The sequence below is a fragment of the Telmatherina bonti genome (genome assembly GCF_933228915.1).
Source record: "Telmatherina bonti genome assembly, chromosome: 20".
Classification (NCBI taxonomy): domain Eukaryota; kingdom Metazoa; phylum Chordata; class Actinopteri; order Atheriniformes; family Telmatherinidae; genus Telmatherina; species Telmatherina bonti.
The window spans coordinates 30,575,189-30,646,899 of record NC_136618.1 but is presented as its reverse complement, the minus strand read 5'-3'; the positions used below and the strand labels follow the sequence as shown (position 1 = coordinate 30,646,899).

The window sequence follows — 71,711 nt, the reverse complement described above, 5'->3', positions numbered from 1 at the left end:
GACCAAAATCTACATCCCGATATCATTTTATATCCTGATAACATTATACATCACAATATAACTATATTTTTTTGGTATTTTTAGTTAATGAATGGTTTATTTAAAACTGCAATGTGTTTCACCAACACAGAAAACCCACGTTTCTCGACCGTGTAGATTGGAACTGTGTCTTTACAGATGTGCTTGGCAACAGCAGCAGTGATTGCCTTCCATCTGCAGGAACTATGCCTGTATAGTGTTGCATGGGTAGAAGCCCGTTGCAGCGTTTGGAGTTTACTATGAGCGCTTTCGCCACCGCTCAACGCTGCTTTGACTCATTGACTCTCTCTGTATTCGTTGTTGTGATTCTTGCACAGGTGATAAAATAAGTTAGTTGTGTTGGGACTGAGAGCTGGTATATTTTACAAACATCTGTTGTCGGTTCCACGTCAGTCTTTTTATATCCAAATGCATCCATTTGACAGAAATTTCCCCTCTTTTAGGAACAAGCTTATCGGTTGGGTTGGCTGGTCATCTTTTACGGAATGATCCTGCTGTGAAACTCGTCTATCATCTTCCTCCATGTTTTTTCATGTATTGCAGCGTGCATGCTGGAAAGCTCATTTCAAGCTAAAATACTGCAGTAAAGCACGTAACTGCGATGTAAACAATAGAGCTCATATGAAACGATAGACATCTTCTATCATCTAGATCACTGTTTCTCAAATGGGGGTATGTGTACCCCTGGGGGTACTTCAAGGCATTCCAAGGAGTGCGTGAAATATTTTGAAAACATATCTTTTTATGTTTTCTTTAAAACATCCTTAAATTAAAAAATATACTTATAATATTGTATAAATGTTTAATATATTTCAATAAACGTAAGTGTACATTCACAAACTGAATTTATATTAAGATTTACACCATTTCATTCCTCCCAAAATCCCACATCTGACATGAACTCCACACGTAACAAGCCGAATCATATCCGTCAGTCATTGTCGCCTTGACAACGCAAACAATGGAGTCCTGGTTGAAGCTAGTAGAACAACTGCAAACAATTTGCAAAAAAATTGTCATTGTTTTGCAAACAACGGCGTTGTTTTGCACGGTTAAAGTTTAATAAAACAAAAACAAAGGACAGAGTACTGTATTTAATTTTTTTTTGAAAACCAAAAATACTTTGCAGTGGTTAGGGGGTACTTGGCTGGAAAATATTTTACATGGGGTAATGTGTTGCAAAAGGGTTGAGAACCGCTGATCTAGATGATACACATATCACCATATCGCCCAGACCTTTCCACCATTACTGTTGTTCTGTGTGCTTGGTATCAAACATCATGTCTATCTAACTAGATCAGCAGTCAATGACTGGATTTGTTGTAGTATTGATTGCTTAGCTGGGTGAAAGAAGCACTGCAGTCATTTGAGTGAATGAAAAATAAATTGTAGTTATATAATTGGGAAAAGTGCAATGGTTTTTTTTTTTTCTTGTTTTTTTAATTAGATATCATTCATTTACAGTCGTCTTGTTTCAAACAGTGATGGCTGCTGGCAGGAATAATGACTTCCTGTACCTTTGTGTCCTGCAGAGAAGAAGCCTCTTGCTGAACACGCTGTTGTTTCCTCTCTGTGTTGTGTAGATCTGTGTTTGGAAGATCTGCAACATGTTACAGAGTCTGTAGAGAAGCACAGTCTGCTCTGTCCCTTCTGGTAGACAAACTCCACATGCACCAGATGAAGTTAAATTTAGCTTCTTCAGAGAAATGACTGCCTTTATTTGAATGAGTTGTGAAGAAAATTTTGCTGCTAGTAACCTGACATAAACACAGATGTTGTAGCTACAGGAAGCTGTTTTATCCATACAGGTATCTTTACTACATGTTGACCATTTTGGAAAACCTAATCATTTCATTTTGCTTATCAACAAGAGCAGATCCTTACCCACAACTCCATCATTTGCCAAATTGTTTAAGTTAACTCTATAAACCAGACTTGCCATTATGTAAAATAAAGCATATCAAATCTTACCAGTATGATCAAATACTATATATGTCACATTTACTCCTACAAGGGTGTTGAATGTGTAGAATATATTTCATTTTGCTCATATTGGTGCTCCAAGTGGACCATGTGTCAGATTATTGGTGCTGCAGTAGTAAAACTCTTGACTTGTCACCATTTCTATGTAATGGTATGTCCTGAGATGTGACTGGAATAATGGTGTGGGGAGGGAAGTGTCCCAGTCCTGAGCTTATCACTGGCCTGAATGATGGTATCATCAGTTTATCAAAAATGCTAGTTTAAACTAAATGTCTCAGCAGACTGCAGATGATGTATGGTTGAATGAGGGATGAGTGTTTCCCTCCACTGGGTCATTTTACTTAAATGTAGGTGCTGTCTGAGTGCATGTGTGCACACTCTGAATCGCAGTGCTTTTTATTGAGTTCCCATGGTGTCCACCCTCTGTTTAAGGGTGAGAAACTACCAGCAGAGGTTAGTTACATAAGCCTGTTAAATGTTACATCATTGTTCTGGGGGCCCTGGTCCAGAGAACTGGGGCTTGGCCTTCAGATGGGTCCGATGGGTCCCACAGGTTCCTGCTATTGGAAGCAGATGCACTGTGAGTGTCTGCTGCTGAGAGACATGGCTCAGTGGTGCTGATGAAATGAGGCCCCACCTGCAGCAGAGATGGCTGAGGGGAGTTTGCATGTGTTTTGTGTTTTTGGCCTATCTGGGTTTGATGGAGCTTACTTGGAAGGATGGTTTAGGAGGGCTTGGTTGTCATGACATCAGTTAGAAAGCATGGAAAATGGGAATGATTTATTGACCTCCAATCCTAAAAAAACAACCCCACCTCCTTTACTCACCAACAGTAAAACAGTCACCCAGAATATTGTAAATATTCATGGAGGACTTTGTATGTCGGCGCATGTGGAGTTACACATGGTGATGTCATGATCAAAAGATTTAGAGGGGATGTATGTTTGCAGTTTGGGATTGCTGTGATCTGGAACTTAAAGAAAATGTGTCACAATAAGAAAAATCCACAAACAGCATGTTTTCCTGTGGCTGTGTTTCCTTTTTCAGTCTGTATGCACAGTTAGTTGTTTGTTGCACACAGAACTGCCTGTTTGAGCGTCTGTGTTTCATATTTCTTGGTTTAATTCCTCCCCTTCTCTTTTCAACCTTTTATAGCTTTCAACTTTTTAACAACGATCTTTCAAAGGCTTTTGATTCAGTGGACCATTTGCTGATAAAACCAGACTTCGTAACTCAGGGCTTTCAGAACAAATAACCAGCTGGTTCTGCATCTGAAACTGGTCAAATTCAAGCTGTAAATTGAAACAATCAGGGTTAGTTTGTTTGATGTTCTCTTCATTTGGAGGCTTGTGCCACATGGTTCTTTTCTTGGTCCACATCTTACTATTTACATGTATGAAATGGGTATTTATTTACCAGATTACCACCTCTATGTCCACAGTATGGTAATTATTGTGTAAGTGTTTTATTCAGCACTTACACAAGCTGTTAAATCCTTATTCCTAATAATTTATCAAAGTTGAAGTTTTCACTTAATACAAACCAAACCAAACATGCTGTTATATAAAAGTAAAAAAAAAAATCTGATGGAACTGTCATTGTCGATTTGTTGACTTTTCACTCCTGGACTCTGGGTAAAAAAAAAAACTCTGACTCAAACTTTCCTTCTACTTCAGCAGCAAAATGTGTTTCTCTTTTAATACAAGGAAGATACTTGTTGCTGCTACATTTTGATCTACTTTGGGCTATGGATTTATACATGCATGACTCTACCCAGGTCTACATGGTGATTTAGTTTTATCACACTTTCCTTTGTTTTATTACAAACTGAAAACCTGAGACTTAAAACTGTAAACTTTTATTTTGGGGTTGGATGGCCTGCTCTGGCAACCCCTTGATGTACTTACTGGTACAGATTAATGTACAAAAACCTCCTTGGTCTACTCCTTCCCTGCCTGTGGGTGTGTGTTTATTTGTGTGTCTAACAAAAGTGTGATAATCCTCATACTTTGCACTCTCAAGATATAAATCGTGATTATTCCTCCATGTTGGTACAGAGTGGAAAATTGCTTTTCAGTATTGTGCTCCCTCAAGGTGGAACAGACTACAAAACACTTTACAACTTTAAACACAACTTCAAACTGTCTCTTTTAATCACGTTAAACCTATGCTGAAAGACATGGAAGTTCAGTCACTGACCTGCCACTGTTTTAGTTTCCTTTAATATTGTTTTTTTGTTGCTAGTTTGTTTGCTGATTCATTTGGGTTGATTTTATTTTCAATGAGCTACCGTCTGAGCACGCTAATGATGACAATAGTTTGCTTTTAATTACATGTAGGCCTTGATCATGGCTGCCTCGTGTATTTGTTTGATGCTTCATTTGTGGCCATGCTAAGAAAGGCCAGCTACAGATGCAATATCTCTACATCAACCCATTATTTACCTCCTCCCATGTTTCCATGTTTCGTTTTCACCCTACAAGTTTGGCAGCTTTGTCCAGTCTGAGTTCTGTAATGCGCCCCCTAGTGGAAACATGGTGAGGCACACTTGCACGTATGTGAACACTCATGATGGAGTGAGTTATCTATGCAAAGTTCGAAAGCAAGTATTTTCTTGGGCAATGTTGATCGAATCTAATGTTATTCAAGACAGCATGTAGAAGTCAGCCAATCATTCTGTGCATCTGCTTCTGCAGTACGTCTCCATCACCGTCAGGCTGGTTGGACGTCTGTGGAGAGGACATCTTTGCAGAAGGAGAGTCGAGACAGTCTGAGAGTCTCATTTTCATTATTTTCTCTCTTCACCATTTGATGTGATTTGTATAATGTGGTTCTGCTTTGTTAGACATGTTGGCTGACCCATCAGCCGATCTGTTGATGTTTTTCTCTGCTTTGTGTCCTGTTTAAATGCTCCAGTAGCAAACAACCAACTTTGGTTTTTCTATTCTTCTACATTGTATATAGAACCAGTCTTTACAGCCATGTGACAGTATTGGCGGTTGTTAGCTAATGCTGCTAACTCTACAGCACCAGGTCTACTTATAGGTGCTTTTCTAAAGCACCTCTTTATTTCCTCTTTGACTCATAATTATCAGGCAAAGTGTTTGCTTTTAGGTTTCTTTGTTCTATTCAATATTAACTGCAAATCTCTGCAAGTTGACCGGCAAGTAGGACAATAAAATGGTCTGAGGGGCTCCAGATTCTGCAGTGAAACTCCGCAGCTACCTAAGGGTTACTCTAAGCCTCATTTATTTGTTGTTCGCTTGTTGTTTTACATCTGATTAAGCTCTGTTTGTCTGGTCCAGGATTTTTGTCGTCTGCCCTTATTAGCTTGTTCATTTTGGTGCCATATTGTTTCTACTTTCTAATTAGCTTTCTTAAAATCCAACCCTAATCTTTACTTAGCCAGATATTTGTCCCCAACCCGTTTGGACAGCTCCTAGGTCTTCATTGTTCTGGTTCTTAGTGACGTTTCAGACTCAGTACAAGTCTATTTCATAATCTTTTGAAGTGATGCTGATCAATAGTTACTGAGCTTTCAAAGTTTTTGTTTGGACATCTCTTCTCTTCTCTTCTCTTCTCTTCTCTTCTCTTCTCTTCTCTTCTCTTCTCTTCTCTTCTCTTCTCTTCTCTTCTCTTCTCTTCTCTTCTCTTCTCTTCTCTTCTCTTCTCTTCTCTTCTCTTCTCGACCAGTTTGCAGTCCAGTCCTGGTAACATTTTTAGCTCGTTGCTTCTGGCTCATTTTTGTGGTGCACTGACATTAATTCTGCATATTCCCGCAGCTGTCATTGTCCTGCTGCATCCTGAGAACGACAAATCCAACATCACAACCAGCGTTGTGCTAGTTAGGAAAGTAACTAGTTTCAGTTATTTGCTACTTTATTCAAAAAGTAACTGAGTTACTTTGATTATTTGACACCAAAAGGTAATGTGCAGTGGTTAAAAGTAGGGCTGGGCGATATGACCTTTTAGTAATATCCCGATATTTTTATGCCATGTCACGATATACGATATACATCTCGATATTTACCTTAGCCTTGAATTAATGCTTTGGTGCAGACAATCACATCAGTCAGATGATTTTGTGTCTCCATTAAAACATAATTGTTCATACTGCATTAAGATATGCTGATTTTAAACATTCATGCCAAAAGGATGAAATTGTAACGAAGCAAACTGATCAAAACCGTATTTATTGAACAGTTAAAGCAGCGGCAGAAACATGTCATTTTAAAACAAAATAAAGTGCCTTTGCATGATGTAATAAATGCAACGTATGAAAATAGGTGCTCTGGGGGGGACTTTTCAAATGATGAACTATTATAAGGCTTTGCTTTATGGATACGTTTTTGAGTTGTCGTGTATTTTTTTTTAATTGCAGAGTTTAGCGTAGAAATCAGTCTTATAATACAGGCAGAATGTCCTCGTATCGTCTCCAATAAACGGCTTCAGACAGTTTTTAATTCAGGATTTGATTCCCACTGCTTTCTGTACTTTCTAGAGACATGACGAGCCAGATAAATATGCTTGTGTCACACACAGTGGATGAGGTAAGTAAGTGACAGAGGCTGTGAATGTAATCAAATAGAATTAATTATTTTTGCGTGACGTGAAAAACTTTGTAATTTACGTCCCACTCTGTAATCCAGAGCGGGATCAGTGGTGGATTTGGCTGTTCATTGTGACTGTAGGTGGAGTCGTGCAGGTGTCCTCTCTGCTCCTCTGACTGGCTGCAGCTGCAGCCGGAGCGACTGAGTGCTTTAGGACGGGGAGAGACTCTCCTTCTGACAATAACTTTACAATATGTGCTTTAAAGTCAGTCGCCAAAACACCAGGAAAGTCTCCAATAACTCCAGTAAAAGTCGCTAGATCTGTCGCTAGTCGCTTTTCACAAAAAGTCGCCAAATTCAGCGAGAAAGTGGCTACACGCTGCCTCTCATGACGTAGCACGTAGCTCACGTTATGTACATAACGAGGTGCGCTTGCTTTAACTCTCTGTGCAAAGCGGTGCAGAGTCGAGGAGGAGAGAGGAAACCCCGCCCACAGCTAAAAACACCTGCGTGACAACAGGATACTCGAATATGACGAATATAGGTGATTTTCTATATCACACAGGGTACTAGCCACGATATATCGAGTATATTCGATATATCGCCCAGCCCTAGTTAAAAGTAACTTTTGTTACTTTTTTAAAAAAGAACATTATGAAAATGCTCCCATTAATATTCTTATAATTTAGTTGATGTACAAAATATCATTCAGCAGGAATTGATTTAAGTCAGGGCAGCCGATGGTTTGAATAAATAAATCAAAATATATAACAGCTCAAAAAATTTAATCCACTGGTACTGTTCAACTTATGAAAAACAATGTTGAGCTAGGTAGGTAGGTAGATTTAATTGTTTTTTGTTTTTTTTTTAAAGGTTGTTTGTGGTGCAGGTGTCTGCAAGGTGGGCCTCCAGTACAATCTTTCTCCTACTCTTCATTGTATTCACATATTTGTAAAGTTATTTGACTGGTAGTTGGGTTTGATGGATATATCACCATTCAATGATTTAGAACTTTTTAAAAACAACTGGATGATATTTTCTCAGTCCTGTCCGTTCCACTGGTGACTAAATATATTTATTTGCTTTTTATAATCATTGATTGGCTGCAATCAGGATGTGATTTGGAGGCACGCCTCTTCAGACGGGTGTCGTAGCCAAGGACACAAGGTCGTGGGAGCTAGTTTCTGGGGTAAAAAGCAATGCTGAGTTCATGTTTCCTGTTCGCCATCCAGGAGTTTTTGTTTTGTTGTGGACAGCAGTAAGATTATCATGATGGCTCCACATAGGGAGCAGAGCATCCTGTAAGCAACTACACTTAAGAAAACAAACCCAAAAACCTGCAACTGTTGACATTCAGAAGCAACAAAAAGCAGACTTGGCAACGCTGCCCATAATGTGCTGCATCACTGCTGTAAACGGGAAGAAGCACAAAGCTGGTGGACAGTTTTTGCTTGGCCAGTAATGGATAAACGTCTAAACAAAGTTAAAAGGACAAAGACAGAGAATAAGATTTTTACTCTAACATGGTGCCTCAAAAAAAAGCATGTCATGTCCCTGCTAGGTGAGTCATTCATTCGAGGAAATTGGAGGACAAAAGAAGGGAAATCACCTCTAAAAGAAACTAAATGAAAAGGATCTGTATATGTCCTGAAGAAACAGGAACAAATAAAGAAGACCTGAACCAGGATACGAGAGATGCATCTGGACCTTCTGGTCATCCATCTACTGTTGTGCCCATAAATTCACATATCCTGGCAGAATTCAAGATTTCTTGGCCATTTTTCAGAATATATGAATAAAAACACAGCAAACAAACTCTTCACTTACGGTTGGTTCTTGGGAAAAGCCGTTTATTACTTCTTTATAAGTCTGTATTTTTTCTCTTGCCACTATGATTTAAAGAGTAAACACAGTTGTTTGGTAATAAATGGGTTCTCCCAAAAACCAACCATGAGCGAAGGAAGAGTTTTTGTGTTTTCATTCATTGTCTCTAAAATAATAGCCAAGAAATCATAAATTCTGCCAGGATATGTAAACTTATGAGCACAACTGTACTGCCTGAAACCTAGTCAGTTATCGTCTCAATGGAAAGTCAGGTTGTCAGGAAGCCGTTCAGGAAGGGAAACCGGGAGGAAAGGCTTAGGTCACATGACACAAGAACTGGACTGAAAATCAGCAACACCAGGTCTGATAGAGGGATGACTCCTCCCAGACTGGACCTAAACATTCCCAAAACAATGTGGGGTCATCTGGACAGAGAACAAAACAAAACGGCAGAAACATCTGAAGAAGAGATTTGGAAAATCCTTTCAGAAGTCTGGAGAACTGTTCCTGAATACTGCTTGTAGAACCGATGAGAACGCTTCAGAGTTTCCGTACGCCGTGCGCTGATGTAGGTCACAGGAACAATGCTGCAGTGTTGCTGAGTAATTGATGGGGATTTGATATGTCAAGGCCTCATTTGCTGAGATTTAAAGGTTTTTTTGTTGTTGTTGAGCAACCGCAGGCCTGGTCTGGAACAAAATCCCCTGCTGTTGTTGATCAGGCCAGCAGCAAACTAAATATTTCAAGATCTGCTCATAAAAATGGAAAATATTTGCACATTTCATTTGTCTCAAAACACTTATTTGGGTTTTTATTTATGTCTTTTGTGAAACCATAATCGGTAACTTCTGGGTGTTTGTCCCCTTGTTTGCTCTGAAAAGACAAAGCCAGACATGTTGATTGGAAGTTGGATCTCTGAGTATTATCTCAGTAACCGTGTGGCCTAGACTGAGGTGGGCAGCGGTGGATATCCTGGAGTACTTTGAGGAGGACAAGCACATACCTTGTCTACAGTGGATCCCCTCCCTTTCTTCTTGAGTGTGGGACAAGTTTTAATTGTTTTAAAGGGAGAAGACGCTTTTTTATTATCCTGGGACTTTTGATAAAAGAACTTTCATCCCTTGGACCCTTGTCCTGGCATTCTGTTCCTTTAGCAGTGGGGAATTATCTGGAATCACAAGAACCCTGTGTGACATTATCTCAGGACAAGCTGGTTCAGATGCTGGAGAAAGAAAACACTTCTGTGTTTGGAGTCATCTTGTTAATGCATCACTTTCATTTATGTCCCTCATAAAGATGTTTGACAGGGCAGAAAGTGTCCGCCTGCAGCCAAGACGACATGTTGGACATCACACAGAGCCATTCAGGCGTCAGGAAGACATGGACTGACCTTTAGTGGGCCTCTGTCTGCTTGGCTGGTTGACCTGCCAGTGATTCCAGCCATGATGAGCTGACTGTGCAGCAAAATGCAGCAGATGGTTCGTATTCAAAGACACAGCAGAGGCAGCTTCTTGTTTATCTAAGAACACTCTTATTTAACTCCCAGTATAAGCTCTACTGCGCTAGTCTTTGTATTGTTAGATGGAGTCTACATTTTCCTGATGTTGGCTCATTAAATGGCTTCTTTCATATATTTAATTTCGTGGTATTTTGGAGAATTATTTTTCCAACCAGGATGCTTTACTTTTTAAGGACAAAATAAAAACAAAATAACATTAACATAGTTACACTTGCCAGCGACTTTATCAGATCCCCCTACTGGTATCTGGTCAGACCCATTTTTTAATTCTTGGTGTCATAGATCCTACAAGGTGGAAACATTCCTGACATGTTGTCTCCATGTTGACATGAAGCATCACACAGTTGCTGCACATCATGATGAGAATCTCCCAAAGCTGCTCTGCTGGATGTAGATCTGGTGACTGTGGAGGCCGTTGGAGGACAGTGAACTCATCGTCATGGTGGAGATGATGTGAGCTTTGTGACATGGTGCATCATCCTGCTGGAAGTTTCCATCAGAAGATGCTACACTGTGCTCAGAAAGGGATGGACATGGTCAGCAGCAGGACTCAGGTAGGCTGTGCTGGTTAAACCAGGTCATGTTGGCACTAAGGGGACCAAAATGGGACAAGAAACCTCACCATCACACCATTCCACCAGCAACAGCCTGAAGCGTTGATCCTGACGGCAGGATGGATCCATGTTGTCATGATGTTTCCAGCAGATTCTGATCCTACCATGTGAATGTGGAGCTGAACTGGAGACTCATCAGACCAGCAACGTTTCTCCATCTTCTATTGTCCAGTTCTGGTGAGTCTGTGTGAATTGTAGCCTCAGTTTCCTGTTCTTACTGACTGGAGGGAACCCGGCGTGGTCTTCTGCTGCTGGAGACCATCTGCTGGTTGGAACCAGTGCTTACTGGACTTCCTGTTGTCTTTCCATCATCTCCAACCAGTCTGTCCATTCTCCTCTGACAAAGACATTCTGGTCCAGACAAGTTTCTCTTCTTCAGACGTTCTCTGGAAACACTAGAGATGGTTGTGTGTGAAAATCCCAGTAAACACTCAGACCAACAACCATGCCGCGTTCAAAGTCACTTAAATCTCCGTTCTTCCTCATCCTGATGCTCAGCTTGAACTTAAAAAATAATGAATAAATGCCTCCATGTGATTGGTTGATCATATATTTCCGTTAACAAGCAGGTGAACATGTGTAGATGTGGACTAATCAGTATGACCCTTCTTTACTTTGGCTCTCCTGCTTCTACGTGTGTGTGTGTGTGTGTGTGTGTGTGTGTGTGTGTGTATAGTGGTGTGTGTGTGTATCTGTAGCTCAGGTAAACCTTCAGCAGAGGTTTCTATGTGTAACAATAGAACAGCAGCACCCTCATTGGCTCTGATGGACAGTCTTTCCACTGTTAGTGTCACACATCTTTCAAATGTTAGGATTGGGTCTCAGCAGCTGTTGTGTTGACACAATAGGCAGTGTATTGCCAAGTACACGCAAACACACTGAAACAGAGGCTGGAGTGGCCTAAATGTGTCAGTCTGATAGACTTACCTGCATGTTTCCTCCCAGTTATCAGATTATTTATTGTTCAGCCAGAAGAAATCCTTATAAAAGTCAGAGTCTTGGACCCTTTAACTGTCCTCTTCTCTGTTGCTACACCTCCTCAAGGGTATTCTTACCTAAAAAGTAAGAATGTGGAGCCCAGTGACCTTGCATTGCTTCCCAGGATAGTTCAGCTTAACTAGGTGCTGCCATGTTGGAGTAATGTGAACAGCTGCGTATGTTTACGTCCAAATGAAAAGTATGTACAGTAGCTACCTGTAGGAACGATACTGTTCATAGCTGTGGAGTGCATAAAGCCTCCAGTTAACAGGTGAGAGTTTTGGACTCGAGGCTGCAGTGGAACATATTTTAGGCAAGGCAAGTTAATTTATACATTTATATTTAAATATGACTGGTGTGCTGGAACAGCCAACAGAAAAACCAAGAGGAAAGCCTCCGTCTAGGACTGACTTGCTCTAACAGTGAATAACATTAAAACATTCAGGGAGTCAGGAGGAATCTCTGTATGCATGGGACACAGCTGGAAGCTGGTTATCCCAATGAAAAACAGACACGATTCTCTACTGGAAACCAGTGCATGGACTCGGGAACATTCCAGAAACCCAGTTCATCCTGAAATCCACACATGCAGGTGAAAGCTCCGTCATACGTGAGGAGGATCCAGAAACACGCCGTCTTCTCTCAGTCTGGACCAAAGCTCATGTAAAATGTTCTGGATGACTCTGACCCCCTTCCAGTGCTTCATCGTTCACGTTTCCACACAGCATTGTGTCTGCAGTGCATTAGTGACCATTTTCCCTCCTTCGGTCTACACCAGGCATGTGTTTTGCTCTTCTGCTTCAGGGCCAGACGCTCGCTGCTGTGACTCATGGAACCGGATACTCGCACTGACAGCAGGCCTGACTCAGGAACAGCTTTCAGATCGGGCATGTCACTTCTTTCACATATTTGAAACTTGGATAGCTTAGTCACATTTGACTGGTTCGGGAACCCCACCCATGTGTAGCCCCCCCCCCCGTGGATGAAATCAGCAGAAGGAAACGTTAAAGCTGAAGTCAGGTGTTTCCAGGTTACCACCCCCACCTGCTGCTGCTCGTCCTTGTGCTCCGTCTGTCTCCATGCAGCTTGTAACTCTCCTTATGTAGGAAAGCCTGCAGGATGGCGGGGATGGTCCGAGCACATGACCTTCATGCTGAGCGGCTGAATACTGGTCTCAGCAGAGGTACCTGTGTCATGGTCCCGCTGAGTTCTCTCTTTGACTTTCTGTTCTTTTCTCATCGTCTGAGCTGTCTTTGTTCATGTTCTGGTGACTTATCCTGCTGGTTTGTCTGGCTTCCTGTAGTTTTGTTGAAGAGGTAAACCCCCCCCCCCCCCCCCCCCCCCCCCATGCTGACCCTCCTTCAACCACACGTCATGACAACCAGTGAGGAAGCATGCAGCGCACGTCCAGGCCTGATTAGTCTCACAGGCATGCGAAGCAGATCAGCCAGTAATGGAAGTTCTGGAGTGAATATGAAGTCATTATTCAGGCGTCTGTGGCCTTTTATTGGCTCTGCTCGGCTGCATCTGTTCTCCCCTCATGTGATGATGCTGCTTCTTGCTCTTTGGAGTCGGCTGGAAGATGATGCGTATTTTCCCTTCACAAGATTCTTCTCTGCAACCACTTCCCCAACATGAGTCACTCATTTTGACCCGTCTGCAGGATGTTTGTTGTTAAAGTGGTGCACATCAGCAAGTAGCTGGTTTTCTTATTTTCTCCTGAAACTGAGCTGCATATGGACTCTGCTTTACAATGTTTAGAAGATTAAATAAATCAGCTTTAAGGAGAACTCTGAAGTTGTGTATAAAAAAGGTCATCAACGTCTTTTCTGCCTCAGAAAGCTGTCATGTTTTAATGTTGACAAAACAACGCGCTCGCTCTCTTACAGATCTTTTATTGAATCGATTTGATCATTTTGCTTGGTAGGCTGGTTTGGTAATTTGGCTCTGAAGGACAGAAATAAAGTCAGTCAGGTTATTAAATGGTCCAGTAGGCTGATTGGTGAGCCTCAGCTGAGTCTTGAGGTCCTGTACACCAGGCAGGTACAGCGTACAGCCTCTAATATTGTGAGCTGCGACTCCCATCCTTTATTTGTGGCGTTTCAGTTTCTCCCATCAGGACGCAGATTCCAGCTGCCGAGCTGCAGGACGAAACCTCATAGGAACAGTTTTGTTCCAGTTTTGTTAGGATTTTAAATCATTTTTATCTATTAATGTAACTTTTTATTGATTTTTGACTTTGTGAGCCATGGTGAATGTCCGAATGTCTGTTTATGTGTCTGTTTTATTTACTGACCTGAAACCTGAAATCGCTGTAGAACAAATCCACCTGCGGGTACAAATAAAGTCACCTGAAATATCTCTTAATAAATGGAAGAATATTGATTAAATGATTGTATATTTAAACTGTTTAACTTATTTTACAGTATCTGCTTTTCTATTATAAAAATATTTGCAACAAAAAACTTTCAGTTTGCTGAAAATAAATTCAACAAAATGTGTGTGTGTGTGTGTGTGTGTGTGTGTGTGTGTGTGTGTGTGTGTGTGTGTGTGTGTGTTTTGGCCGTTACGGCTGTTTGGCTGCAGCCTTGTGGGAAAGAAGTGGTTCCTCCGGCTGTCCCTCTGTGTGACTCATCGGGCCTGTTGGACTCATCCCCCCCCCCCCCGTCCCTCTCTGCTGGGTGACTCCCTCTAACCCCCCCATCCCTCACCCCTCTGTCCTTTTCAGTAATCGTAGAAGTCCGTTAGTCTGTCAGACGGCCTCCAGGTGTGCGTCCCCTGGCCAGGATCCCGATGATCTGCTTCCAGATCCCGGGTCTGTCTAACCGTCGCGGCCCAAACAGGACAGATCAACCCCGCCAACCCCAACCTTGTGGTTTACTGGGTTGTGGTTACTGGTGAGCCGCCTGTCGCCTCCAGTCTGGTCATGTGACTTCCAGGCCTTCCAGTCTTTACCCCCTGACGGGCTCCTGCTTTCAGTCCCGCTCTGCAGTCGTCCCTTCTCTCTCTTTTCTTTCTTTTTACTGTCTACATCTTGTGGATCCTTTTCCTCTGGAGACGACGGGGAACGGGATGAAAGGTAATGTCTGTATGTCTTTGGTTCATCATACGCAGCAAACTCCGTCTCCAGCTTCTGGTTTTCACCCTGTTTCCTCTCATTAATGTGCTTTGCAGTCCGATGGTCCCCACAGGGTCTGGCTTTGGGTCTGGTTTGTGTAACAGGCCAGTTTAGCTGCCACAGACAGGACATGTGGGTCATGATGGAGTGGAAAGATGGAGGTGTGAGGTGGAGAGGAGGCCAGGAGGCCTGATACATGTGGAAGTGTCTCTGATGGCTGCTGTCAGGATGAGGTGTGAAAATCCCTTCATGCTGGAGGAAATACTTCAGCCTTTTATTGAATTTGATAATCTTTTCCTCCATATTCTTCTTCTAATATCTGGATCTCATCTGTTCATCATCTCTGCTTTTTCCTCTTTAATGGCTTTTCTTTCACCACCACCCTCTGCATCTGGAGCTTCTGGAGCTCTTATCTGCTCATTCTGTCTGTCCGCGGTCGCTGAAAGAAAGCCTGGCTGCAGAATTAGCTGCTGCTGCGCTGCGTCACAGCAGATTGTGGAGAGCTGAGAAGCTTTGAGGTTGGAGGATAAAGCTCAGATGTGGTTGAATTTTTCAGATTTTTTAACAACACAACAACATACCGCACATTCTGTGGATGATTTGTGTTGATTTGTGACATTAATGCAACACTAATAAAAAAGAAAAATGGAAACGAAATGTTTTAGACCAGATCAGAAAGCAAAGGGAGAATAAAATATTCATTTGTATTTTAATTTAATTAAATGTACATTTTTAGAAGATAATGAAGATAATGATGATTGAAAGGACAACAAAACCAAAGGAATATACAAAAATATTAAATTGTTTAGGTTTGTTTCCCCAGATCATGTACAGTAGGTGGAAATATGGAAGAAATAATCAGCTATACAAAATATAAATTTCCATTATGGGTGGAAAATCGAATAGAAAAAGTCAAATATTGGGATTTTTTGCTTCACAAATTTAAAAACAATCTTTTTTTTTTTTTTTTTAATTGTTTTTTCAAATAAATACAAATATGTTAGAATTTTTTTAGTCATTTTTATTTATATTGATCTTTTTCCTTGTGTTCTTGGGTATTATAGCAGCAGAATGATGATCTGACTTCTGTGTTTTTTCCTGAGCAAATAAAGTTTTGTACTTTTTAAGCATATCATCACAGTCCTATTATCCATATAAATCAGTTGTTCATCATCGATCCATGTGTCTGATTTGACTATGATCCTAAATCAGGTCTTAAATTAATTTAAAAAATATTTGAACTCACACAAAGTTTGTGTAGCGACTCCTGCTGTTACGTGACTTATTGATAATGTCTGAACTGTTGTCCTGGTTAATAGAGCACTTGTTGATTGAGTCATTGTTCGAGTGGAAATCGTCCATAGAGCCTTATGGTTTAGTGATCCCAGATGTTTCCAGTTCTGTTTGTCTTAATGCGTTAATATTTCCGTCTTTGTTTTCAAAAGAAGAAATATTTATCTAAAATACTGATCATGAGGTGTGTTAACTAGGAAGGAAACAAGAGAAATTAAATCTGTTTGGTCTGCTGTACGTCTTGCATGAGGACTTTCATTTAAAAGAGAATGATCCTCAATGTTTCTCATCATAAAGAGCTGAAGGTTTCAGTTCTGACTTTGGTTAAAAGTTAAAAGGCTCAGACCTGTGAGAGTTCGCAACCTAAAATCTTGTTAAGAACCTTAAAATCAGACCTGAGAACAAATGTAATGTGTCCTCGTCAGCATACAAGGCTCAGTTCTGGAGTTTTAGAAACTAAAACAGAAATGTTTCCACCTTCAATTCAAAGCTTAAAAGGAAGATTTCCAGTGAAGGTGCAGGTTGTACCACACAGCAGTTACTGAATCCTGCTCTTTTGCTACTTCCAGCTTTCTACACAGACTGGAGTCGCGTTGATACCGACTCCTGACGGTTGAAGGGCTGAACACTGGGGTCGGTTCTGCTCTCCATTCTCCCCACATGTTTGGGATGTTTTCTGTCATTTAAAAAGAAGCCAAATTCTACGCCTCCTGGTGACCATTTCTACATTTTGCTGGGAATATATCATCTTCTGTTTTTGACACACAGTTGTCGTATGTTGGTGTCCATCACACAATGACCTATTAATTATAAAGTATAAAGTCCTGTTTATACACTCTGCATTCTTTCTTTTATTATTAAGGTATCAAGGAATGGGTATGTTGTTGTGTATACTGGTTAGAAAATGAATTCATAAAAACCCACTTGGATTTAAAAAAAAAAAAAAGCTGCTGAGTTAGCGTTTGCCTGCATGGCCCGTTGTCATCAAAGCGAAGCAGGGGAGGGTTTAATGGTACGCAAATTTCCAGTGTTTCTGCTGCCCAGGCCATTGTTGTGGTCTGACAGCAGCTGTTTATAGGAAAACATCAGACAAAGTATTTTTCCCCCAGTTTGCTGTCTCGTGCTGACGGTTCAGTCTGATGAGGGTACGTTAGGTGAGAGTTGCATACTGATTATTACCATGTGACTAAATCACATTTTCTCAGACAGGTCTCTGTTAGGTTTAGAAGAACTACTGCGAGTCTATTGCTAATTAACTATGATAAAACCTGTTGCTCTGAACCAGGTCCAGACCTCTGTTCTGAGCCGGTTCTGAGGCTGGCTGGCTGGATCAGCTGAAGAAGCAGTTTTTCCTGCTGCAGTACCTCAATGTGAACAGTAGATGGCGCTGTTGGTTGCTAGACTTCAAGCTGAACTTCCTCCCAAACAGGACAAGCTACCAGTTAAAACACCAGCATGTGATGGTAGAAAAGTCACACAGACTGTGTTTTTATGTTTTCGTTGTTTTTTTTTATATATATATATAGAAACATCTGCTTTCTTTTTTCTGCTCACCTTTCAGGAGCTTTTTTTCTTTTAAGGCAGGCATTAAAGAAGCACGACTGAACTTTAGCAACTGTGAGGTGCCCCCTTATCAAGGCTATTCCTGCATCTAGCATCCTACCTCAACTCTGAGCCAGTCTCATGTTAAACCCTTGTCTTTATTTCTGTCTCTGTCCCTGTCTGTATTTCTTTTCCTTTTTCCTCTTATGTTATCCTCTTGGTTTATTTAAATTTACCACAGTGCATGTTTAATACCGCTAGTGTGTTGATATCTAGTTGGAGGTGTGTGATGATGTGCAAAAAGAAAGCAGTCTGCTGTAACATGATGTCCTGTGATGGACTGGTGACCTGGATGGACTGAGTGTACCCCGCCTTCCGCCTAATGATCGCTGAAACAGGCTCCAGCTTGCCAGCGACCAGTTTCTAAGCCTCAGTTTGCTGCAAGGCAATAATGACTCCAGGAATGTATAATAAACATCACTGTGCTATCAAACAAGCCAGAAACGTGTATGTAAGGTCAGAAAGTGACATAGTAAGAGGCTGAGAACTGTAACTCCATGCTTCCTTGGGAGGCCCAATGTGGTGAGATTCAATCACAACCTCTGCATCAGTGTCCTCACATGGATGCAGGTCATTTTTATGAAGTAGCACTAATTTAATGTGTTTAGTAAAGGAATGGTCCTCCTGACTGTAACTGCGTCCCCTGCCCTCAGTGTGTTTGGTCTTAAAACCAGCACTTGTTCATCATTTGACTGGTTTGGCCTGACGTTGGGGGAGTGGGAAAGCACCGTTCTAAATTTACCACCTCCCCCACCACCCGCCCCCCATAACCCACCCCCCATGACCCATCCCGCTGCACATAGAGCTACAACACATGTGAATCCCCCCAAAGGCTTGTAGATAGAAAGTGGGTGGAGGGTCTATCTCTGTGACCCTGAAGTCCTGAGTTCTGACCTTCCACGGGGAGACGGAGAAACCCAGAGAGACGCCCTCTGTGTCCAGTCTAACCATTTTAACCTCATTGAGACTCTTCTGACAAGATTCTCAGGTATGTTTTTTCTACTGATGACTTTAGATCCACCATCGTTACCGAGGGGCTTTTGTGTTTATTGGACATGTTTGTAATGTTTGACCTGAAACATGCTTCTGAAACCATTTCAGGAGTAACCAGGTTATGCAGAGGTGGATTAACCTTTGATTGACGTGCACCGCGTTTCTGACTGTTTTACTGAAGCTTTGGGACCGTAACTCATCGCATTCATGTGTTTTCTGAAGATCGGTTGTGTAAGTTGGTGTGTGTGTGTGTCAGAGGCATGAAGAGTGTGACTGAGAAGAGTCTGTTGGATGGACAGACCGAGGAGACTACAGCTGTGAATTGTGCTGCACCTGCTGTCCCTCTGTCAGGACACACAGACAGAAATAGAGTGCTGCCTCACAGCACAACACACAAATTTTCTCCATGATCACAACTTTTACTATAAACTCAAAGCAAAATACTTCTTTGATGTGGTCTCAACTCAGAATAAATGTCAGTGCTTTACTCAGTTAGTGACCTTTATACTTGTAGCATGAAATGGATGAATGACAGGTTGAAATAGTTCACATAATTAGGCTTGAAAGAGACTGAGCAGTGACTGTCCTGATCATGGCAGCTCTATTCTCCGTATGTGTCATTAAAGCAGGAAGGCTTTATTTTTAGACTCTGCTCTACATTTAGATGAGCCTAGTTCAGAGCTACTGGGTCAGCTAAGGAGTGATCAGAGGGAGGAAAGGATCTGCCTCATGTTGTGAGCTCCGTCAGGTTTCTCAGCTTGTGCTGCCAGTCTGTAATGTGGTTGGTTCTGATCGGGACTAACTCATTAGGTTTCTCCATTCGGTCCTACGAGATTCACAATCCAGCAGGTTTTACAGCTTCCATATACCTCACACAAATCATACGAAATGGATCCAACAGCTTATCATGATCTGCACAATGACTTATTAATATGAGTCAACTGTACAGGACCCATGGAAAACCTGCTGGATTAGGGACCTTGTTGGACCTAATGGAGAACCCCTGTGATAAAGTGCTTATAAGGTGGGAGTGGATCTTCAGTATTTCCGTTTATTTATTTTCAGTTCTTGGTTAACTCATCTGCTTTTACAACCTGAGCCCCCCCCCCCCCCCCCCCCCCCCCCCCCCATTTTGGGGCCTTTCTGTCAGCTCCAACTGGATCCTGAAGACCAGGTAACATAGAAAGTTAGAGTGCCCCTCCTCAGCAGGCTTCTGAGTTTAAGCGAACCTGTATGTCTTTTTATGCTTCATGGTGGCTGTTCTTTCATTTCAAAGCCATCATCCAGAGTTTAAAAGAAAATTGAATGTGGTTTGTGATGACAAACTGTCAGCATGAAGGGTGTTGAGCTGAGGTTTCTGTCCTGATGTCAACTGTAGCTTGAAGTGCATACATTTTTTATAAAATCAGACTGTTGGCTCAGGTCAATGTGCTGAAAACAGGTGTTTTCTGGTTTTCAGACTTCTTTAGAAATATTTCAGCCTACAGAAGTCATTGAAGCAGAGGTCATAAAGTGCCATAAAGTAACTGATCAAGCATTGAACATCATAATCTTTCCAGTTGGTTCAGTTCACCAGTAACGTCATCCGCTCGACTCAATCGCCTCAATCTTTGGAGGGAAAGAAGATGCAAAGTTTCCATTAGTGTCTTCATCTTGTTGTCATCTCCTTAAGATTTGGGAAGGTGTCTGTGGCTCTCAGGGACTGAAACAAATTCCCTAGTAAGCAGGAATGAAGCACGATTCTGGGGCTGTGTTTATCTCTTAAAAGGCAGATATGGGATTACCTAACAGCTGTGTGTGTGTGTGTGTGTGTGTGTGTGTGTGTAGACGTTCCCCAGGGCTCAGTTTGAATCAGATGGATGAGTGTTTTAACAGTTCAGGTGTGTGTCACATCGTCATAGAAGAACAGATGGTGCTGTCCTGACCCATGTATGAATCATAGCTGCAGTTTTGGAAAGTTTGTAGAAACTTCACTGCTGTCCCATAAAACACAGAGAAGAAGAAACTGGCTTGACATCTATACTAGAGCAACTTTGCTAAACTTTCATAACAGATGGAAGGTGGAAATGTGTAGTTCTGGTGTCAAAGTTCATATTATTCACCACCTAAATTCAGACAATCCATCAAAGAACACATTCCTAGCAGCACTTTCAGTAGATCAGAGTGTAGTAAACCAGATTTCAGTATGGACCAGGAGACAAAAAGCACCACTTTGACAGACTGTTAAAAAAAAAAACCTTTAGTTTATTTATAAGTAGTCGTCTGCTCAATCTGTCTACTATTGTTAGACAGCAGAGTCCATTCCTGCTGCGGAAGCTCAGGTCCAGATTTACATCTTCTTAAAGGCCTCAGGAACACGTCACTGCAGCACTATTGGAGTGAGTAAAGTCACTTAAGACCTCTTATTGGAGTTATTTTGGGAGAGTCATGCTGAGGTGTTTGTGTTTTGCCGACAGATGACTGTCAAAAAAAGGTTGTCGGTTCCTTTGTGTGTTTTCAGAGTGAGTGTGAATTTTCAAAGACTTAAAGCAGCTGTTACAAGAAGTGAGTGTCTCATGACGTTGTGTGATATGACATGTGTGAAATCTGACCTGAAAGGGAAAATAATGGTGCAGATACACACTGATATTTGTGCCATCTAGCTAATGCCATTAACACATCACATTTTATAGGTGGAGCTCCACCAGGAGCTGATCTATGATCACCTGATGGAAGCAGGGATGAAAAAGGTTGAATAAAAAAGTTTTAATGTCATGTTTAACACCATTAAACAGTGTACCATTATGCATAATGGCTTGTACGTTTCTGAGCAGAATATCACCGAGTTCGTCTGCTTTTGGAGTTTCTCCTTCTCTTCCAAGCTGATTTACAACTTCTAAGTTGTTGAAAATTTTTAGGTTCTTCCTAAATTTTCAATCATTTTCAAGCATTTATCTGAGATTTATTTGCAGAGGCAACAGGTTCAGGACCCAGACATCCCAGCAACACTCTCCAGCTCTTCTTGGGGGATCTATGCCACTCTCAGTCAGAATAGATATATAATCTCTCCAATGGGTTCTCTGGCTGGTCTGGGATTTCCTTCCAAAAGTACGACTGGAAAACCTCCAAGAGGAAGCCACTAAGAAGCATCCTAATCAGATTCCCGTGCCACTTCAGCGGATTACTGTTGATGCAGGGAGAATCAGGTCTACAGCACATCCCAAAACTTTGGTTCATCTCTTTCTCCATCCTGCCCTCACTCACAAAAATACATCCTGAGATACTCCTCCACCCCCAGCCTCCACCTGACGCAACAATTTATTCACAACTCTGAGGGGGCACTCCCTCGTTTCCCAGTTAAGAACCCTGGCTTCAGACCAGAACCCTGTCTATCAATGAGTCTGGATCAAGACAGCTTGGTACACATTTTATTTGCATTTACACCAGCAGAATATCAAATCTGACCTGTCTTACCTTTTTTGGGACCTTTCCATTGGTGTCTACTAATCCAACCAAAGAGGGTGGACTTAGCATTGACAACTTTGTCATCCTTTGTTTCTGTGTGACGTTCTTCTTCGTTAGAATTCAAAGAGCATCTCACTGCTATGACATGACACTGTTACATACCTGGCACATCTATCACTACTCAGTTAAGGGGTGCGGTTGTCGGAACAAGGCTTTAGTGGAGCTGAACATTTTTGTTTGGGGAAACTAACACGACCACATCATCTGCAAAAGGGAGAAAAGCAAAGTCTTCTTAACTTTAGTATCTTCAAATAATAAAATTAAACCATAGTAGCTTCAATGGGATTAAATTGAGGGTACAGACTCAGACTTTTCAAGCCAAGTCCAAGTCCAGGATGAGCTCCAGAGGCAGCAGCTAGGCTAAATAGAGCATATAGTTTTTGCACTGCTACTAAGACATGGACACATATGTGAAAGTAGCCATAAACAAACAATGACATAAACAAACAAACAGACATTTCAATAACATAATAAAAGAAGCCAGAATCAGGGCAAAACCAGAGCTAGAAGGCATATCTTGCCCTGGTTTTGACAAGGTAATGGTCAAGCAATGGTCAAGTAATGGTTATGGTCAATGGTGGGTAATGAAGAAATACCACAGCGTGTCATTTGTCTCAAAATATCTGACGGTAGGAAACTAAACAAGTTAAAGCACCATTTGAGGGCTTGTCATCCTGAACACGGATTAAATTCTGATTACTTTTCAATTCAATTCAATTCAACTTTATTTATATAGCATCAAATCACGGCAATGCCATCTCAAGACGCTTTACAGACAGAGGGGAAAACATAATGAAGGCCAATTCATAACAGCCTATATAAGGAAACCAACAGATTGAGTTGAGTCCAACTCAATCTCCCATCCTGAGCAAGCACACTGGCAACAGTGGGAAGGAAAAAACTCCCTTTTAACAGGAAGGAAACCTCCGGCAGAACCCGGCTCAGGACAGGCAGCCATCTGCCTCTGCTGTGTGGGGGGAAGAGGACAGAAAGACAACAGACAACAGGAACTGCTACTCCCGGCCAGGGAGACCTGCTGAGACAGAAGACATACATGTTAATGATGCTACACTGTTATGGGGGGGGGGGTAAAAGAAAGAGAAAAAGAAAGAAGCTCAGTGTATCAGGAAATGTCCCTCAGCAGTCTAAACCTATAGCAGCATAACTAAGGGATGCTAACCATCTCTAGCTATAGGACTTATCAAAAAGGTAAGTCTTCAGCCTAGTCTTAAAGGTGGGGAGGGTGTCTGCTTCCCTAACACTAACTGGGAGCTTATTCCATAAGAGAGGGGCCTGATAACCAAAGGCTCTGCCTCCTGCTCGGCTCTTTGAGACTCTAGGAACCACAAGTAAGCCTGCAGTCTGGGAACGAAGTACTCTGCTTGGTATATAAGGAACAATGAGGTCTTTAATATATAGTGGTGCCTGGTTGTGGAGGGCTTTATATGTAAGGAGAAGGATTTTAAATTCTATTCTAGATTCAACAGGCAGCCAATGAAGAGAGGCTAAAACTGGAGAAATATGATCTCTCCTGCTGGTTCTGGTCAGGACTCTGGCTGCAGAATTCTGGATCAGCTGAAGGCTTTTCAGGGCATATTTAGGACAGCCCAGTAATAGAGAGTTACAGTAATCTAGTCTCGAAGTAACAAAAGCTGTCTAATTACTTTAGATAGGAACTAATCAACTGTAAATAGCAGAGTTGTTTTACTGAAGCAGCCTCTGTCTTGTCAAATACTCAACTTGTTCCGTATAAAATAGCGTGCAGTTTCCTAGTCCTTAAAAAGCGTCACACTAAAGCAGAAGAATGGATTGTTAGCTCTGTCACTGGCATTGTTTTCACTATAATGAAACAAGTAGCAGCCAATAAACTACATAGTTTTTCTCATCCAAACAAGATTAATTTGCATCACATTTTTTCGTGTGTTTTGTTGTGTGTGTGGTGATAATGGTATTGGAATGGGAGAGCTTCACATTACTGTGGTTGATGAGAAGGGGGCCCTGCAGAGAAAGTCCGGGGACCTTTGCTATATTGATTCAGGGCCTGTTTGTGTCTGAAGAGACAGCGTGGATGCATGCAGTGGAACCAGGTTTCCTCAGGGACTCCATAAATCTGCATTTTATTTCTTCAGAGAGCTTTGAAAGAGCTCAGACACTAGCCTTGGAAATGGTCTGTTTTTTCCCTCCCCTTTCCCTTTGTTTCTCAGTCTCCTAAAAGATTTTCCAGCTGTGTGGGTGATGCAGGCATTTCTCTGGGCCAACCTGCAGGGTTGCCTCTGCACATCAGGGGTCACTCTCCGTGCAAACATGGGCTGCTTGGAAATGTTTATCAATAATGATGACTGACTTCACATGTGAGCTTGTCCAGCCTGAAATCACAGGAACATCTGCGGGAATGGTTAGTGTGGAGGTGGAGTTCTGTTGTGTAATTAAACACAACAGAGCTTTTATGACCAGTGTCACAGACACACAGTTAACTGTAGTTTCAGATCCTTTAACTGTATTATCTTCAGTAGATTCTGCTGGGATATTTTTACAGTATTTCCACCTGCTGTTTTCAGCTCTTTTATGACTTGTTGATGTAAATGTATCCATCTGCTGCTTATAAAGTTTTTTATTGTCTCACACAGTCTAAAAGTCATTAGGAGGCTAAAGGACTGATGCTGCATACATTCCTGTCTGGATATCAGTCCATATTGATACCTGTCATCAGATTTGATGGATGATGTTGGTAATGATGTGTGTGAGTCTTGGCGATGTTTTGTGAGATGGCTGAGATACGTCTTTGTCGCTGCCGCCATTCCTTGCATCATTGGATTTTAAACACTTAGTGGGTTTAATTACACTTAGAATTGTGCAAAAACTAAATATCCTAATGAACAAAAACACTGCTGGAAACACCTACATTTTGAAAAGTCTCAAATATTGCTAAAAAGCAGTGTCAAGCCAGATGCAGAGATATAATCCTGAAATTAGTAGTTTTTATTGTGGCATCAATGGTCAGGGGAAGGGTTGGGTAATGTGCGTGTGTGTTTTTACGTGTGAAACTGTTTTTGTTGTTAAGCACTTTGAAATGCTTGTGTATGAAAAGTGCTATACAAATAGTTTGATTTGATTTTAATAAAAGGTTTTTGTCCTCTCATGAGGTGGTTTTTCAGACGTCTTGATACAGAAGCATTAAAACAAAACAAACAAAAGTGAAACAAAAGTGTAATGGAGACACCTTTCACATTTATGTGTCCCAGGACATGACGTGGGGGCCGTGGCCAGTTACCTTCCTGTAAAGATGACGCGGTGCGAAACAAACAACAGTAAATTTCAGATTTTTAATAAAAAAAGAGGGAGAAAAGCTTAAAAAGGCCAAAGCAATTTCTCCGCAGCAAGTAGAAAACCCCAAAATAACGCTATGTGGCTCCTCGCATAAGCCACAGTTTTTGTAAAATCTTGCGGGAGTAACGGGATTTTACGAGACTTGAGGCGAATGCGATAAACACTGTTCAATGGAAACGCTGCAAATCACAACTGTTTGTTGAAACGTACAAATATCGCCTTTATTTTGCAAAAAAAAACCAACCTGTAATTAAAATGCAGTTAGTGATCACTCTATCAGGTCCACCTTACTAGACCCTCTTTTCCTCCAGAAGTGCCTTCATTCTGGGTGTGATAGATCCAACAAGGTGGAAACATTCCTCAGAGATTTGTCTCCATGTTGACATGAAGCATCACACAGTTTCTGCACATCATGATGAGAACCTCCCAAAGCTGCTCTGCTGGATGTAGATCTGGTGACTGTGGAGCCGTTGGAGGACAGTGAAGTCATCGTCATGGTGGAGATGATGTGAGCTTTGTGACATGGTGCATCATCCTGCTGGAAGTTTCCATCAGAAGATGCTACACTGTGCTCAGAAAGGGATGGACATGGTCAGCAGCAGGACTCAGGTAGGCTGTGCTGGTTAAACCATGCTGATAACATGAGGGTAGTTTGTATTTTTACAAACAGGGATGTTTTGAACAGAGTAAGTGGGTTTTCTATGAAAATCCCTGTCTGGTTTTAATAGGATGAGATGAACTTACAGCAGTTTCCTTCACAGATATGAAAAATAAATGATTAATACTGCTTCATTGCACAGTTGGATCACCACAGCTTGTTTTTCCAGTTTGTCTGAATGGCTCTTTAGTTTGTTGTTTTAACCTGATCCATGTGAATGCAACACGGCACATAAACACATTTGTTACCGCACAGATATTAGCACTATCTGTTTCATCGCTGTGTTTTTGCTCATGTTCATGCTTGTTTTATATGCAGGCTTTGTTTCAGGCTCTACATTACATCACTGCAGATCTGTCAGGTCTTGCCCTTTTCTGGCAGGCTCATCGTTGATAATAAGAGGGTATGAAAGTGTCTGTGGTTTTGTAGGACTGATGTCATCCCTGCAGGAGATGAACTGGAGAAACAAACATGACGTATCGGTCGGGGAGAACAGTTGACTGACTGTATATCAGGCTGCGTCACGTCTCCGATCATTTTCACAGTGTTCAGTAAAGTCAGAAGGAATAAAAAGATGAGTTATAGATGAGCTCACACCAACTGTTTCACAGCAAAAAGACTAGGAGAAAAAAGTTGACTATTAATTATGTAAAAGATTTGGTGTGAGATCGTGAGGTTTGGCAGGAGGACAAAGAAGAGATTCAGCATCCGATGAAAGAGCTGCCGAGGTCTCTGTGTGCTTTCGGTGGTCCAGTTTACGCTACTGGAAATACTGGAACCACTCATTAAAAAGATCAGCATCGTCAACCCTGGTAGCCCTGCGTGCTTTACATCTCCTACATCCAGCAGAAACACAGAGAATCAGTTTGATGACCAGGTTCAGGCTGAAAATGATTCGTATTCAGAGCTGGTTTGTGTTCAGATATGAACACTGAGCGTCCTCGTGTCGGTTCCAACATGTTTCATGTCCACCCCTTCATATGAAGCTGCTCTTCGCTGTTCTGCTTTCTTATAAAACATTATGCATTATCTTGTCTGAAACGAGGCGAGTCATTTCAGCGCCCTCTAGTGGAGAACACTGGTTTAATCCAGGGGTCGTGTAGACAACTGGCTCAACATCTGGTCCCAGTTCTGATCAGGTCTGTGCTGTTTTTACATGAACCGAGGAAAAGTTCTTCTGATTATGACGTGTGTTTACGTGCATGTGTGAATAGAACAAATAATTTTCACACGCTCACAACTGTCTGACTTTCCAGAAACAGTAGAAGAAGAAAGTTTTATGTGAAGCATTTTTATTCTTATCCGTGTAAACATGGTAAACCAGCACTGTTCTCTAGTCCTCGTTGCCTTGTGGCTGTAACATTTTGTTATTTTGGTTCCAATGACAGCAAGAAAAAAGCTGTTTTTATGATGGACGTTGTTTTGTTTTTGTTTTATTATAAACTTGCCGGTTTTTCCGTGGTAACCAGCCGATCGGGCCGTTCGCTTAGCTGCAATCTGCCGCCTCACCACCAGATGTCACCAAGTCCTACTGTACACTCCAGCTGCGTGGTTTTCCCAGCTACCTCTCAGCTGGCGTGTGTGTGTGTGTGTGTGTGTCTCTGAGGTTTACACGCAGCGTTTATGGCATAGTTTACAGCTGCGCCACATGAACAAGATGCCATCCCTCCTCCACGTTTCTGCTCTTCTTGTTGCTTTTCTGCAGCTGCTGAAGTGACAAATTTGCCTTCCTGTTGATCGAGCCGATCTGCTTCATGTTGTGTGTGTGTGTGTGTGTGTGTGTGAGAGAGAGAGAGAGACAGCGTCTGCTCTGCGTCCTGCTGAGATAAGATCCAGCTCTGTGTTTTCCAGCGGTGTCGGCTCAGTGCCAGCTGCTGTCACGTTGATGTGTCGGTTTGTGGTGACCCGTCAATAAATCAGCCTTTTTTCTCAGTTTTTTTTTTTTTATCCGAGCTTTTCTCAGACCCAAACTGTGAGTGAAATGATGTCATAACTCTCAAGCAGATCCAGCAGAAGTCTGGTTTAAATCCCTCTCTTTCTTCCTGACTTTGTTTTTGTCTCACCTTCTCCTGGCCTGTCCCTCCTCCTCCTCCTCCTCCTCCTCCTCCTCCTCCCCCTCCCATCTGCATTCTGCTGCTTTCATTTCGTCCCTGCTGAGAGATGACTGGAATTTCTCATCTGGCTGAGAGGGTCGTTTTAACTTCATCCTCTGTTCTTTTCCTGCTCTCGTTATTTCCACTCCTTCCTCCGGACCGTGCGCGCTCTCTCTTCCCTCCCTTTTCTGACGCTATGCACCGGTTTCTTTGGCATCCCACTCGTGTGTGAGCCAAGGGAAGGCAGCGCTCCCATGGGACACTCCTCATGCTGGCTTTTCCTCCTCCCTGCTCCTGCGAGGCTCGTTGCGAAGCATGCAGGAGGACACTGTGCTTTCTGCAAAAGGGACGGAGCCTAATTTTCCTGCTTTGGCTAATGAGCTTACCCTGTGCTGAGCAGCTGTCATCCCTGCAGGTTGTCTTTGAGGAGGTTCGTGAGAGGCAGCAGAGCAGCAGCCAGACCGCCACCCGGACCTGCTGTGCTTGTGCCGACACTGCGGCTGGGACACCTCTCCACTCCCTCCCCCTCTACCTGCCTCCCCCCTGCCTCCCCCGTGCCTCCCTCTCCGTCTGTGCCGGATCACTGACAAAGTATTTTAGTGGCTGCATCACCTCTCAGGCAGCTGCCCTCCTTTTCTCTCTTTCACATCTTTTCTTTTCTTACGCTTTTGCCTGACTTTGTTGCCAAAATGTATCGGAACCCGTGGATCTCAAATTACCTGAGTCACGTCAAGTTGTGCAGCCAAGGTAAGAGCAGCGACTTGGAGCTGTGCGGAAGCTTCCTCCTGCCTGTGTGTGTTGGGAATGTGGCAGACCTTCCTCTCTGTTCAGTGTCCTGCTTTCCAGCCAGCTGCCCCGACGCTGCAGCTGCAGCCTCCAAGGACACAGCAGAGATAAGGGACTGTTGGCTCTGCAGGGGGGGGGGGGGGGGGGTGGAAACTATTTACTTTTATTTACAGGGGCAGAGTTTAGCCGTGCGTTGTTTGCATGCGTTGCACGCACAGATCGAACCAGATTTAGTGACGTTTAAACATGGTGAAACTTTATTCTGGTCACTGTTATTACATCCAGAAAGCTTTAAAGTGATCAGATGTTTCTACTTAAATCCAGGCATATTTTCCCCTCATGGGGAATCTTGTAGGATCAGACACTTTAAATGTTTGTGTGAGGAGAATTATCTACATTTGCAGGAGAAATTTGACTTGTTGTGAGTAATTATTTGTGTATAAGTTAGTGTTAAAAGTCCTCTATCATACCATGATGATGTGACGTGTGGAAAACTCGGCTCCATGCAGCAGTTTTTCTACCTGATCAGCTTCAGATGGATGATTACGCCGTGCTGCATGCTTCTCATTCCCGTCCCCCTCTGTAATATTTTGAGATCTGGCTCCTCCATGCTGAACTGGTGGGAGATCCACAACAGGTGGTCCACACTTTGAGGCTTTAATGTGAGCACTGGGACTTTTCTGGGAGGGGAGGAGGAGGAAGAGGAGGGTTTAGGATAAAGTGGGGCAGAGTAGCCGCTCTTTTTTTCCATCCAGAATTGTGACTGAGCTGCTTGTGAGAAGTTGAAGACATAATTGGCTTATTTGCTTTGTTAAGTCTCAGGTTTGTTGCCATGGCGTCACCTAACGTCCGCTCCATCTGCGTGTTTAAATTTGTGAGCGGTGATGCTGCAGCTGGCAGAGGAAGGGGGGAGCAGGACGAGGAGGACGGCCGGGTTCGGATCCTGACGTGATGCAGACCTGTTTCCGCTCAGGCTCGCCGTAATCTCAGGAATCAAAGTTAATCCTGAATCTCAGCTTGGGACAATCGCTCAGACCCTGACGGCGTCTTCACCGGCTGTTGTGTAGCGTCAGACATGACGTTACATTGTGATGCTTGATGTTTCCTCTTTAACACTTGAAGTTGAAAGCGAAGCCTTGACGGCTTTGCTGACTTTTCCGTTGTCAGACGCTGAAGACAGTCCACTGGGTCATGTGGAGGTTTTCTCAGGCTGCGAGGAATTCCTGCCACATTCCCCTGCAGCTACAGCAGCGTGTAGATTATATCCAGCATCAAAGGCTCTATGATCATTGTTGAGGGTTTTATGTGTGTGGATGATGAATGAGGCCCTTGTGAGGGGTCCCTGGGGGAGCCCACGTATCTCCACATAATGCCGAAGCAGCACAAGTCTCTGCTGGACCTGACTGTCCCGTCAGCCTTCACACATTTATTTCCCTCCTCACTTTTTCATCTGTCTTTATTGATCTTGATGAGTCTTCCCTGTGAGGTGAAGATTTAGGAGCCTTGTGGTGTTTTGAACAACACAGATTAATCTGCTGCTAATCTCCTGCCTCTAATGAGGCAAACAGAGGAATAATCTGCTCCTTCGTACAAAAACTGACCTTCTGACTCATCAAGCAGGAAACGTTTCCCTCATCTCTTGTTAACATGGTTACCAGCAAAAACAGGGCTTTTTCATCTGCGTCACACAGATGTTTTACTCTTCTTCTTCAGGCCGGGGGGGGGGGGATCATCCGCAGCAACCTAATCATGTTCAAACAAACCAACCCAAACATAGCACACAGCACAGGTATGCACAAAGACGGAGTCATGTGTTCATGAGGAGTCCATCCCCCCCCAAGCTGAAACAATGCAGAACGACCCCCCCCTCCTCCCCTAACACACTCAAATAAGCCTTTTCTCCTCTCAGATGTTGTTTTAAGTAGGACGAAGCGTCAAACCGAGCTTCCTTAATGAGGATGAACAGATCTGGCGTGTGGGGGGCGGGTTGGATGGGTTGGATGGGTTGGATGGGTTGGATGGGGGTCAGGGTGGAGCAGTCGGGGGTGGGATGGAAGGTGAACCTGGGATGTTTAAACTAAAGGCGTCAGGCAGATGTTTGTTAAATAAATGCTCCACTGAACCACCTTCTGTTCCTGATGTGTTTGTTTGTATTTGGGCCTGATTGCACTCACCAGCCCCCCCCCCCCCCACCCTCACACACACACACACACACACTCTGCTTGAGGTCTGAGGAGGAGGAAGGAGTTATCTGTTCATCCTCCTGGCTTCTTGCCGTCTCCATTGTGGTTCATCTTCATCATGTGACGAGTTTTTCAGGCTCTTCTATCAAAGCCTCGGAGCTGTGGCCTCATTCAGGCGGATACTTTAGATGGAGACAGATGATTTGTGTTTGTGGAGGGGTTGACCTCTTCACTAACACAGCTCGCTTGTTGTTGGCTTGATTGTTTGCGGCAGGTTATTGTTTTCCACATCATTGTCTTTTTCTGTGGACGTCCACTTAATGACTGTGGATCTGAGCCAGCAGCTGCCGGCAGACTGCATACTTCACCTTCAGATGCCGAGCTGCAGACCGCTGACTGCCCATTAAAGCTACAACCAAAGCTGCTCAGACTGGAAATAATGAATGAACAAAGAGACGTGAGTAAATGTGCCACCTTCTCCGTCTGTCCACAGGACTTGGGGGTGAGACGCCCGCTACACTCCACAAACCCAGGCTGCTGCAGAAGAGAGCGCTGAGGTAAGAGGAGCACAAACTCAGTGATCCACATTAGTCCGGTTTGTAACTTCGGGTAAATTACTTCATAAAATTAATAGTCTAGCTAAGGAAAGCAACAGATCTCCTCTTTGGTTCAGTCCTCCATCCTGAACCGCAGGAGGAGACAGTGGAGAGAAAAACCTGCCTGTTGGCACAAGCAGATCCAGGAACCATCGGCCTCGACCAGAAAAGAGGGTTGACTGTACCATAGCTCGATGCTTGGTGCATCATGGTCTATAGAAGCGTTAAGCTCCTTTTCCACTGAGCGGTTCAGGCCGATCCGGTTCGGAAGTTTTAGAATGATCCAGCTAATTCAGGTGTACGTTCCCACTGCAAGTTGGACCACCACTGTGCAGGCAGGGTTTACATAAAATGCCAGCATGGCGTCATACTAATGCAACGACAACTAACCTGAAGCTGCAACAACAGTGGAGGAAAAAAAGACAATAGCTTGGAAAGTTTGCAGTTCCAGCACCGACCAGACATTAACATTGTTTGCAGGCTTCCTTCATGTTAAATCTTTCCAGCATGGACTGAACCACAGACGGAATAGCAACGTTGTTTGTATGTCACATGCTTTTGTTGTGGACAGGGATGTCTTTCTGTCCACCAATCGCTGGACTATCCTGTTCTGTTCCACCATAACCACAACATGGACCTACACTGAAGAAGAAATGGCCAAGAAATGGTGCCATTTGGTTCGGTTGTATGGAACAGTTTAATAATGGAAACACAAAAAATAACCTACCCAACTGTACCAAACTGAAACCACTCAGTGGAAACAAGACTTAAAAGGATGGATAAAGGTCACCAAGCCAGAATAGCCAGAACTATGGGTTTTGGTCCATTTAGTAAAGGTAGAGGGGGTGTCTGCTTCTCGCTGCCACAGAGAGGGGTGAATAATGACAAATTAAGGTACGCTCGTGCAGCCAAAGCCCACTCAGACAGGACTGGTCAGTGATGGACAGCAGTTGGAAAGCAGGAAACTTGCCTCAGGATTGCCTGCTCGCTGAACTCCGCCTGGATTTGAGGAATCTTTTGAATGTGTTGGAAGGCGAGGTGCAGGCACTGAAAGCCAAACTTCTGGGTGCGGCTTAGATTTCATTTTCATGTTGAGATCACATGTTGATGCTGTGTGACAGAAAAGGATCTGCTCTGCCTGTACAATCACTCCTTTTGGACCAAAGCAATCCTGTTTTTTCCAAATTCTCGACTATTTCCTCACATCAGATTTCTCCTGCCAGCTCTTTTACTGCTCTTTTGCAACATTGTGGTTTTGCAACAAATCCAGAACTGATTTCAAAATGTTTCCAAGAGAAAAATTTGGACAAAAGTTTGTGTTTGTGTGTGTGTTAGGTAGAAGGTGTGACAGGGTTTCAAACGTCTCCGCATCTGTACGCTGTAAATATTTGATAGTAGTTCAAACCAGCATTATTTTAATGATCTGACAATTTAATCAGATTCGAGTAGATTTAATGAGGCTTTAACAGCTGCCTCCACCTTCGACCCATAAACAAACCCTGTTCCCCACGGCTCAGTCCTGTTTCAGTAACACTTGGTATTTTTCCTCAGCTTCCAGAAAGAATTCTCGTACGACGAAAAAGACGATCCAGCCAAAAGCAGCAGAGATATAGATGTTAGTCTCTCAGCCAATCTCCCCAAAGGTCAGTAAGTTCTGCCGTTTTATTGCTGGAAGAATGTGATGTGCAACTGGAGGCAGATTTATGTCCAGATTAGTTTAGAGTGCATGTATGAGCCTCTGCAGCATCTTAATCTTAGCTCCATGTAATCCAAAATATAGTTCCATCAGGACAGATGTTCCTGTACAGGTTTGTATGTTTTGTCCCAACGACTGTCCAACACACAGCTGCTGAAGGTTCTGGGATTTTCCAGTCGGTGACTTCTGACAGAAGAGGATTGTCTGTGAATGTCAGACTGGAGAATAAAACTGAATCAGTGGAAATCTGTTTAATGTTTGGGTAAAAATGTTGTGAATCTACACTCACCAGCATCTTTTTCTGGTCCTCCGGTTCGATTGCTTGTCTGCCGATCACATGGCAGCAATTTGATCAATTTAGACGAACATCAGAAGACCATAGCAGGTGCTGCTTCTCTCAGCTTAGAACAAGATGCAATAACTCACTAAAACTGGACAATAAAAAAAACGTTGCTGGTCTGATGAGTCTCCTGTTCAGCTCCACATTCACATGGTAGGATCAGAACCTGCTGGAAACATCATGACAACATGGATCCATCCTGCCGTCAGGATCAATGCTTCAGGCTGCTGGTTTGTAATGGTGGGGGAATATTGTCTTGCCTCAGTTTGGGCCCCTTAGTACCAACATTACTGTCCTCCAACGACCTCCAGAGTCACCAGGTCTCAGTCCAACAGAGCAGCTTTGGGATGTGGTGGAACGGGAGATTCTCATCATGATGTGCAGAAACTATGTGATGGTTGTTAAATCTTTGACACCAAGAATTAAGGCAAGAAAAATGGGGGTCCAACCCGGTACTGGGAAGGTGGACCTGATAAAAGTGACCAGTGAGCGTTGACTAGTAAAGCTGTCAGAAGTCAGTATTGTTCTGTTTTCATGAAGTCAATGAAATATCTTTCTTTCTTGTTTGTTTTCAAGTCTCTGAATTAAGGAAACGCTTTGAAGGCATCACCACAAGTGCAAGTGACTGTGAAATGAACAGGTGAGACCATGACCCGACCATGACACGAGTTTCTTGTGGCTCCGATGCTGAGCAGATTCTTTTTGGTTGTTTTAGAAAGGAGCGAATTGCTCGACGCCTGGAGGGCATCGACAGTGAGGTGCATCCTTCCCTGCTGCCTAATTTGGTAGCTAACTGTCTTCTGGAAGAGGACACGCCGCGGTACACCCGGGCGTCTGACCCCTGTGCTGGTAAGACGAGTACACAACTCAAGCAGGACGGTTGCCTTTTAAAATCTGTTTTTACCGACTGTCTTTTCTCTGTGAAGTGACGGTCCAGAGGTACGGCATGGAGGGATTTGAAAGCCTAGACGTGCCGCTGAAGTCTCCAGATAGACCGTCCAGATCTCGCCCCATTCACACGGAGCTGGTCCACAATTCAGGTTCTGCCACCGGTGCCGTGGAGCTGGAGTCCAAGGCTGAACGCATCGCCCGCTACAAGGCAGAGCGCCGCAGGCAACTGGCCGAACGCTACGGCATCTCTCTGGATCAAGAGCCTGACTTGGAGCATTCCTCTCGCCACACTCGCACCCGCAAGGAGTCGGACAGCTCAGCCAGGCATAACAGAGGGGAACCTGTGGGGGATGAGGGCAGGGGCATCACCCTGAGCGCTTACAGCAGCCAGAGACCAGGAGGCTCGGCGCCGCTGCAGAACCACCCTGACCTGGGCTACGATGTTGGTCGAGCCAGACTGGACTCGCTGTCGGAGAGAGAGAGGCTGCTGAACCTGGAGAACCAGCGCAGGGCTGCTCCGCCTGAGCCTCCATCCTCCTCATACATGGACGTCACCTCCTTGTCCTCTGTTCAGGACTCCTCTATGGCACCCTACTCTCCCAACATGAGCAGACACTCGTCTCTGTCCTCCCCCAAACAGGGAGTGTCTCCGGGGGACCTGTTCATCGAGCAGCAGGCCCACAGCGTCCTCAGCCGGCAGGGGTGAGTTTATCCCTCTTCTGCTTCCATCCACAGAGTGGAAACACATTCCTCTGATTGGCCGAGCTCCTCGGCACTTCAGCCTCCCGTCAGATTAGCTCCAACCTGAACTCTGCAGCGCCGTTCCCTTTTCTGGCTCAGCTGTGACTCTGTTAGCATCAGACCCTCTTTTATCCACACACTCGACATGCATGCAGAGAGCAGGACTGTTTCTCAGCTGAACGCCAGGAACATGGTTTTATCTGTGTGAGATGTCAGAGACGTTGGGTAGATCTGTTGTAAAAAGCCGAGTGATTCCTTCAGGAGGAGTTGGTGATGAAGTTTTCACAGACTGAGGTTGTTGAGAGGAAGTCGACTCTTGTTGATTCAGATGGAACAGAACAAACGCTGAGAGTTTCTTTACCTGATCCTTGTCTGAGAGAAAAATCACTTCTCTTTTCACATCCCTGCACATTACATTTATAGTTTCATGGTTTAATCTGGAGCCAGATGAGCGCAGAGTTACCCGCCTGAAGAGTTTCTAAGCAGTAGCGGAGTCCTGTCCTGCACATGTCTTTGACTCTAAACCAGGCCGACCCTGTCCTCTCCCCTCCTCAGCGCTCCTCTCATGTTTCAGAACTCGGCCTGGATGTGTGTGTTTGTGGTGCAGGTCTGGTGTTGTCTTACCGATCAGCTCTGTGGGACTCCAGGGTCACATCTCTGACCCACAGCTGGGTTTGATCAAAACTGGCCGAGCCTGAGGAAAGAGAAGCAAACAGGAGAGCCCAACCTTTTCCCCCTGCACAGCCGCTGTATCTGAAACGGCTCTGTGAGCATCAGATCCTGTGAAAACCGTCTCAGTCGATGCTGCCAGCCCAGTTTTTAGTCTTCCTGGTTTCTCTTCATACACAGAGATGACTGGACTTTATTTCATGCTACAAAGTGACTCGTTATAAATCTGGAGCTTAACCTGAATCTGAAATTTGACCTCATGTAAACGTTTCATCATCAGCAGACAGCAACAGCTGGACTCATCGTGGAGTTAAACAGTAAAACCTGAAGCTGTGTTGCTTCGAAAGAACAGAACCTGCAACATTTCTGCTCAGATAACATGACCAAAGTCCAGCTGCGGATATTTCTGCTTTTCTTTGTCCTCTGCTGCAGAAGAGCATCATAATCCTGGAGGCTTGTTTCAGGTCAGGATGACTGGTTTTCAGGAGCATCTAGTCTGATCAGCTGGAAACCACGCAGCTGCATGTTTGTAATGTAACACACATGATGGACCACCTCCTGTCCATCAGGACATGGACCTGACCCACAGAGACTGGCACAGGTCACATGATCCAGCGCAGACCTGAAAACTGTCTGTAAAACCATGTCCCACCTGTTACTGCAGGATGTCTGTCATCTTCATCATACGTCCTCCTCCAGCTCCCAGTTTGTTTGTAAGTCTTCAGTCCCGTCAAATCTGGCTGGATGTCGAGCTCCGGCCCAGCTGAGTGACGGGGATCAGCATGTCGGGGTCTCAGCTGATGCTCAGCTGCAGCAGACAAGACTTCAGACAGTCAGAGGCTTCAGGGGCTTCTCAGAGGCAGCAGTGGATCCACTACAAGGATTCTTCCACACCAGGAGGTTCTGTTTGGCTACATGTGAGTCGCTGGTGGTACTACGTAAATGTTGAGGCCTTCCTGGTCTGGCACCGGTGTGACAAACATGAGGGGGAGTCAGACACTGTGTGGGTGGGCTAATCTGTTAAATAAGACTTATTTAGTCCGATTCAAGTTCTCAGGGAAGCTGAAGCCGATCGACGTACCGTGTAGCGTCGGCTGAGCTGGTGCCTCATTACCGAGGTCGTCAGACTGGATTTGACTGGGTTCTGGATCAGTGGGTGGGTTCTGGATCAGTGGGTGGGATCTGGATCAGTGGGTGAGTTCTGGATCCTGCGGTTTTGGTCCAAAGCAGCTGGACGGTCAGAGTTAGAGCTTGAAATCACGATGTCATCTGCAGAGTTATTTTCCTTAATCCACATTGCAGGTCACATTAATAATGTCCATTTTGTTTCAGAAGCCTCAGAGGACTGGCGTTGCACTTTGAGCCTAAATGCAGAGAAATGATAAATTGGTTTCTTCAGCTCCAACTTTAACTGGTTCTGTATGTTAAACTAGTTGGACTTCACCAGTCAGACGACCTGTTTTGTTCAGTCAGAAATTTTTAGCATTCAGTATGTAAATATATTTAGATATATTTATTAGAAAAAGTTGGCTTTTTAAATAAAATGTGAGAAGTGATGGAAAATATAGGACATACTCCAAATGTTGGACTTTTTTTTAAGTTCGCAGTGCATTTCCTTGTGGGGGCAACGCCACTGTAGACCCCTTGTGGCATTTGGTCCTTGGCCGTCCCTCCTGGACATTAACCAGGAGATTTATTGTTGTTGTGGCTACAGCTACAGGAACAGAGCCGATCCCAGCAGAGAGGTTTGGAGGATTATGATGACGCTGAAGTTGGTTACTGATTCAGACCTGATGAAAAACTAAATAACTGGGACCCAAATCTGGACTGAATTTCTCTCCACAGCTTGTAGATGAATTAAAACATTGTTTCTGATCTGTGAAATCTTTATTCTAGTTGTAAAAATATAGATTATGGTAATTTTACAGGATTTTGTTCCAAAAACCTTACTGGTTTGGAACAATCTGCCTTTTTCTCTGCTTTCAATCTCAAAGAAAAAGAGACAGTTTTAGAATATAGAAAACTGGCCACAATAAAAAGACTTATAAACTATTAGTTAAACTAATAAAATGATATTAGAAGCTGTGTTTTATCTGCATTTTCACAAACAGAAAAACAATTCCACAAAACTTAAACAGTTTTAATAAACATACATATAACATGTTTCACTTCAGATCTAAAGGGTCTAGATAATGCAGGTTGTCATCAAGACCTGGTCTAACGTGGTCCAGATGCAGGAAAACGTCATGAAATAAGCTTGATTTGCATTTCCACAAATAGAGAAAAACTTTCAGAAACCAGTAAACTGTGTTTTAATGAATCCACACGATGTGTAGAAGGTTTCAGTCCGGATTAAAACATCCTAAGTTTTGTAGTTTTTAGACAGGACCTGGTCTAATGTGATCAAGGTCCCCAAAAGCAGTGGAATAACCAGGCATGATGTAGATCAGAAGCTAACTTCAGCGTCATGGACTGTGGCTGGTCAGTCCTGAGCAGAGGTCTGTGGGAAACCAGTTTTACCAGGAACTGAAGGTCTGTGTCACTCTGTGTGCTGCTTGTCTCCTCCTGACCTGGAAGCAGCTTTGGACAGAAACTTTGTGCTGAACTGAATCTCCAGGACGCCGTTGGATCATTGTGTCCTCAGACTCATCATCACATCGGACACAACTTTCCTCAGTCTGAACTTTTTATTCTTCTACTTTCCAAACACCGAATGGAAATAATGTGAATGTTGCCATGACAACGCAGCTGCATGCGTACTGACTTAAACACATCACAGGTACACGACTTCCTGCATCCAAAAGAAGCGGCAAAAAGTTGACTTAGTTTTTTATTATTCCGATACAAATGGTGATGCAAGAAGTTTAAGCAGTTCCTGGAGCTGCAGCATCATGCTGTAATGGCATTTATTGATCAGTGAGCCAAAAGCAAACATGTTCCACTGTGTTCAGATGGAGGTGCTGTTGGACCGGACCCAGAGCATAAAAGTCAGGGCAGCCTTGGTGTTGATGCAGAAGGAAACTTTATGAGCATGTAGTTATTTTTCTGTAGCGACTTAGCTTCGTTTTTCTGAAGCAAAAGACTTGTCTGAAACTGAAAAGCCAGCTGGGCAAGAGCTGATGTGTTTCTGTGTGTTTCTGCTGTTTCCTGATGCTAACTACTCCTTTGTTTCCACAAAGTATCAAAGCTAGAGAGAGGCTTGCCAGGGAGGAGGGCCACCAGAGGACGTCAGAGTTAGCAAATGTTACGGAAGCTCCAGGGTACTGCAGACCGCTTCAGCACCAGCCTCAGACTTCTGCTCGCTACCACAGAGACGCACTGCAGGTCTACAGCCACCATCATCCTCACCTTCATCCCCAGGCTCAGCTGAGCCGCTCCAGTCAGCAGGCGGGACAAGAAGGCGGAAGCTACCTGTCCATGACCTCCGCTCCCACAGCCGGGCAGCAGGACGACACGCAGGAATCAGGGGACGTGAAAACTGAGGGTCTTCTGAAGAGCAGGAAAGCTGTCCTGCCCTCGGAGATCCGACGCAGGGAGAGGAGCACCGAGGACCCCCTAAGAGGAAGAGCAGAGGAGGAGGTGCAGACATCCAGAGTACAAAGTTTCAGCCAAACGAGAGAGACGGCAGAGGAAGCTACGAGAGGAAGAGTCACAAACCAATCCCGGAGGGAGGAAATGGAGCACATCTCCAGTCTGCAGGCAGTGGAGGGAAGACCTGGTGACAGAGAACATGCCATTTATATCCACAAGGGCCTGACTGCATCCTACATCCAGCCCAGACCATCACACACTGGTCCAGCTGGCCCCACCTCCAGGACCGCCCTGAACCGCCTGCTGTCAGACGATGGGGATCCACGAGGGTCTAACGAAAGGACCAAACACCTGACGCAAGACTCTCGGGAGGGTGAAGGAGTCAGTTTCCAGGACAACCGGATGTCTGTGGCCCAGCTCCGACATTCCTACATGGAGAGCACCAGCACGCCTCCAAGCAGGCACAGGATTGAGCTGTAGGTGGAGACCGCTGTTCCTAGAACGCTGCTGCAGAGAGGCAAACCGCCAACTAGAACAACTAACCACCAGCTAACCTGCTGCAGAGCTGCTAACCACCAGCTAACTTGCTGCTGAGCAACTAACCACCAGCTAACCTGCTGCTGAGCAACTAACCACCAGCTAACCTACGGCAGAGCTGCTAACCACCAGCTAACCTGCTGCTGAGCAACTAACCACCAGCTAACCTGCTGCTGAGCAACTAACCACCAGCTAACCTACGGCAGAGCTGCTAACCACCAGCTAACCTGCTGCTGAGCAACTAACCACCAGTTAACCTGCTGCAGAGCTGCTAACCACCAGTTAACCTGCTGCAGAGCTGCTAACCACCAACTAACCTGCTGCAGAGCTGCTAACCACCAACTAACCAGCTGCAGAGCTGCTAACCACCAGCTAACTTGCTGCTGAGCAACTAACCACCAGCTAACCTGCTGCTGAGCAACTAACCACCAGCTAACCTGCTGCAGAGCTGCTAACCACCAGCTAACCAGCTGCTGAGCAACTAACCACCAGCTAACCTACGGCAGAGCTGCTAACCACCAGTTAACCTGCTGCAGAGCTGCTAACCACCAACTAACCTGCTGCAGAGCTGCTAACCACCAACTAACCAGCTGCAGAGCTGCTAACCACCAGCTAACTTGCTGCTGAGCAACTAACCACCAGCTGACCTGCTGCTGAGCAACTAACCACCAGCTAACCTGCTGCTGAGCAGCTAACCACCAGCTAACCTGCTGCTGAGCAACTAACCACCAGCTAACCTACGGCAGAGCTGCTAACCACCAGCTAACCTGCTGCTGAGCAACTAACCACCAGTTAACCTGCTGCAGAGCTGCTAACCACCAGTTAACCTGCTGCAGAGCTGCTAACCACCAACTAACCTGCTGCAGAGCTGCTAACCACCAGTTAACCTGCTGCAGAGCTGCTAACCACCAACTAACCTGCTGCAGAGCTGCTAACCACCAACTAACCTGCGGCAGAGCTGCTAACCACCAGTTAACCTGCTGCAGAGCTGCTAACCACCAACTAACCTGCTGCAGAGCTGCTAACCACCAACTAACCAGCTGCAGAGCTGCTAACCACCAGTTAACCTGCTGCAGAGAAACTAACCACCAACTAACCTGCTGCAGAGCTGCTAACCACCAGCTAACCAGCTGCAGAGCTGCTAACCACCAATTAACCTGCTGCAGAGCTGCTAACCACCAGTTAACCTGCTGCAGAGAAACTAACCACCAACTAACCTGCTGCAGAGCTGCTAACCACCAGTTAACCTGCTGCAGAGCTGCTAACCACCAACTAACCTGCTGCAGAGCTGCTAACCACCGGCTAACCTGCTGCAGAGCTGCTAACCACCGGCTAACCTGCTGCAGAGCTGCTAACCACCAACTAACCAGCTGCAGAGCTGCTAACCACCAGTTAACCTGCTGCAGAGAAACTAACCACCAACTAACCTGCTGCAGAGCTGCTAACCACCAGCTAACCTGCTGCAGAGCTGCTAACCACCAGCTAACCAGCTGCATAGCTGCTAACCACCAGCTAACCTGCTGCAGAGCTGCTAACCACCAACTAACCAGCTGCAGAGCTGCTAACCACCAGTTAACCTGCTGCAGAGAAACTAACCACCAGCTAACCTGCTGCAGAGCTGCTAACCACCAGTTAACCAGCTGCAGAGCTGCTAACCACCAACTAACCAGCTGCAGAGCTGCTAACCACCAGCTAACCTGCTGCAGAGCTGCTAACCACCAGTTAACCAGCTGCAGAGCTGCTAACCACCAACTAACCTGCTGCAGAGCTGCTAACCACCAGCTAACCTGCTGCATAGCTGCTAACCACCAACTAACCTGCTGCAGAGCTGCTAACCACCAACTAACCTGCTGCAGAGCTGCTAACCACCAGCTAACCTGCTGCTAAGTCATCATGAAGCACCGTACAGCTGTAGTTTCTGATCATACCGTCTGACGTTCGTCCAGTAATGGAACTAACCCAGCAGCAGCTCGGTGGTTTATTTTACTGGGACCAGATGAATGTGTGTTTTCTTACTGGTAAACCTGCATGGCCATGTTGAATTTGCTGCTTTTACATCTTTGTGCTGGCCGTCTCTCTCTACATCTCCCTCACCATGACGTATCTTCTCTCTCCTTTGGCTCCTCTCCCGCTCCCTCCAGTGAGGATGAGGAGAACAGGAAACTTGGGGGCTACCAGGCCCCCTGGAGAGGTGAAACAGAAAGGGGGCGCAGGCCCCGGCAGTATATCTGTCCTGGGGAGAGTAGAAAGACCTCAGAGAGGTTTAGGACGCAGCCCATCACCTCTGCTGAACGCCGGGACACTGATAGGTACTGAGGAGTGAGGAGCACTGACATGCATGTGTTGGTGGAGCTGATTCTAATCATTTTCATTGATGATTCAGCTGTTTGCTGTAAATCAACACTAGTTTCATATAATTTGCAATACAAGTGTAATCAGATTACTGCTGTGAGCTGGAACAACATGGACACACTCGCTCTCCTTAGTTTCACCCCTCACTTAAATAACATTCGCCAACAATGAAGCTTAAAGGCCAAAGGTGGCGGTGGCGGCCTTGGCAGCGGGCAGCACATGTGACACGGCGAGGGAGCATGAATCGCTCTTTGTGGGTGATCAGAAACCGTGAACCTGCACAGATTCCTCTAACACCGTTTCATTCTGCACCCTTTCACCGTTTCCTCTCTTCGGCTAACACTGGCTGTCGGCAGAAACGTCTGCTTCTCACTGCACCCCCACCTCCTCCTCCATCACCTACACCTGATTTAACTCTGCTGCATCTCTGCCAGAAACTTTCACTGATTGTCTCCTTCTGCTCTTCAAGGTCGTGTGTGAGCTCAGACTTTGCCTCTGCAGAAGGTAAGCGGCTTCTCTCAGTAAAGATGTTGATGTTTGTGTAAAAACTGTGATTCCAGCGTTTCCCAGATGGTTCTGCATGTGTTTCTGGTCATTTCTCTTATTCATTGTGAGTCGCAGTTAATGATTTTTTTAATGATCGTAAAAAAGTAATATAATAATCTGGTTTATTGGACAAAATGTGGCAGATTGTCTGCAGAGCAGTTTCCAGACATGAAACAGTTTCATGTTTCTTCATGAGATCAGTTTCATGTCAACATGGAGTCCTTCTCACTTTTCTACTGAACCTGGAAGAACATGGAAAGTTTGTTTGGATTTCAGACCAGTTTCCTCCAGAAGTAGCTCTAGGAAGGTCTACTGCCCCCCCTACGTTCATAGATCCTCCTTTTAGGTTTTCAGTAGGGTGCAGGTTGGAGGAGGAACCCCACCATGAGGTTTTCTCCATTTAGACCCCCAACAGTCGTAGATCCTGTTGGTATTTCTGCATCGTTGGATGGAGCGATGTCTTTACTTCCTTTATACCAGAGGTGTCCAGCTCCGTCCTGCAGGTTTTCTATGTATCCCTGCTCCAACACACCTGACTCAAACTAATTTGTCATTGTGCAGAACTTCATTGGCTGTTGGATCCATTTAATGAAAACCAGGAGTGTTGGAGCAGGGAAACATTGAAAGCGGCCCGCTTTATACCATGACGGGAAGCGGTTTCAGCAGAGGTTAAGCTCACCTGGAGAGGAATGACAACAACTAAACCTAAATGTAACACAGAAAAGCTAAAACCCAAACTAAAGTCCTTCCTGCAGAATAATGACTCCATGTTAGCGGCTCTCCAACACGCCTCAGTTTAAAGGTCTTAAATGTGTCTAATGTTAAACGATCTGAGGTCAGTGAAACGGTCCGTTAAATAAATTCTTCACTTCAGCTGCTTTTCCTGGCCTTTCCGAGCCTGCTTTCAGCTGCTGTAATCTGCCAATCAGGGGTTAGCTCCAATGAAAACAACGTGACCACAGCTAACAGCCAGCTGCTAATCACTAAAATGTGACTTCATATCAGAAACACACAGCAATGGAGGCCGAACGTCTCAAATCTCCTTTTTAAGAAGTCATTTTCTAATAAGAAAGCACAGCGTTTGCAGAGGAGTGTGGAGCGACGTGAGCAGAGCTCACAGCTGCTCTTCTGCTTCCTGTAAACACACACTCTGCTGGGACACACAGGGGACACTGTGCATCGGAGGGAATGCTTGTTTGGTGAAGTCATGTCAAGTGTGTGTGTGTGTGAGTGCCACTCACACCCATCCAGCTTCTTGTAGCCTCTTCAGTTTCTGGTTTGAACCAAAGGTTGTTGGTACTGATGTGCTGCAGACAGAAATACAGTCCAACAGCATCACTAGTAATCATTTGGTTGAAAAAGCCAAGAAAACAACAGGTCACATGACTCCATATGACTGTTTCTTATTGTCTGAAGATGTCTACAGAGTGTCTGATGTCCTGTTTTTGCCTCTGCAGCTGATGAAGAGAAGCTGGATGAGCGGGCCAAGCTGAGCGTCGCAGCCAAGCGGTCCTTCTTCAGGGTGAGTTTGGTTTCTGCCCGATTCCTCCAACATGCTTCCAGACGCAGAGCATAAAGGAATGCACCGACACTGACTCTGTGGGACGTCAGATTTCTGTCCTCTGCCTTTGAGGAGTGAGAGATGAGACTTCGGACTCAGGCGTGCATCAGATCAAACTGGTTATTGTTCGTATTTCGACAGCCCAGGTCTTAACGTTCAGGTTTTATTGGGAAAGATGCAAAGTAAATAAGCAGTGTCAGGAAAGTAGCGGCAGACAGAAATCACAGTTCAGCCTAAACTGAAGCTCAGGTTCTTCATCATATCCCAGTACCAGGTCTGTGTCCTCGCCTTGACCTCCCTACCAGACCAGTTCTCCACCTGCTCATAGTGTTTCCTCCATCGTGTCCATGCAGGAACTGGAGAAGAGCAGTGATGGAGCTCCTAAGCCGCGGTCCAGGAACGCAGCAGTGGACAGGAGACTACGACGGACACAGGACCGATGCAGAACTCAGCCAGTCACCACAGAGGAAGTAGTCATAGCCGCCTCGTAAGTGTTGTTTGCTCCGTTGTTGTTCTGAAAGCCGTCAGTCATCGACTAGCAGACACGCCTCCAGATTACCATTAATTTTTTCACAATGCTGGAAAGCTCAACTTGAATCATTCATGTGTTTTTATCGGGACATTTTCCTGATGTGTTGATCTCCAGTTTCCAAACTTAATGCTCAGAAAACTGTTGTGGTTGCGAAGAGATTATAGACTGTATATGAATAGATGGGCGGAGCCTCTGTGACGTCACCCGTAGGTGGTGGGGGGGGGGGGCGTCATGGTGGATGATTGACATCCAAGCTTTCTGTAGCTAAGAGCTAACAGAGCTAACCCGGAGCTAACAGGAGCTAACCAGCTAAGCGGGCTAAAGCTAAATCACGTTGTTAACCGGCTAAAAACCGTGGTTGTACGATCTTCTTATTTGAAGCCGGAGATTGGTACCTGTCAATCAAAAGGACACGCCCCTAAATATGCCGAACTTTGAGATTAAATTACTTTTAAACGGACGGGTTAGAAAAAAATTCACTCCCCCCACAGTTGTAATGAAGGTAAACCTGACCTATTAAACCTAAAATGTTTTTTGAACCAGGCTGTAAACATGTTTATTTCTGCTGTGAAGTTGGTCTTTTTAACATGGGAGTCTATGGGGATCTGCTCTGTTTTGCAGCCCCTAGTGGATGAAGGGGGAACTGCAGGTTTATACACTTCCGCATAGGCTTCAGTTTTTACCTCTGGAGGCTCCGTCCATCTTTATTATACGGTCTATGGAAGAGATTCATGCCATTCCCTCTGCAGCAAGTTGTTCGGATTTTCCAGCAGACTTTACTGGATTTATAGCCGTATAAACTCCGTCTCCACGGCTGGATGCCAGCAGGAGGTTAAAACCTTAAGATCTTTGTCGTGACAAGAGTCCCCTGTGCAGAGGTTTAGCATGAGGTGCCGACAGTTCAGAAGATCTTTACTCGCACTGGGAAGCAACGATGCTAACATGTAGCGTAGCAATAAGGAGAAACTTGGATCAAAGACTCCATCAGCATCCAAACCAAACGCAGTTCAAACACCCAGCGATTGTACAGGAATGTAGGAAAACCATCACGGCCGACTTTAGAGCTTCGGCAAAGCAGCCAAACAGTCGCAGGGAAATAAAGATCATAACATCAGTGGAGAAAAGTTTTATTCTGAAAGAGTCTGCTAACATCTCCTGTCTTTGTTTGGAATTAAACATGACGGTCATGCTCGTCTCCATGGAGATAAACCCATCTTGGGTTTCACGTCTTTCTGGATGTCATGGTGGTTGTAAGGTGAATGTGGGGTCTGTCCCTGCTTTGTCCTGACTGACCAGGACAGAGATTTACCAGTGTAACACCACTATTAAACACTTGGAAAAGTGCTCAGCTTGACTTTTTCAGTTTCTAATTTTGCACAGTTCCCCATCAGATACTACTTTACAGGGTCCTGGATGAGCTGAGCTGTTTTCTGGTTTCTGTGTTTTTCTTTTAGGAGGAGGTAACATTTACATTTACATCACTGACACAGTCACACATATGTCAACTTTGAGCTCCCGTCTCGTCTTTTAGGACCAAGATGATGCATAAAGCTTTGTAGTTGTGAAAATACACTTTGTGTAAGTCAGACAACAGAGAAACGGGCCTCGTCAGGGAAGTTAATGATGTCAGAGCTGATCATCACTGTGAAGCTTTCATTGGTGTGAGAACAAGATAAAACTTCATGTCTGAACACAGTCTTTGCTTCAACATGCAAGTCACGTGACTCACTCCTTCTGTCACCTCTGTGTGTGCGTAGCGTCCCCTCTCATGTTCCACACATGGTGACGGTTCATACGGCTGCAGCGCGCGCTGACAGCCCCACCCTAGTCTGCAGCAGTGCCCGTCCCTACAGGTACATGCAGGTGCATGAAGGTGTCTGCAGTGACTAACACGCCTGGTCCTGACTGGAGGTGCTGATCCATGTCAGAGTGGTTCTGTGTGCAGCAACACTCTGCCCTCATGTGTTCATAGGAAACTACAGTTGTATTCATATGTAAATATTCATAAAAATATAATTTAGTAATATACGACACTGTTTTTTTCATTTAATTGAGTTGAAGAAAGAAAACAAATAAATTGGTCCTGGCCAAATTAGAGCATTTTACTGTTGAACAGTGGGACAAAATACCTGTCAGCAGGTGCAGAAGTCTGACTGAGAGGAACAGAAAACACCTGACTGGAGCGGAAACATTAAAGGATTCTTCAACTAAATATTACTTTATGACTGATGGAATATGTAATAAATTATCTTATTTGTTTGCTTTTTAAAAAAATATTTCTAATGAACCAGAATTAGAAAATAATGTAATAATTTTCATAAAATTTTAATTTTAATGAATTCAGCTTATTTTACAGGCAGCTGTTTTTTTCCTTCTTTAATGAAAGGATATGAATAAATATGAGCACAGCTGTACGTCACTCAGTTGCTGGACGATGCAGAGTTTCATTTGGCTCGCTGTGCATGTGCAGGAGACCCCCGCTGTGTCTGAGACGTAGCATGCCACATGTGGACTTGCAGAAGCCTCCTCAAATCCTACCTAAGTCTCCTTGTCTTCCTTCTTTATCCTCCTCTCTCCAGCCTGCAGGTGTCCTCACAGCAGAGCTCTGCTAGCCGGGAGCAGGCGCCAGCGATCCGGCAGGAGGTTCGGGTCGACAAGCAGATGTCCACAATGGAGGAGAAGCGGAGTCTGGGTCAGGAGGAGCCCGACCTCTGCACCCTCAGCCTGGCAGAAAAGATGGCACTGTTCAACCGGCTCGCTCAGCCTCCAACCAGAGTGACCCGCAGCAGAGGGGACACCCGGCAGCGCAGGGCCAATGCTCGCTACCAGACCCAGCCCATCACTCTGGGAGACATGGAACAGGTGAGGAGGAGGAGTTTCTAACCTGCAGCTTCATCGTTCCTCTTCATGCTTTCTTCCAGAACTCTATTCTCATGAGCAGTGTGCTCAATCCATCTTCATGTCATAGAAGAGAGGAGCAGATGAGGAAAGCTGTGACAGAGCAGAGAGGTTTGATTCTTTAGTCTGAAATGTGCTGACAGAGCGGTAGATCACTCAACTGGAGACGATCGTTTCGGTGCTGCAAACCCAGTATCACATGTAATAAATACAAACAGAATGCAGTGATTTACACGTCATCAAGTCTTATTTTATTCCAGTAGAAGATAAAAACATATCTGATGATGAAACGGAGAATTTTTATCATTTCATATTGAATCTGATGCAGAAACACGTCTGTAAAAAGTCGTTCCAGGATGACCTTTAGCATCGTTAGCATCATTAGCATCGTTAGCATCTCCTCTTCTTCTAACATCTGGAAACATCTGGGAAGTGAGGAGAGCAGCTGCTGGAATGTCGTCCCGTTCTGGTCTGATGCAGGATTCCAGCTGCTCTACTGGACCTTGTTGCTGGATTTCTGCTTCCATGATGCTCCAGATGTTTTGTACTGGTGAAACTGGACTGCAGCAGACCAGTTCTCCTGTTCCACCATCAGGATGTGGTCCAGCATGGTGGAACCTGCAAGGTCTTCCCTGAAAGAGACGTTTTCTGGATGGGAGCAGATGTTACTTTTCTGATAACTTCCTTCGGGAATAAGAAAAAGGCTTCTGACGTTATTGAATCCCTGCATTCTGTTTTATCTGTATTTTCACAGCGTCCAGCTGTTTGGACAGTTTGTGGAAGTGAGGTTGTAATGAAACGTTGGATGTAAAGTCTCAGGTCGAGACGGTGAAGCAGCTGGCGGCTCATGTTGAAGGATGTGTGCATGTTTCTGCTCCAGGAGCTCTCAGACAGTGACATAGAAGATGAACAGGAGCTGTGCTACAGCCCGACTGAACTCCTCCACGTAAGCTTCCTCAGACCGGCCACTCTGCATCTGTACCGGAGGATGACCCAGCCGGAGACCTCTGATCAGAAATGACTAAACATTTCTGCTGCTTGGTGTGATTTCATCATGAATGTGTCGTGCATGACTCGGCTTCCCATCAAGCGCTCAGTCAGCAAGCTGAACGTATTTAAGACGGGCTTGAAAGACGCCTCTGTGGAGGAAGAACAGATGCAGTTCAGATCCATTCAGCTGGGAATGAAAGCATCTCTTTGTCGCTGCTCGTTTGAAACGTCGAGCAGCTTTAGTGAGAAAGCAGGAGGAGTTAACGGACATCCTCCGTGTTGCAGGAGGTTTCTCATGGCTGTGTATTGTTGCTTTGTTGGTGCTGGTCAGCAGGAGTGTCAGGTCAGTCCGGTGAAGGAATGCTCTGTAATGCTGGATGTGCTGTGCTGGCATGGCTCTGTGATGCGGCTGAATTTATTTGATGCTCGGGAAGTGCAGCGAGTCAGACTGCTATTAGTCAGCATGATTCCCTCCTCTGCTTGTCTGAGCACTTTGCCAAACTGGTCCTCGCCTCAGACACAAACTGACCCACTTCTCCTTCCCACCTCCTGGTTCTACAGCTTCAGAACGGCCCGGACTCTCGCTTCGGACACCTCCCCTCTTCATCTGCCTCCTCTGCACTCAGAGCAGGAGGCACCGTCTCCAGCGACCACGCCGGAGACATCCACATACCCAGAGCAGCCGCCCGTGTGGAGCCCCCCCCTCCCAGCCTGGACAGGCCTCTGCAGCCTCGCCACCCGGACGGGAACGGCTTCAGGTCCCAGGACTCCTCCTCAGACCTCCACAGGTACCACGTCCCACACCAGGAAGAGGACGCAGCTGATCTGAGGGCAGCTGAAAGGAAGCCGTGGTCTCCAGAGAGAGCGGACAGGCAGCCTGCTCCTCCCCAGCCACATACTGGACGAGAGAGGTGGGAGGAAGAGGAGGAGGAGGAGAGGGTGGAGCAGCAGGGAGCCGTGCAGAGCTCAGAGAGCCACAGGTTTCAGGAGAGCCAGGAGCATCAGAGATCTGTGAGGGAGGCCAGACCCGAACAAGCCGCCGGTGGAGGTGAGAACTCTTTCTTCTTCTCTGTTTTCCTGTCCGACGACGACCTGCTCGGGTTGGAGCTGAAACTTCCTGCAGGGTTTCAGATAAACCGTGAATTAAAATGCTTCACATTTTAAATGTTTTTATCTAGTTTTTTATTCATTTATCTGCTGAATGAAACTGGATGAAATAATTTCAGGTTTAACAGACTTCCAGTTTCCCGTGTAGCCGAGTGAAAACGTTGCTTTCACCTTGTGGTTTTCCTTTGTGTCTGAGCGGCGGCACGTCCAAACAGACACTTTGTTGTCTCTGAATCTGAGGGAAAACACTCGGATGTCTGTCCTGCCTGAGTCCCGCCTCCACAGGCAGACCCAGTGTTTGTGCTTATCTGATTACAGCTGTGGCAGATGTTAGAAGCAGCTCGCCCACGCTGCTGAATCTGCTGCAACAGAACGATGGAGGAGTCTGTTACTCCGGTTTACTTTGCAGAGTCCAGTCCACCATGGAGGCTGTAACATTCATGTAGTTATTGTTTATTGGTTTTTACTGTGTTTCCTGCTAGAATCTGCAGCTGTAACATCGGAGTGTCAGCCTGCAGCCGACCCGGATCAGGACGACGAGCTCAGCAGCGCCATGGCCGCCCGACACATGTCCATCAGAGAGAGGTGAGCTCAGAAGGCTGGTCGGCTGATGGAGGAGAGCGAAGGAAAGTAAAGCTGTGGATTGATGCATCTCTCAGACGGAAGGAAAGTGAAGCGACTGGTGTGTGTTTGAGATGTAGGTCAGAAGGAGACGATGGAAAATGAGATCACGAGGACCAGTTAGTGGCTTATTAACTTTTCTTTTCCTCTCAGGATGGATGAAAAGTGGAGCATTAGAGGAAGTCTTGAGCTGAATGTGACTGATTGTTCGGTTCTCCTGAATGATCCTGAACCTGCATGAGACCTTGTGGTTTACAGACATGGATGGATGTTTCTCAGCAGATCTAAATGTGAAAACGTGTGTGTGAATTCATGGCGCAGCGTTGTGTAAGTGCAGTTATGTCACAGTTAATTGGCCGGCTGGGTGAACGGGTCAGCGCTGATCTCGCTCCACATTGATTGATGACATAATGGACTTACATGTGAGCTTGTGTCGGAGGCGTGAGCTTCTGATCTTCTGGCTAATCACCCATGTTGAGGTGGGGAGAGGGGTGTGGCTGCAGACGTCCACTGTGGGGAGAGAAGCGGTGCAGGCTCCACGCTCAGGACGCCTCCACCTCCGCCGTCAGGCCGCAGGAAACACACACCTTTCAAAATAAGTTGCACAACAGAACTGGATAGAAGTGAAACGTACTGAATCAGCCGACGGTGTGTTTAAGGCCCTGTTTCACCGCCTGGATCACGTTATAGATAACAACCAATCAAACAAGCGTACGATCTCCTGGCCTCCTCTAAAAGAGTAAATATGTTCCTATTAACAATATCTCTATCCCTGTTGATAATGTTTTTTTTTTAGCAGGCTGCTGCTTTTAATGTGGAAAATATTGATAAGTGTATACGTTACGCCCTGGAAGCATGTGGACTGGAGCAGACTTCAAGTGTTTATATTAAACCTGGTTAGTGAGAATTTTAACTCCGACTAGCAGCATTACTTTTGTTTATACGAACACGTATATCTGCACGTTAAATCGCTGTTATAAGGGCGTCACCATAGCAACAAGTTACTCAGCTGGTTCTGATCAGCTGGCTTTGACTACAGTTGTTTAGAATAAACCGTGTAACTCACAGAGTTGTTCATTCATTATGGTTCTACTAATGTAAACAGTTTCCTTTTTGTTGTTTGGTTTCAGTCACCATAGCAACGTTCTGCTTGTTGCAGTTCAGCGACAGGTTAAATGTGAAACTCAACATGTTATAACAAAGTCTTCGTTTTATTCTGGCGGCAGCGCTACGCTCCTGTACAATGTAAAACGTTTCTCTTTATCAATCAATCAAATCAAACTTTATTTATAAAGCACTTTTCCAACATAAAACATGCGACTCAAAGCGCTTTACAGTTTAAAATCAGACCTAAAGGAAACACACAGACAGACACATTATATAAAAAGATACCTCCAACCCCCTTTTTTAGATACATCTAAATAAGAGAGGTGAGTGCAGACGGACCAGTCGTGGAAACCACATCCGAGGAGCCGTTTGCACCGGGGCAGCGCATTGGCAGTAACGCACAGGCCCAAGCACCCATGGGAGGCTGGAACAAAATAATCCACCAAGGCACCAGCAGCACCGCACCCTATCCACCACCGCCACCCCGGCTGCAGACAACTCCCACAAAGGAAACACCAGGAACACCATTTAAAACATATAAAATGTATTAAGACACTAAATAAAAACCTAAAATATATGTGTATATCTATCTATCTATCTATCTATCTATCTATCTATCTATACATACAGATATAAACATTCATATATATATATATATATATATAAATAAAAATAAAATAAAAAGAATCAATTAAAAGAAAATTAACCCAGAATAAATGAACCAATTAAAACTTAATAAGAATCAAATAAAAGCCAAATTAAAAAGGTGGGTCTTGAGCCTGCTCTTAAAGACAGGAACATCCTCTGCACCCCTGAGGTTCTCCGGCAGACTGTTCCACAGGTGGGGGCCGTACCACTGGAATGACGCCTCTCCGTGGACATGTGTCCTGACTTTGGGAATCAATAAAAGCCTGCTGCCAGAGGAGCGCAGTGATCGCGAGGGCTCGTAAGGTAAAAGCAGTTCTGAGAGATAAGAGGGCCCAAGGCCATTAAGACATTTAAAAACCGTTAAAAGAACCTTAAAATCGATCCTGAAACACACAGGGAGCCAATGCAGTGATCTGAAGATTGGTGTGATATGGACCCGCCTCCTGGTCTTTGTCAGGACACGAGTTTTCTAAGAGTTGTAAACCTGAGATACTCTTTTTGGAAAGACCAGAAAGCAGGACGTTACAATAAGCAATACGGCTCGTTATAAAAATATTTATCATATTTTGGTATGGAAAATGTAGATCGCTGTGTTTGTGTGTGAAATAGCTTTTTATATGTATAAACTGTTTCTATAATGTGAAGCACTTTGTTTACCTGTGCATGAAAAGCACTTTAGACGTAAAGTTTCACCTCTGTCCACTCTGACAGTCCACCTTCCTCCACCTGGTTCTGTTTGGTTCTGGTTCTGTCTCTGCAGTGAACTGTTTCATATCTATGGGGTGACAAGTTTCCTCACAGCGACGCAGCTGAGCGTAGAGGCTTTCCATCATCTGAAAGCGTATCTGTGTGTGTGGCTGTCTGTGGCTAAAAGTCCATCTGAACACAAACCAGTGCTGAAGACTCTGACCGCTGAGTCCTGATGCTCCTGGTTCCTGCCTCAGAGTGTAGTTCTGTACGGAGGAGGTTGTCTGTGGGTCTTCTGTGACTGCATCTGCTTGTTCTACAGTAAGGGAAGTTCTGTTGGGCCCAGCAGTGGTTCTGATTCCTTCCTTTTGTTCTGCTCAGAGTGGCCTTGTTGAAGAAGAGTGGCGAGGAAGACTGGAGGAACCGGATCAATAAGAAGCAGGATGTGGCGAAGGCTGCCATGGACGAGCAGCACGCTCAGCTCTGGGAGGTGGAGCAGAGCTTCAAGAGGAAGGTAACCACCAGCTGAGCTGCCTCCAGCTGAACAGGATCATCTGAGGCACCTCCATCACACACACAGAGCTGAGCAACACACTCCCGACAGCAGAGTTAATCAGTGTGTCACATCATGACTGAACATTTCTTACCTGCAGAGTCAGAGAAACATGCTAACAGCTGCTAACAGCACCTCTAAACAGAGAGGTTGTGCGTTGTCCTGTCTGTCTTCGTCCTTTCTTCTCTCTCCACCAGCTGCTGTATGCTCTTCTTCTTCTTTGTCTTTATCAAGTCATGATCTGTTTGTATTCCAGCGCTGGAAGCTGAGCTGATGCTGCAGGATCAGTCAGACATGCTAACTTCATGCTAATAGCCATCCATCCATCTTCTGCCGCTTATCCGGGGTCGGGTCGCGGAGGCAGCAGCCTAAGCAGGGAAGCCGAGACTTCCCTCTCCCCAGCCACATTTGCCAACTCTGCGGGGGGGATCCCGAGGCGTTCCCAGGCCAGCCGAGAGATATAATCCCTCCAGCGTGTCCTGGGTCTTCCCCGGGGTCTCCTCCCAGAGGGACGTGCCTGGAACACCTCACCAGGGAGGTCCAGGAGGCATCCTGACCAGATGCCCGAGCCACCTCAACTGGTTCCTCTCGATGTGGAGGAGCAGCGGCTCTACTCTGTTCTCCTCCCGGATGACCGAGCTCCTCACCCTATCTCTAAGGGAGAACCCGGCCACCCTGCGGAGGAAACTCATTTCAGCCGCCTGTTTACGAGATCTCCTTCTTTCGGTCACGACCCACAGCTCATGACCATAGGTGAGGGTAGGAACGTAGATCGACTGGTAAACCGAGAGCTTCGCCTTCTGGCTCAGCTCCTTCTTCACCACGACAGACCGGCGCAGAGTCCGCATTACTGCAGACGCCGCACCGATCCGTCTGTCGATCTCGCGCTCCATCCTTCCCTCACTCGTGAACAAGACCCCGACATATTTAAACTCCTCCCCTTGAGGCAGGACCTGACTCCCGACCCGGAGAGGGCAAACCACCCTATTCCGGCTGAGGAATCGCCAGAATCATGCTAACATCACTACGCTAACATGCAGAAGCTGAATTACTGTCTGTAATAACGATGGATCAGACCATCACACGTCCAGATGTAGTTTAAATCAGGGATCCCCAATCCTGGTCCACGAAAACTGGTGTCCTTCAGGTTTTCCATGTTTCCCTGCTGCAACACACCTGATTTAAATCCATGAGTGTTTAGCAGACATGTGCAGAGCTTGTCTAAGTCTGAGTCAGGTGTGTTCCAGCAGGAAGACCTGGAAACCTGCAGGACCAGGGTTGGGGATCCATGGTTTAAATGATGAAAAATGTTAGTAGCAACGTCCCACGCAGATAAAAGACGAGTTGTCACCGTTAGGAGTCATGTAGAGCGCGGTTTCATGCAGCTTGTTACGGTAACATGTCCTGCTCTGATGACCCGTTACAACGTGTAAACCAGCAGTCTCATCAGCTCTGTTTCCAGACTTTTCCAACTCACCTGTTTGTCTCTGTTGTCAGTCTGCTTCCTCTTCATCATCTTCATCCTTTGTGTCACCTTTTGTCATCCTCTTCAGCCAATCATAACCAAGGACTGCAGATATCTGATGAACATCTTTGAGCATTTAAATGTTAGAAAGTGAAACATGTTTTAATTTCCACGTCTTCAGTTTTTCCACATGTGAAAGTTAGATGGGAGTACAGCGTGATGCAGAGTTTCCTGTCAGCTGCATGTTGGATGTTCCTGTCTGTCTGAAGTTTGCATGTGCTCCTCCTGTAACAGAAATAAAGCTGCTTTCTGTCTCTGCATGCTGACTGTGTTTCTGTTCCCGTGCATGAACCTCTCTGTTTAGACGTATTCTGCTGTTTTTTTCCTTTCCAGCTGCTTATCTGGGTTTGTTCGGCCCTGACGCACGCAGTCTGATTTTAGCTCGCCAGTTGACTTAAGCCCAGGCGGAGCTCGGCTTCGGTAGCTTTGATTCCCGTGGGACCGATCAGACACGCCGGCTTTGAAGAGGTTTTTCTGGGTCGTGTTAAACGAAGTGCACGATGTTTTAATCAGGAATACATGACCAAGAGCAGGTCGCTGGAAGGGACAGATGATCCTGTTTCAGACACACACACACACACACCACATGTTCGTCCAGACTGAAACACACTGTCAGGAAGGTGAGGTGGAGGTTGTCATGTCCCCTCAGAACGTGTCCCTTTTCTTCGGCTGCTGTCTGTAGGATGATGAAGCTCTGATGAAGATGATTGGGGACTTTGTTGTGTCTGACCAGCTGTGGGTAAGACCAACATGCAAGCCTCATTACACACACACACACACACACACACACACACTGCAAAAACTGAAATCTCAGTAAGATTAAAAATCTTTTGCTTGTTTTTTAAAGGTAAGATAATTCTTAGTTTTTACACCAGAGGATTCCTCTTGTTTTATTTGTCTTGATAAGCTAAATTTTCTTGTTCTGTTGGCAGATTTTAAGCAACACTTACCTCATTTTTTTCTTGTTTTTTTAAGGCTGAGTTTTTGCAGTGCACACACACACACACACACACACACACAGCATGTTCTTGTGGTGGTAAATGGGCTGACAGTGTTACAGTCTCACACTACCGGCCACATCCACCCATTCACACACAAACCTCCTCAGAAGTTGCTCTGCAGCTGCGAACAACAAGAAGTCTCCAGGTGATTCAGGCTCCAGCAACGATAAAATCTTCACTTTTAAATGCATGTTTCCAACCTGGTAACCCTAACCTGACCCTAACCCACCTAAACCCAGACCCGTCCCTCACAGCAAAACCACATCTGCTGCTCCACATGTGGAGTCGTGGCCTTTCTGTGTGGAGTTTATGTTCTCCCCGTGTATGTGTGGGTTCTCTCCGGGTTCTCCAGCTTCGTCCCACCGTCCAAAGACATGCATGTTAGGTTAACTGGTTACTCTAAATTGCAGGTGTGTGTGAGTGGTTGTTGGTCTCAGTGTGTTGGACTGGCGAGCTGTCCAGGTAAGACTGCTGGGATCGGCTCCAGCTTCCCCGCGATCCTTCATCGGACTCAGTGGTTCAGATAATGACTGAATGAATGTTTTCATGTGATCCACGTAGAATAACATGGAAAACACATGTTGTTGACACGTGTGGTTCACATGTGAATCACTTCTTCACATGTAGAGTACACGTGTAGAGTACTAGTGCCTCATGTACATGTGGATCATGCGGTTCTTTAAGAGATAACATTGCTGAGGTTATGTCTTCATGGTTGATAGAACCATCAGCACACATCAGCTGATCCAACGTGAAGCATGACATGTTCTCCTACTGCATCCCTTCATGTGTTTCCTCTCTGTGCCGGTCCTCCTCCTACATTCCCTCTGTGTTTCCTCCCTCTGGCCTCCACAGGAGCCAGTCTTTGCTGCTGCTCTCTCTCCTCCCTCTGAGCCTTCCCTCTTCGCTCCTTCCTGCGATGATGCCTTCAGCCAGGTATGCACCAGGTGTTGCAGCCTGCATGGCGTGCTTGCGTACCCTCCTGCTTCATTTAATCAGCTGAAATCTATTCCCACACTGGCAACTGATGGCTGCTCTGCAGTCCCCTACACCCCCCCCCCTCCCCCCCGCTGCTGTTTCATCCCAGCAAAAAGCTTTTCCAGCTGCAGCTTCTCCTGCTTCTGCAGAGTTTGGACATTTCTTCCTTCGTGTTTTCATCCTTACCTCCTAATTCTCATCCTGCTCTATCTTCCTCCTTTACCTTCTGACTGAAGGCCACCAGGTCTTCCAGGGTCATACAGGCGGATGAGAGACACCCCTGGAGAAGGAAGGTGACCATCTATCCCACCTTGCTCTGGAGGAAGCCTTTACACACACACACACACACCCAGCCGTCAGAATCATGACTAAATAAGCTGCAGTTGATTAAAAAATCATCACCGTTAACATCCTGATTTACTACAACATATAAACCTACGGGTCACATGACAGTAGTTGACAACGTGAGTGTTTCCACTTTGTTCCAGTGGAAGTAAAATATTCCTGGATTTGGTTCAGATGAAGAACTAAACCTGATGTCCAGGAACATTCTGGTAAAGATTCACTGTGGTGGAGGGGATCTGAATCAAGGAATGGAAGTAGATGTGGGAGTGCGCCCCACATCACAGGCTGATCATACGGTCAGTAGGAGCACCGTCAGGTTGTGTGGGTGGTGACGTCTCTTGTTTCCTCAGAGAGTGGCAGACAGCGACACAGAGAGCCAGACGATAGAAGCCCACGTGTCCATCCAGGAGAGGAAGCAGCAGATTGTCGCCCAGGAGGAGGCCTGGAAGACCAAAGGCCACGGAGCTGCCAACGACTCCACCCAGTTCACAGTGGCTGCACGCATGGTGAAGAAAGGTGAGCGAGCAGACGGGCTGCTCTCTGCAGAAGTCTCATTACAGGATGGTTAACCTCTAACTTCAGCCTCAGCTCAGGTGTAATGAGTCTGACTTGTTTGTGTTTGTGTTTCCTGTGAACACAAACATTCAGGTAGATTAAAACACAGATACAAGACAAGCAGGCGTGCTGCAACCATGGAAACTAAAAACCACCCAGATCTGCACGCTTCAAGTTTAACCATCATTATTTAAAGTGGAGCATCAGTCTGTGAATAGTTCAGCTTGTCGCCTCATGGACTCTCCGTGTTCCTACAGGTCTGGCCTCTCCCTCTGCTCTCCAGTCCCCGGTCCTGTCCAAACCGAAGAACAGCTGTCCTGCGATCTCCAAACCACAAGAAGGTCCGTTTTACTGCCGTCAGATTCTGCTGACCATCTATGGTTTCCTGTTATGTCACAGCGTGAAGCTGCTCTCACCCTCAACTGTCTGCACACTGTTTCCAGGCAGGTCAAGCATCCAGGTGATGGATTGTTCTGCTGAATAAATGTAGACTCTGTGTGTTTGCAGAGATCAAAGCTGTGCCGGATCTGAACCTGGAGTCGGACAGGAAGCTGGACAAACTGGAGTCGTTCCTGGACAAGCTGAACAGTAAAGGTGAGCGGTGCTAATGCAGGGATGGACAGGCTGTGGCACAGGTGCAAAAGTCTGAAGATGGTTTAATTTAATACGAAAAAAGACAAAATATCCATATTTTCACCCCCTCTTCTGTGCATCTCCAGTGTCTGGCCTGCCTGAAGCCACCATCACTGTAACTGGGAAGAAGGTAAAGGAGGTGATGACCCTGGAAGATGAAACTTTTTCCAAGTTCTACCGCCAGGTGGACGATCTTCCTGCCAACACCAACAAGGTGGAAATAGTCGACGACTTTGATGCCATATTCGACCCCCGGGTGCCAAAGTAAGCCGTCACTCTCAGGTGTTGGTGTTAAAATCCTGGGCTGATGCGTGAAAGCAGATGTTGACTTTGGACTGTGTCTGGTCATAGGCTGACCTCAGAGATGGTGCAGCACAAGCTGGCGGTGCGTCCCACGCGCAACGTCCAGTCGTCCAGGAATCCTCTGAAGATGCTGGCTGCAAGGGAGGACATCCGGCACGAGTACACAGAGCAGAGGCTCAACGTCGGCCTGCTGGAGAGCAAACGGATGAAGGCTGAGAAGAGTGAGAGAGAATTTAGCTTCTTTTCGGAACAAACTACAACTCTGAACCTGACTTTTGGTTCTTGCAAACATACAAGTTGTTCTTCAGTCTTTGGCATCACAGGAGCTGTTAACAGACCTCATGTCTTCCTACGTCTCGGAGCCGAAGTGTCCGTCATGCCCTTTAACTTCACCTTCAGGTATTTCCACCTGAAGGTTGTGGATAAAATACTAATGGTGTGTTTTGTGGTCTTTGCTCTGTTTGCTGCAGTGAATAAGAACTCGACTCTCTCTGAAGTGGCTCTTGCCGGTCTGGCCAGCAAAGAAAACTTCAGCAACGTCAGCCTGCGTAGCGTCAGCGTCTCTGAGCAGACGTCCAACAACAGCGCCGTGCCGTACAAGAAACTCATGCTGCTGCAGGTCAAAGGTCAGTGGAGTAAAGCTGCTGTAAATGTACGGAGCATCCAGTGGATCTCTGCACTGGTTAACCTTGACGTAAGAGGACGGATATGCTGCAGAGGTGCTGCTTTAAGTTGTTCCTTCAGAGGATAGCAGGAAGGTGTCTCTGCAGCTCCTCCATGTGTTTGTTTGTGACAGCTGTGACTTGAAATCCTTCAGTCCAAGTTGCCTCCCTCCGTCTGGGACGCTGCTGTCTGTAATACAGAGCAGATCCACTGCAGGGGAGGATTCCTGCTTCATTAGGTTGGCTTGACCACCATGAAGGTGTTGGCAGCGCTGCTAAGGCACCAAGAGATGCTAAAGGTCGTTCTATCACATGCAGAAGGTTGTAGCAACAAAACATGGAATACAGGCTCAGATGGTGCTGTGTGATGATCTAGGCCTGCTGGATCACAGCACTCGCTGATGTGTCACCTTTCTGTGTGTTTCTATGGCAAACAGGCCGTCGACACGTCCAGACCCGGCTAGTAGAGCCCAGAGCGTCCTCGCTGAACAGCGGCGACTGTTTCCTGCTCGTCACCACGCAGCACTGCTTCATCTGGATCGGAGAGTTTGCTAACGTCATCGAGAAAAGCAAGGTGAGCAGCACGAAGGTGGTCTGGCTGTAAGAGAGCGTCCTCCTGCAACCAACATAACTCCACACGATCCACGATGGATTTAAAGCTGAGTGATGAGTCCAGCCTGAAACAGGCCTGTTTCTGTGTTTTATAGTTATAGTCATTTTAAACACACACACACACACTGTGACGTCCCAGCTTGCTACAAGTGTTGGCCGCAACATAAAATAAAGTGTGTCAGATGGGAATTGGAGTTTTTGGGAATTTTATTGTCGCACACAAAAGGAAAAACAGTACAGAACCAAGAGGGAGGGGCAGGTGGTGCAGCTTAAGTACAAAACAAACCCAAAACAAAAAGCACAAACAAGCACTGACAGTTAGCCAACTAAAACAACCAGGACAGCAAAACGTAAGGCTAAGCCCAAAACGCTACACACAAAACACAGCAATACATTCAAAGAGCAAAAAACACAAACAAGCACCACCAGCTACCCAAATAACTAAACCAACCAAAACTACACAAAAAGCCAACAGCTAGATGCACAAAAGACTGAAAGTCTCTACCAGTCTGAGAGGGCAAGCTCTACCCAAAACCACAGCTGTCCATGGAATGAAGACGTTGCAGCTCTTTTATACTGAGTGGAGATGTGTTGAGTCTTGATTGGTTCCAAGTTCAGCCAATCAGCAATACTGATGAAGGGGGTGTGATGAGGAGGGGCCAGTCTGAGCCAGGTGACGCTGGAGGATGTTGTCCATGCTGTGTAAGAGGAGTTATCAGAGGAAAGTGGTGGCAGTTGTAACACATACACACACACACACACACTTCAGTGGTCTAACAGGAGTGCTTCCTTGTTGTTTTCCTGTCAGGCTTCAGAGTTGGCCAGTTTCATCCAGAGCAAGAGAGATCTGGGTTGTCGAGCAAACTACGTGCAGGTCGTTGAGGAGGGCAGCAACACACACAGCCACGCTGCCAAAGAGTTCTGGAAGGTTCTTGGAGGACACTCCGATTATCAGAGTAAGGATCCAGTCTGGTCACATGGAAGGAAGCATCCCTGAAGGTCTGAAAACCAGCCTGATGGCTTCACTTTTCCTCTGACAGCTGCAGGGACTCCTGATGAGGACGAGCTGTATGAAGGCGCCATCGTCGAGACGAACTGCATTTACCGCCTGATGGATGACAAGCTGGTTCCAGACGATGATTTTTGGGCCAGAATGCCTCGTTGTTCACTGCTGAACCCAAAAGAGGTGGGAACCAAGACTGCCGTTTCATTCATTGTGCTGCAACAGACCATCGTAGGGCTCGGTCTCTCCTTTTACCTTTTAAAACCAGTAGAAACCCCCAGTAAACCTGCAGTCTGACACTGCAGAGCTCTGTTGGGAACATCAGGAACTATGAGTTCAATTCGGCCGTATTTGTGTAGCACCACTATGTCATTTGTTGAACTGGAAGATCTCTAAGATCCTGTGGAGCCTGGTCACGAAGAAGTTTATATATGAGGAGAAGAATTTTAAATTCTGTCCTGGATTTAACAGGAAGCCAATAAAGAGAAGTTAAACTGGAGTAGGATGGTCTCTGCAGATGCAAAACAACCTTTGGCTCAATGAAGAGTTGCAGAATAAGAAAAGCATGGACTTGTGTCTGTGTCACGGAGACAGGATGTTCCTCATTGTAGCGCTGTTGCATAACTGAAAGAAGGCGGTCCTAGAGTCAAAGATCCGATCTGGGTCCAAAATAACTCCAAGGTTCCTCAGTGTAGTCCTGAACGCCACGGTAATATCATCCCCTGTAACTCCACGGTTTCACACTGAGCTCATCCAAGAAGCCTGTCTGTAGGACTGCATGAAGACCCCAGACCTGCAGAGGCTGACGGTACCTCTGTGTCTTCATGTTTTCTCTGCAGGTACTGGTGTTTGACTTCGGCAGTGAGATGTACATTTGGCATGGGAAGGAAGTGACTCTGGCTCAGAGGAAAGTGGCCTTCCAGCTGGCGAAGCATCTGTGGAACGGCACTTTCGACTACACAAACTGTGACATAAACCCACTGGACCCAGGAGAGTGCAACCCACTCATACCTAAGTATGGAAGCGTTGGCAACGCGGTCCTCCTTCCTGCGTCACGTAGAGGCAGAACGTGTCCTGAATGCATCTGAAACCCTGTCACTGTGTTGTTGTGTAGAAAAGGCCAGGGTCGACCTGACTGGGCCGTGTTTGGCAGACTCACTCAGCACAATGAGACCACCCTCTTCAAAGAGAAGTTCCAGAACTGGAGCGAGTCCAGGAAGACGCCCAGTCCCACCACTACCAATGACGATGCGGCTGATCTCAAGGTAACAGAAGGTCTTACATCAGAGTGCCTCTTGTCAGTGATGCAACAATCAAACGAAGTCCCAGATTCAGACTCTGTTTTCCCCGCCGTCGCTCCAGGAGCAGCCTACTTCTTACAACGCCTTGCTGATGCTGCCCCTCCATCACGCTCCAGTATGCACCAAGCTGGACGGGTTCAACGTAGGCCGGGGCTACGGCCTGGTGGAGGCGGAGGACTGGCGGAGCTACGAGGTCAGCACCCTGGCGGTGGAGGTGTGGCACATCCTGGAGTTCGACTACAGCCGCCTGCCTCAGCAGAGCATCGGCCAGTTCCATGAGGGCGACACCTACGTGGTGAAGTGGAAGTACATGGTCAGCACGGCAGGTCAGTCGGCTCGAGACGTCTGATGGCGCCTGCAGCAGAACGCAGTATTAACATGCGGACGTTGCATCTCCATCTGTCTTCACCAGTCGGGAAGAGACAGAACCCAGAGCAGATGAAGACAGCAGGAGCTGGAAGGGAGAAGTGTTGCTACTTCTTCTGGCAGGGCCGCAACTCCACCGTCAGCGAGAAGGGAACGTCGGCGCTCATGACGGTGGAGCTGGACGAGGAGCGGGGAGCACAGGTAGAGGAGTCTGTTCTCGGGGTTGCTCATGGACACGAGGCGGCACCATGGCTCACTCCTGTTCTGTTGAACTCCTCTTCCTCCAGGTCCAGGTCCAGCAGGGGAAGGAACCGCCGTGTTTCCTGCAGTGTTTCAAAGGTGGAATGGTTGTCCACTCAGGAAGAAGAGAGGAAGAGGAGAACTCGCAGAGTAAGTCACAACAGATTAAATGTTTAGACTGACCAACGTTGTGTTTTTTTGTTTTGGTTTGTTTGTTTTTTTTGCAGATATTCAGACATCAGATGTGATGCCTGCGACTTAGTTGTGTTACCAGTGTGTTACAACACTTTTCCTTTTAACAACAACCAATAAGTGATGATTGAAGCTTTGTTGCTGGAATTTTGTTTGATTCTCGACTGCTGTTGCTCACCAGTCCTGGGTCTCCTCTCCATGTTTGGGCTTTGTAATGGGCCACACATTTTCAGTGGTAGACGGATCTGAACTGCAGGCAGACCTGTCTAGTACCCACACTCTTCTACGACAAAGCAGTGATGCTGAAACACATGCATGTTTCTTACTTTTGTCGTGCTGAGATAAGTAGAGACATCCATGTAAAGGATGTCTCTGATGGCTGCATGTTGCTCTAATCTCATATGCCTGCTGTCAGCATTCATATTAATGTATGCATGTTCCCCATGCTATGGGCTCTAACCAGAGGTGGCAACTCCTGGTCCAGAAAGTAGAAGTCCTGCCATGTTTCTGGATCTACCTGTACATTTAGAACAGGTGTTTTCACTAACACACTCGTTTACCTGGGAAATAAACTCTGCTCATTACATTCAGCTGGTTTGGTGACTGGTCGGAACAGCTGCCAGTCTGGACTTTTACTTTCTGGACCAGGAATTTCCACCTCTGGCTCTAACAGACAAAATACATCACAGATGCTGGCCTTGAACTTTGCTCTGATCAGTCTGGATCAGCCCAGATGACACAACATTCACGATTGGCGTTTCCACTTTGCCTCACTCCATCTCAGATCAGATCAGGCCCACAGGAGCAGCAGTGTGTCCGTGTCGTTGATATATACTGTATGTGGCTTTCACTTTGCATGGTAGAGTTTTAATTTGCACTTGCAGATGTAGCGATAAACCGTGTTAACATACTGGTGTTCCTCATCCTTCACATGGTTCACACCAGTGATATGCAACAGCAGTCCTCAAGGTCCACTATCTGGTCTTTCCCTGCTGCAACACACCAAACTCAAATTTGATTTGAATCAGGTGTGTTGGAGCAGGGAAACATCTAATGCAGCGTTTCTCAGTCGGGGCCCACAGGGACCACTGCCCTGCGTGTTTTAGTTCCTACTAACTCAAACACACCTGCTAAAGAATAGTTAAAATGCTGGTCAAGTTCTTTGTAAACCTCATAGTGAGCCATTCATTTGAGTCAGGTGCATTGCAGCAGGGAAGCATCAAATGCTTGCAGGAAAGTTGTCATAAGGACTGGAGTCAGGGGCCCATGCTTTAGTGAATAATATTGCTTTTTTTAAGCCTTGCTGCTAATGTATAGATTCCTTCAGATTCTCTGGCTATGAATTGAATATGATGAAACCCTGAAGTGTTTGCAGGGTAGATGTTTGTAGATTTAAAAGCTTCTTGAACTTCTGGACTTCTTTTTGTTCGTGCAGTTTATCACAAAGTGGTGAATCTCACCGTATCATTGGCTGGGAATGACAGAGATTTTGACCTTACATCAACTTCCCCAGTCTTTCGTTCTCCCTGTCCCAGTATTTTTGGAACGTGATACAGGCATCAAATTCAAAATTAATGAACATTTGTCAAAAAATGTATCATCTTAAGTAGGGATACTGATATCAGTATCGGCTCAATACCAAGTATGTACTCGTACTTGGTATCAATAAAAGTGTACCGATACCACAGTCGATACCACACTAGTCAAGCCAGCGCAGATGTGTTTGATGAAACGCTTCGGACATGTTTTAAAAGAAATAAATGCCTTGAATGTTAAAATGTGACATTTTTTGTTACACTAGATCTTTGTTTCAAAACCACACATCTATAGTTGTATTTAGGTAAAATGTGCCAAATCAAAATTGTTGAACTTGTTGAAATAGTTAGATCTGTAATGTTATTATATTTGTATTGGTGAGGTAACTTCAGAAAAGATGAGCCATATATTACAACATAATGAAATCTTACACAGTTATAACAGCAGTAATAACCATAGTCACAATATCGGTATCTGCAGATTTTCAAATTTCAGATATTTGTATCGGATAGGACCTCCAAAATAATGGATCGGTACATCTCTAATTTTAACCCATGAGAAATGATCAGATAAGTCCATTTTTTAAATATGAGGTTTCTATTTGTTCCTTTAACAAAAAGTAGAATTTAAAAGTACCAATGATTTTTTTTTTTTGACATATTTACCATTTATCACCATGCAATATATCAAAATTTTAATATTATAATCTTCTGCTTTCTAGTGCTTTTTTTTTTCTTCTGCTTTTTTTAAGTTCAAGTTTATTTCTATAGCACATTTCTATAGCAGCAGCTGCCCAAAGTGCTGAACAATAAAACAACAAACAACACTCCACAATTTAAAATTAAACACCGCACATTGAAAAATAAATTTAAAAAAAAGGACACAAAACAAAAATCTAAAATAAAAGTAAAAAATTAAAATGCACAAGAGAGAAATATCAGGTATGACCAAATGCCAGCGCAAAAAAATGGGTTTTAAGGACAGACTTAAAATCAGAGACAGATTGAGCAGCTCTGATGTGAAGGGGAAGGTTATTCCATATCTTAGGAGCAGCAACAGAAAAGGATCTATCACCCCTGGATTTTAATCTGGCCACTGGGACCCTAAGTAATAGCTGAGAAGAGGACCTAAGAGTCCTGGCTGGAGCTTGTTGATGTAACAACTTTAAGGGACAAATAACAAAAATCAGAATTTGTTCTGCAGGATTTTTACCATAAAATGATGCCAAATGTCTCAGAAACTCACGGTGGGTTCTCAAGGGTTAAACATTAAATATTGTCTTTCCTGTTTGTTCCATTGAATATTGGTTGAAAAGAATTTGGAAATAACTGCACAAAACAAAAATAAAAAGTATTTTTCTAACTTTATTGAAACTTTGCTTTGACTTTGTATTTTTTACGTTTAAAGGAACTGGTATAACATGAGCACAGGTGAATGAAAACCTCTCCATGCAGAAACCCCTGTGTCTGCCTCCTTCATCTCTCCTTGTGCTCCTCTTCCTCTCAGATGATTGGCGTCTGTACTGTGTGCGTGGGGAGGTGGAGGCGGAGGGCCTCCTGCTGGAGGTGGCCTGTCACTGCAGCAGTCTGCGCTCCAGAGTCTCCATGGTGCTGCTGAGCGTCAGCCAGGCCCTCATCTACCTGTGGCACGGCTGCAAATCTCAGACACACACTCGGGAGGTGGCTCGAACCGCCGCCAACAAGCTCAAAGAACAGTGAGTGGAACGTTGGCTTCCTGTGTTTCGGGAGTCGAACTGATGCAGTCGGACAGCAACCTGTGTGTCTCTGCAGATGTCCTCTGGAAACAGGCCTCCACAGCAGCAGCAAAGTGACCATCCATGAATGTGACGAGGGAGCCGAGCCGGTGGAATTCTGGGAAGCTCTCGGCAGGAGGGACAGGAAAGCGTATGACTGCATGCTACAAGGTGGGACATCTCATGGTGTTTGCTTTTAGTTGGAGGGGTCAGAGTTCAGCCAGTCGTCTGAAATGTGGAGCAGATAGACAGACTGCCTGTGATGGACAGCAGCTGCAGGTCTTCTCTAAAGAGCTGAATGCAGCTTTCTTGACCATCATGACTTCTCGTGATCTTTGCAAAGTTCTCAGAGAAACGTTGTCGTCACTATAGGGTTCCTTCAGGAGCCGAGGAGGACACCGTTCAATGTAGACCAGGGGTCTCCAACTCCGGTCCCTGAGAGCTGTCGTCCTGCAGGTGTTTCCCCGATGTGACACACCTGACCCAAATCACTGGCTCATTAACAAATTGTTGGAGAACCTTTCATTTAAATCAAGTGGCTTGTAGCAGGAAAACACTAAAACCTGCAGGATGGTAGCTCACGAGGACTGAAGTGGAGACCCCTAATTGTCAAGATGTCGGCTTGCTCACAGAAACATCCAGATCAGGGATCTCCAATCTTGGTCCTTGAGGGCCGGTGTTCTGCATGTTTTCCAAGTGTCCCTGCTGCAACACTCCTGAATCAAATCGATGTGTATTCAGCAGACATGTGCGGAGCTTGTCTGAGTCTGAGGACAGGAGTTTTCCAGCAGGGTGCCTTACAAAACCTACAGGACACCGGCCCTCGAGGACCAGGATTGGTGATCCCTGATCCAGATGTTTGTTTGTGATATTTTACCACAAGAACAAACTGAGTGGGAGGCAGTAAAGGTCATAGGTCACCTGACACTTGAGTAGAAAAGAACATGCTCACTGGATTCATCTTTTACTCCTTACAGATATAAGTGAGAGCTGTTCTGTGTGTGTCACTGTGGGTTGTCATAGGGATCCAGTGTTTCAGGGTCTGAAGACCTCACTCTCCATTTAAAAACAGACACTATAAAACAAAATCTGGACCATGAGGAAGGGGGGGTCAGGTCAGCATCTACCAGCAGAAACCAAACTGTTCTCACTGATGCAGCTGACATGTGCAGTTTATATTCTGTGTAGCTTCTCCGGAGAAGCGAGGTGATCCATCAGACGGCAGCAGACTGAGTGGTGTCATGTGACTCATGGTTACCTGTTTAATTTAACCCATCAGATCCCGGCAGGTTTAACTTCACCCCTCGTCTGTACCAGCTGAGCAGCAGCTCGGGGGAGTTTGCAGCCGTGGAGTTCCTGTATCCCGCCAGAGTCCCCAACCAGGTCAACTCAATGCCCTTCCTACAGGAAGACCTGTACACGGCTTCTCAGCCTGGTATGTGCACACACACACACACACTCTTTGTAACCAACCATTACACTTCCACAGTGATCTAAAACTGATCCACATCTGTTGGAAACCATCCTTTATCCTTTTTATGACGTGGTGTTTTCCGTGTGGGCAGCCTTGTTCCTGGTGGACAACCACCACGAGGTGTACCTGTGGCAGGGCTGGTGGCCTCAGGACAGCGAGAGCACAGGCTCGGCCCGGATCCGCTGGGACTCGGACAGGAAGTGTGCCATGGAGACGGTGCTGCAGTACTGCAGAGGTGCAGATCGCCTTCAGCCGGCCTCATCAGGCTGCTGTCAGAAGGAACCTGAGCATGTTGTGTCTTTTGTTTCCACAGAGAAGAATGAGAAGAAACCTCCCAAAGCGTACCTGATCCACGCGGGTCTGGAGCCGCTCACCTTCACCAACATGTTCCCCTGCTGGGAGCACCGAGAGGACGTGGCTGAGATCACGGAGAAGGTGTGGATCACCTTCCACGGCCTGCTGGCGACCTTCATAAAGCCATGAGTACAGATGGAGCCACCATCATATCTCTCTGACATAACGAGTGTGTTCATGTGTGTTTTCAGGAGGCAGAAGTGTGTAACCAGATCATCCTGGTGGAGGACGTGTTGGCCCGGCTCTGTAAGACCATCTATCCCCTGGAGGAGCTTCTGATCCGGCCGCTGCCTGAAGGCGTGGACCCTCTGCGCCTGGAGGTCTACCTGTCAGACCAGGACTTTGAGGTGAGATGTTCTGCCTCTAGTCTCAGTAACCACTGAAGAAGAACCAGCTCGTGTGTCCGGATCCGCTGCGTTACATGTGGGTGTTTTTGGTAGTTCTGATAGTTCAGACCAGACAGATCAGCTGTTACGGGTCAGGCTGACTTCTCAGGACTTCCTCTCCCTGTCTTACACGCATCTTTAAACACGTCGTCCTCTGATATGGTATATGAACTGATGGGTTTCACTCCTTCCACCCTGCAGGGTGTGGGGGCTTTATCGAAGGTGAGTGGACAGGTTTGAGCATGGAGACTCATCCTGCATCCTCATTCAGCACCATTGATGCCTTCATCAGTTCAGCATGTTGTTCACACACGTGTCCTGCAGATGTGAATCACGACAGTCTGATTGCACTGACATTTCACCGAGATCTTTGTGTTTCCCTGCAGTGTGTGGAAGAAAGATGTTTGTGTTTAATAACCGAAGCATGAGTGTGTTTTGCAGATCTGGTCGACTGGGTTCAGACTCTACACCAGTATGTGACCTGTAGCTGTGTTGCTCCACAGAAAGCCCTGCAGATGAGCAGAGAGGAATACGGAGCTTTGCCCGGGTGGAAGCAGGTGAACCTGAAGAAAGCTAAAGGACTTTTCTGAAATCACCCGAGACGCACTTTCAGGCTTGTGTCCGTCTGCTCCACTGATCCGCCTGGCTGTTGGAGGTCAGGCAGACGTTTAATGCTGCACATTTTCCTCCTTTGTAATAAGTAGACAACATGCAGCTCCAAACATCTCCAGGTGTAAATAATGTTTTGTAAACACGCTCTGTTGATGTATGTACATATGTACCATTTATGAGAAGGCCAGTGCCCCCCTAACAGCCATCTGATGGAGTGTTAGCAGGTCTGTCAGCCTGATGGACACACTCTCATATACATGTATGTTTGTGCATTACAGATGATTTATATTTATATTCAATCTACAGAGGAATAAAGAAAAGTTAACAGTAAACTGTAAAATTGATGCTACAGAAATATGTGTCATATGATAATTAAAATGAATCTCATCTCACTGTACAGATCACCTGTTGCCATTTAATAATAAAGCAGCCTTATCCGAGGGCATCGTTGTTTCAGGCTGTCACAGAGAGAGAAGAAGAGGCAGGGTGATGATGACGATGATGATGTTGACATGTCACTGTATGGTGCCTTGCTTTGTGTACAGTTTATATACAGATCGTAGTCTGCATTTCCAAGACTATAGTGATATAAAGATGTATTGGAGAAATAAATGATTTGATATCAGAACATCTGTCTTGCATGTTGTTTCTACATCATACGCAGTTTGAAGGGTTTTTTTTCTAAATAACTGTCATGGATATATCCTCTCTCCTGCTGACGCGTGCTTTCCTCTCAAAACCAGATGAGTTTCAATATGAACATGACCATGACTTTTGTTAACTGGTGTCTACACCTGACAGCATTTGGAAGGAACAGATTGACCGAAGCCAATGGAGGTAATAAGGCATGACAATCAACTCTATAAGCCGGTTCCTCCTGTTGGCTCTTCCCAAACATTTTTCAGCAGGTGTCCATATTGAGACATGGAGTAATGGTTGTCTGACGACTATCCTGAGACCATCGCTGGAGGACTCGTCAGTTTTTGAGACGTGGTTTTAACTCTTGCATTTGTGGAGATGTACTGAATGCAGCCTTGTGATTGGATGAAAGTCCTTCCAACCAAATGCGGCTAAATCATATATATATGATATATATATATACATATATATATATATACATATATACACATATATATATATATATATACACATATATATATATACATATATATATATATACACATATATATATATACATATACATATATATATACATATATATATATATATACACATATACATATATATATACATATACATATATATATATACATATACATATATACATATACATATATACATATACATATATATATATATATATACATATATATATACATATACATATATATATATATATATATGTACATATATATATACATATACATATACATATATATATACATATACATATATATATACATATACATATACATATATATATATATATACATATACATATATATATACATATATATATATATACACACATATATATATATATACATATATATATACATATATATATATATACATATATATATACATATATACATATATATATACATATACATATATATATACATATATATATACATATATATATATATATATATACATATATATATATATATACACATATATATACATATATATATGTATATATATACGTATATATATATATGTGTATATATATATATATGTATATATATACATATATATATATATATACACATATATATACATATATATATGTATATATATATATGTGTATATATATATATATGTATATATATACATATATATATACATATATATATATATACATATATATATATATACATACATACATATATATATACATATACATATATATATATGTTTGGTTTACAAATACGACCTGAACGGGTTTTGTAAAGATTGCCATTTACATTGACAGATGGGTCAGAAACTGTAATTCGGGTCGTGGGGCGCTCTGAGTCCATGTCTGGTTCTGTATGTCCATGTCCGGTAAGTGAAACAAGCCTTGTTTGGTCAGATCTAATGTCCTGATAAGAGTCTTGTGGATCAGACAGAGTTGGAGCAGGTTCAGCAACAGGTAGGATGTGTTTTCTGTTTCTCCTGTATGTTTGTCCTTCCGATTGGATCAGGTAAGATCTGGGTTCTTTGCATGTTTCTGTGAAAACTCCTGTGCGATCATATCCTTTCGTTGT

At 45.0% G+C, this 71,711-nt stretch overlaps 1 protein-coding gene across 10 annotated transcripts; it reads left to right on the top strand.

Moving 5' to 3' along the window:
• The first annotated feature begins 18,392 nt into the window (after positions 1–18,392).
• Positions 18,393–70,126, top strand: svila (supervillin a). Of its 10 annotated transcripts, XM_079259788.1 has the most exons (43): positions 18,393–18,508; positions 18,622–18,744; positions 31,558–31,621; positions 33,212–33,303; positions 34,273–34,336; positions 34,412–34,545; positions 34,623–35,289; positions 39,177–40,004; positions 42,207–42,374; positions 42,887–42,921; positions 44,421–44,485; positions 44,878–45,011; positions 46,814–46,909; positions 47,636–47,918; positions 48,835–48,900; positions 49,506–49,992; positions 50,534–50,636; positions 53,496–53,628; positions 55,875–55,931; positions 57,049–57,129; positions 57,408–57,464; positions 57,867–58,032; positions 58,329–58,412; positions 58,579–58,665; positions 58,791–58,968; positions 59,056–59,228; positions 59,478–59,633; positions 60,107–60,243; positions 61,090–61,237; positions 61,322–61,467; positions 62,124–62,299; positions 62,399–62,549; positions 62,647–62,911; positions 62,998–63,152; positions 63,239–63,341; positions 66,426–66,633; positions 66,710–66,843; positions 67,952–68,107; positions 68,238–68,381; positions 68,460–68,581; positions 68,692–68,847; positions 69,088–69,108; positions 69,390–70,126. In XM_079259788.1, exons 5-43 carry the CDS (start codon positions 34,329–34,331, stop codon positions 69,474–69,476), a joined length of 6,555 nt encoding a protein of 2,184 aa, XP_079115914.1. In that variant the 5' UTR covers positions 18,393–18,508; positions 18,622–18,744; positions 31,558–31,621; positions 33,212–33,303; positions 34,273–34,328; the 3' UTR covers positions 69,477–70,126. The 10 variants fall into 10 exon arrangements, with proteins under 10 accessions (XP_079115914.1, XP_079115905.1, XP_079115911.1 ...); XM_079259779.1 differs by lacking the exons at positions 18,393–18,508; positions 18,622–18,744 and adding an exon at positions 28,723–28,842; XM_079259785.1 differs by lacking the exons at positions 18,393–18,508; positions 18,622–18,744; positions 42,207–42,374 and adding an exon at positions 28,723–28,842.
• The last annotated feature ends 1,585 nt before the right edge of the window (positions 70,127–71,711 follow it).

Coding starts and splice junctions, on each gene's coding strand:
- svila (XM_079259779.1), top strand. CDS start 28,785: ATGTATCGGAACCCGTGGATCTCAAATTACCTGAGTCACGTCAAGTTG. Junction 49,993..50,533: donor CGAACAAGCCGCCGGTGGAG/GTGAGAACTCTT, acceptor GTTTCCTGCTAG/AATCTGCAGCTGTAACATCG. Junction 59,634..60,106: donor CATGCTGCTGCAGGTCAAAG/GTCAGTGGAGTA, acceptor TATGGCAAACAG/GCCGTCGACACGTCCAGACC.